Genomic DNA, 72,089 nt, shown 5'->3' on the forward strand with positions numbered 1-72,089 from the left:
TCTCCTACGATTCTTAAAGAATGAAGTGACAGTAGGAATTTCTGATCCAAGGGGACAATTCCTGAGTCGAGGAAGTTTTGGAATGTCATGATTGGAGCACCTAAAATTTCCTCACCTCCTTCTTTTATTACCAACTGTATGTATCAGGAATACATTGCACGTTTATAAATAACACATTACCTGTAGGAACCAGGAAACCATTGCGTATTTATTGAAGTAACTTACAAATGCGATGAAAAGTCCCAGTGCAGATTCCTGGGGGACTCCACTAGTCATGTCCTGTCAACTTGAGCACAATGCTCAATTCTCGGTCTTCTACCTCCCAAACTACCCATGTTCATCAGCTGCCACCAATTCGCTGCGCTCTCATTTTTGTCCAGGATCAGTTATGTGGGATCTTATGTGCCTGTTGGTGCCAGGAAAGTCCTTTTTACACATAGCTCACTAGGGATACTGCTGCATATTTATGTTCAACACATTACCTGTAGGTAGCAAGGAAACTACTGCCTACTCAAATATAACATACTTCCTGTGGATATCAGGAATACCATTGCATGTTTATACATAATTGCTTTCTCCTTTTCTTTCTCGCACCCTGGCATCTTCACTTCCTCTTTGTCTCCACCCATTATGCTTGCCTGTTTCCTCTCTTCTTTCTTGCTCACTACTTCCTCCTTCCTGTCTTCCTTCCTCCTTTGATCCCTGTCTTCTCCATATCCAATTTCCTCCTTTCTCCCTCTTTCCCTTCATCCCGGCAGCCTTTTTGACCACAAAAAGATCAAGGAATGTCCTCAGGACTACAAACCAGTGCGCGACATGATTAATCAGGTGACAGCAGTCTGAGAGTTTAAAGATAAGCTTTGCCCTTTTGCCGTACATTGATCAATATGGATTTACAAGGTCAATATCTTTCAAATTTCCCTTGTTTAACCTAACCATTGGTCTTCTCAGAAGACCTTGTAAACAATACCATTAATATGGTTCAGAGCTTTTTTCTAAATGAAAATCATTGAAAGCCTCTTGAACTTACATCGTATTTGTAATGTTACGTCGCTTTCATCTGAGTATGGGTATGGTATGTAATTCACCATACATTTGATGACCCTGTTGTGGTGCTGGTAAGATGGGATGAATGCAAAATTACTCGTGAGTGACCAGGAGTATCCAGCCCACTGTTCTTCGGTTCTGGGGACCCATTCCGTCAAATCAGAGATACCATCCCAGCTCAGAGTGGCTCTCCCTCTTTGGTCAATGTTTGTGGAGGAACAGGTCAAAGTCACCAATTCATCACCTTCAAGCACTTCTTCTGGGACAGATATATATGGCTTCGTAGGGCGACCTGTACAGTAGGAAAAGTAAACAAATTTACAATGCAAATACTTCACAAAGCTCTTAATTCAGAGAATGGTTGAAGAATTATGCAATATAATTCCCATTCCTGAGCAGTTAATGAGTGTACAGCAGACGTCTATACACTGGATCTGGTAGTGCAATGGTTTTGTACCAAATGGCATTTCAGAGGTTATCTCCGTAATATTGCCGGTCTCTGCCTCTGCCTCAACTCATCTGCTGGTGAATCCCTGGTTAACTCTGGTTATCCCCTGATGTGGTCTAGCAAGCCACTATTGATGGCAAAAATAAATCACCCACATCCCAGAGGTGACATCAGGAAAACCCTTTTTATACAAAGAGTGGTTCGGATTTGGATAGGTGATAGAATCTGGTAGGGTGGTGGATATAGATTAAATAGTAGCCTTTAAAAGGGAATTGAATAAATCCATGAAGGAGAAAGAACTGCAGGCATATAGGGAAAGTGTGGCAAAGTGGAACTCAAACTTGATGGACTGAATGACCTCCTTCTGTGCTGCACTATTCAAGGATTCTATGATTCCACCTAGAGAATAAATGACATAAACATTCAGCAACAACTGAGACTGAAGGTTAGAAATGACAATTGAAAATGGTGGACAGCTGAATCTCACATGAATAAATTAGGCATTGAACACACCAATACCTCAAACAGTCACTCTAATTGACAGATGCACTTTAAGAGATCACAGGTTGGCTGGTGTTGCAAGTGGGTCAATGGTTTGCAGGCACAGTGCAGTGGGGCATAAGTATGTCAGAGATACAGGAAACTCTACTCTAGATGGTCTGATCAGAACTGCCCCATATACTGAAGTAAATCGGGTAGGTCACATTGGATTTCTGGTGTGGGAAGAATCACTATCTTAGCTTCTTAGGTGGTGGTACAGTGGTATTGTCACTGCACTAGTGAATTCCAAGAGACGCAGGGTAATGCTCCTGGGACCTGGGTTTGAATCTCATCATGACAGACGGTGAAATTTGAATTCATTAAAAGTCTGATGAATGTGAAACAATTGTCTTAAAAACCCATCTAGTTTGCTAATGTCCTTTAGGGAAGGAAATCTGCCGTCCTTACCTAATCTGGCCTATGTTTAACTCCAGACCCACAGCAATGTTGTTGACTCTTAAATGCCCTCTGAACAAGGGCAATTAGGGATGGGCAATAAATGCTGGCCTAGCCAGTGATGCCCACAGCCCATGAATGAATGATAAAATCACACATTTTCTACTGCCATTTTCTAATGGCCAGCAGAAGCACATGCCTACATGCTTGAATATTAACCTGGCAGCAGGGATATCCTGAATGCCATTTCCCAATGTTCTGTTGTATTAGACAATTATTCTTAATTAATTCTACATGAATTAGCTATCCACTTATATGATACATATACACAAGATTATTCAGAAGACACAGCTCGGTTAAAGTTAGGCTCCTATTTCCAGTGGAACCTGACTAACGCACACCTCTACCCTACACAAATACCTGACCAGTCCGAATATTAGATGGACGCCTCAGCAAAAGTATCCTAAACACAGATCACCATGGTACTGAATGTAAGCTGGCATGCCAGGGTGACAACAACCCAACATACGCTGATTGGTTACATCTACCAAAGATGTCACTAATCACATCTGCAGAGATTGTTGGGCATAGCTGGTACTGAATATGGGGAACTGCCTTCACAGGGCATGGGTCAGCAGAGGCCCAGATGCAGGGCTGTGCCATCTGGTGTTAGGACACCTGTGGCTACCATGCAGCTAATGAGTGTCAGTTAGCTACAGAGTCCAATCAGTCACGATCTCCTGGTGGCATGCACAGTGAAATGCTGACTCAGATAGATGGTATGATGGGATAGCAAAGAGGCCCACTAACTTCACATTGTGACTTCATGTAGCACCTGCCCACTTCACCCACACCTAATCATGGCCAAGCGCTATTGATTGATTCCTAGTCAGGTCCGTGCTTTGGGTTTCCCTCCATCCACTCTTGCTTGTTGCTTCTTAAAGCTTGGCTGAAGGACTGAAATGCTTTCTGAGGCTTTCCAAAAGGTACCAGTATTTTTGCTACAATATCGTTCCACGTTCCCCTAATTGTCCCCATTCCTTTAAGTTCAACCTTTGCACAATTCCCTACATTGTCATTTTTGTGCTTCATCTCACCCATATCTGAAATTCAGAGCAGTTCTAATGAGCTGCCCAAGGAAAATGGGATGTTAAGAGTGCACTCCCAGTCAGTTCTGTCAGCTTTTACCATTCACATTTTAACCGCATCTATATTAGAAGATTTAGGTTTGCATGCAAGCATTCTGTGAGTGTTTGACACTTCCAGTGGGTGCCTAAAATACATGTTTTGTTCCTTAGTATCGACACCCCATGCCTTGATGTTCCTACATTAAAGCTTCAGCGGGAAAAAAAATCAGTAAAAACTGGGAAATAAGAATATTGGTCCAAACTGGTCTTGTTTACCTTAAAGTGGAACGTCAGTAAAACTGGGGAAATGGGGATATTGGTCCAAACTGTTCTTTCCTTCTGAGGGACTACTGCACTGTCAGAAGTGCTGTCTTGATGAAATGTTAAAATCAAGGCCCTGACTGCCCTCCCAGGTAGACATAAAAGATCCCAGAGCACTATACTGAAGAATAGTAGGAGAGTTCTACTCAATGTCCTGGTCAATATTTATCCCAGAGACAACTTATTTAAAACAGGTTACCTGGTCATTGTCACGTTACTGTGTTCAAAATGGCTGTCACTTTCTTGCATAACAACAGTGTTTACACTTTAAAAATACTTCAATAGTTTTAAAGTGTTTACGATATGCTGAAGTTATGAAGGATACCATATAAATACCAATTCTGCCTTTACAAAATTCACACACAATATAAAAATTCCAGGTTACCATATACATGGACACTGATCCCATCTTCTCCAGACCAGTTGTTGCCCTGACCCAGTTCAAATCTGAAGTAGTAAATCCCAGTGTCAGCTTTGTGGATGTTGTCAATCTGAAGTGTGCAGTTTCTCTCATTCAGGTCTCCGATCAGCTGCACATCAGGCGAGACTCTCTCCAAGTTCCTGCTGTTGTATATTTCAGCAGCCTGGTGGTTATTAGGAAAGGGAGAGTTCTTTAGCCACCTGGCAGTTACAGTGGAGGGGTCTCGGAGTGGATCAGGATACTGAAAGGAACAATTCAATATCACGGATTCTCCTTCCCAAACGTAAACAGCATCATCGACCCAGACAGACCACTGGCAGACTGACCCTGCAGGGATGAAACATAGGAAGGTCATGACTTGTTTATCATCTGTTTTTGATTCAGTCTGAATCTACCTACTCTGTATGAGGCAATACTCAGTTATAAGGGTCCAGGTGAGAGTCGATGTTACAATGGATTTAAAGACCTTTAAAGTTCGTGCAGCATTTGAATCATCTTCCGCCCTGCGCTGCCCTCCAGAAGGAGCTGACTCCGGCTTAGTACCTCAACCGTTTACCATCTTTGTTCTATACCAGGAAGCAGATGGTTGAAGATAGAACTGGAACCCAATCTTAAGAGGCATTATGAGCTTTTATTTACAGAGGTACACATTCCACATATGCATCTCCGAATCCAACCACCACAGTTTCTGTCTGCTGCTATATAGGAGCACAAGTGAATCCCCAGTTAATGCCCACCCCCTGAATACAGCTAAATACTCAATTACCACACAACTAACCATTCTTCAGGCATGTACCCAGGATAGATGGCTGTTTGATTACAAGGAGCATCTCATCGAATCTGCACCCAACATCCACACAAAGTGAGATGGTGAGGAGTTATATATAAATGTAAGTTCTTTATTTATTTCTTTCTTAATCCTGATGGTTGGTGCTGAATCAGGGACCAATAGTGTCCTTGCCCATTTTGTCAAACAGCACCCTGGCAGCCAGGAAACTGAATCTAGATCCCATGTGACCTACCAATCTTCTGACCCACATTAGCTCACTCTAACTGGTCCCACCCATAAGACAATAATTATAAATATGAAACCATTCATAAATAGCCGATGGCAAATTAACAGAGCATTTTCTGCTTAATGGTCAGGTTATCGTGAGCCAACACACACAACTGAGCAAAAATTAATTAACTGGCATCTACAGTAAATTAATATTTATTTTCTCTTCCTTTGTCCCTTTATTCAGATCAGGGTACATCTCCTCAGGTGACAGCTGCCCTTCAACATGCTGCCCATCCTTTACTGCTGAGCCAAGTCTTTGGGCTATTCCATTGTAGTGGGGATGATATCCACCAGCATGCTTCTAATTTGATGTCACACACATGCACACAAATGCACACGCATGCACACACACACACACACATGATAATGAGGTGTATAGAGATCTGCAGTTATAGTCCAGATTCTGCATCATGGATCCCACAGCATGGCCCTGCTAAGGTTATGAATTTTGCACAGACTCCCCTCACATGAGCCCAGCTTGAGCTGGCACACTAAGAATTGTCAAGTGGATGAGAGTGGTCATTACCCATGGGGTTGTAGCCCAGTAACAGACAGGAGAGGAGGGGGAGAAACATAGTAGCAACAAAGGAAAATATGCATGTTAGGTGGAGAGAGTGTAGAAACTGGAATTTTTCTTAGAGCAGAGAAGCTTGGGAGATTTAATTGAGATAATCAACATTCTGAGGGTGTTTGGTAGAATCATAGAATCTTACAGCACAATGGAAGGCCATTTGGCCCAGCATGCTTGTGCAATCTCTTTGCAAGAGCTATCTAATTAGTCCTACTCTCCCACACCCTGATCTTTCCCCACAGTCTGTCAAAATTTCCATTTTCAACTACATATGAAGTTCCCTTTTGAAAGCTGAATCTGCTTCCACCATTCTATCAGGCAGCACATTCCAGGTCATAATACCTCAAGAGCAAATAAGGAGAAAGGCAGATGGGTCAGTAAGCAAAGGTCACAGGTTTAAGGTAGTTGGCAAAAAAACCAGAGGAATTGATCAGGTGAAATATTTTTAATGCAACAAATTGTTCTGAGCTGCGATGCATTATCTATATATTCAATTGTCTGTTTCAAAAAGGAACAGGACACATACTTGAAAAGGAAAGAATTACAGGGCTTTGCATGGAAGAGTGTGGAGAAAGGAGAGTGGGATTAAGTGGCTCCTTCATAAAGTCAAATAGCCTCCTCCTATGCAGCATAATCTCTAAAGTTTAGACACAGTTATTGGTGGAATCGGATACTCACCCTGGATGAGACACATGACTATAAGTGCCAGGTTGCAGTGTGATGTGCTCATGATGCAGATCTCACCCTCGATGGGACATGTACACACAGCAGCTGGGGACAATCAGACTCATTGATACCTGCACAATAGACAATGGACCAGATTGAACAAAGAGATGATTTAAATCAGGCTTAGCAATGGATGTTGCGCGAACTCCCACATCTGTCAGAACAAGAACTGAACTCTCATTGTACTTGCGGACTCTAGCTCCTCTCCACCATCCCCTTTGCAAGACCTGCAACCACAGAACTGCAGGGCTGAAATAATAATCATTTTTCTAAAAGGAAATTTTACAAATACGAATTTTTGTGAAACAAAAACAGCTCTGTGTTTTTCCACCATTTGAAGTTCTCCAGCTGAAATTCTCCACTTTCCCTCAGTATTTTGATGCTACTTGTGCAGGGTTTACTGCTTTAGTGCCTCATCTTGAGTGGCTACTCTTGACAACCACTGAGGCAATTTGACTGTGGAAGGAATCACTGCCCAGCCTGATCCCATCCTCATGTAATGTCAAAACATAACTGGGCAAATGGATAGTGATCAGGGTCTGTGATCCTAGATCAAGGGAAGTATTATGGTGCTTCAGCCACTTCAATCCAGGCCATGGATCAGATAACTAGAATGTTCTGGGTCTACATGGTTTAGAACTAACCGTTCAAAACATTTACCACACATGAGGTGCAGCCAACTTAGCTAATTATTTACATGAGTTTCGCAGGCCTGTCAACCTAAGGGAAACTTTAGCTCAGCTGCAGGAGCCTATTTAAACACAAGGGTGAAATCGGGCTATTATCAGTGAGGATGTTGATGTTTAGATTAGTTCATGTGAAAGGTCATTGATCTGAAATGTTCATTCTGGTTTTGCCTCTGCAGTTGCTGTCTGACCTGCTGAATGTTTCTGTCCTTTGCTGATGTTATTATCAGATTCCTGCCATCCACAGTATTTTACCGTTAGCGTTTAAAATACTCTAAGGAAAATTGTAAATAAGGGGGTTCTCCAGGAGCACTTTACTCCTACTTTCATCTATTAATACATGTTATGCTAACATCACATCTCATTACTTCATCCCATTATCATTTCACCAGAATGATACTGGGGTGAAAGGATTAAATGACAAGGACAAGTTAGATAGACTAGGCTTGTACAGCCTTGTACAGTCTTGAGTACAGAACCACAATAACAACTTAATAAAATTTTCTAGGACTCCTCACAGGAGCATTATAAAACAAAACACCAAGTCACACAAGGAGATATTAGGCCAGATGACCAAAAGTTTGGTCAAAAAGATAAGTTTTAGAGGACCAACGCAAGGTAGAGAGGTGAAGAGGTTTAGAGAGGTATATTCCAGAGCTTGGAGCCTAGGCAAATGCATGCACAGCCACCAATGGTGGAGTGATTAAAATTGAGAATGCTTAAAAGGCTAGAACTAGAGGAGCACAGATATCTTGGAGCATTGTGGGGCTGGAGGAGATTACAGAGATAGGGAGGGCAAAGGCCATTGGAGGGATTTGAAAACAAGAATGGCAATTTTAAAAACAAGATGTTGCTCTAGCGAAAGCCACTGTAGGTCAGTGAGCACAGAAGTGACAGGGGAATGGGACTTGGTGCGATTTAATGAAATGTGTGGCAGAGTTTTCGATGACCTCGAGTTTGCAGAGGGTGTATTGGGGGAGACCAGCCAGGAGTGCATTGAAATTGTCAATTCAAGAGGTAATGAAGGCAAGGATGAGGGCTTCAGCTGCAGATGAGCTGAGACAGGAGCAAATTCAGGCAATGTTACGGAGGTGGATATAGGCGGTCTTAGTGATGGCACAAATATGAAATTGGAAGCTCATCCCAGGGTCAGATTTGACATCAAGGTTGCGAACAGACTGGCTTAAACTCAGACTGCTGCCAGAGAGAGGGTTGGAATCGATAATTAGGGAACCAAGTTCGAAGCAGGGACTGAAAACAGTGGCTTTAGTCTTCTCAATATTTAATCGGAGGCAATTTCTGCACAGCCAGTAATGGAGCATTATAAAACAAAACAAAACACATTAACGCACACATGCACATGTACACATGTACGCACACACACATACATACACACATGCACACATACATGCACGCACGCACGCACACATACACGCACATGCACACATTGTCCCAACTGTCCCCTATTTATATGTGCTCAGTAATTAATTAAACAATATCCTTCACATGTGTATTTTAACAATATGATTAACAGACTATTAACAACCATCACCTTCTCAGACGCAATTAGGGATGGGCAATAAATGCTGGTCTAGCCAGCGAGGCCAATTACCCATGAATGAATAAATTTTTAAAAATCTAATTGTGGTCAGTTTCTGCCTCATCCCGCCAAAGCTCGCCTTACCAAAATTTAAAACCTTGGTTTGTGATTCACCCTACCACCTGTCAAACATATCAAAGTCACATAGGCTCTGGTTACTGTTAGTGAGGTGTTTGAGAAGTGTAGTGAGATTGCTGACTAATTCAGGCTCATTAATCATCACTAAATCTAGTATGGTCTTTCTTTTTGTTGGTCCAAGAACATTTTGTTCCAGAAAACTCTTGCCAAAACAGTTTTGTTATTTTTGTGTTTTTAAGCAGGTCTTCATGCATATTATTTTTGGGGCCTTGATCCTTTTCAATAAAAACTCTCAAACTCTAATGGCTGTCTGGCTAAGAACACTGGTACAAAAATGCCTGATATTTGAGGAATCCTACTCTGACTGTGGAAGTGATGTAGTGGAGGTTGTCCCTCTCCCCCTTGCTTAAGCCCAAAAGTACAATCCTCATATCAAGTTGCTGTAGCAGGGTCACACATGCCTGTGACAGACAGTTGGTGCCTGCATGAGCACTTCAGCAGTGCTCACTGCGATCTCACACTGTAGACCAGAGTGACACATTCCTTGGGGAGGTCCCTGGCACTCAGGTAGCAGGCTGAAGAGAGAGAAGCACGAAACAGTTTTCAAAATTGAGCTGTTACAGATGATTAATGGCCCGAATTGGGCAGGAGAAGAGAAACGTATTTCCTCTGGTAGCTGGGGTCGGGTGTAGGGGCGTAGTGGGGGTTCAGGGGGTGTGGTTTCAAAACAAGGAAAGTTTAAGTCATGAAGCTGTGGAAGACACTATTTAAATACACGTCTTTCTTTTACCTGTCAAACCTACCGATCAGTACATTTTCTCTGGGTATGTAAGCTGCCCTTGAATTGCTGATACATATCATTGACCCTTTAGCAGTCCCTCTCATACCTTCACCCTCTGGTTCAAGCTTTTCACTCTCCCTCACTGAGACTATACCCTCTGGTAGGATCTGTAAATGTTCATCAGACTTCCTTTAAATCAATAAGAAAAATCAAAGTGATGGAGTTCCTGCATTCCTAGTGTTGCACTCATCTCATTAAGTTGCATGTTAGGGTAGAAATCAGCTAGTTTTTCAGGTGTTAAACAGTCACAGAGTTTAGCAGTTGGACAGGCCAATCTATTTTGATTCTAGTCCCAAAATTGTGGGGTACAAGTGGTTTTGTAAATTAGGTGTTTGGCCTCTTAAATATATAAATTATCGGCCTCACACCTGGTGATGGACCCCACCCATAAATTAGTCAACAATGAGTGGGCAGATACTGGTCCTGTGGCACTCAGCATATCCCAGGCAAGTTTAAAAAATTACTTTTTTGAGGAGCAGGAGTGATCAACACAGACTCCACAGGATTTGGTCCTCACTGCAATAGCACCACTACAATCGCCCTCCTCAAACCCCGTTTTATAATCCCCTTCCCCAACTCTCTACCTACTGTCTCCAATCCCCTTCCCCTACTCTCTATCCCAATCTCCCCTCCCCGACTCTCTCCAATCCCCAACCCTATTCTCTACCCAAACCCCCTCCCCCATTCTCTCTAATCCCCCCCCCCGGTCTCTACTCCAATCTCCCTCCTCACTCTCCAATCTCCCTCCCTACCCTCTCCAATCCCCTTCCCTCACCTTCTCCAATCCCAGTCCCCACTCTGTTCAATACCTTTCCCCCATCCTTTTCAGTACCCCTTCCCCACTCTCTCCAATCCCTTCCCCTACTCTCTCCAAACCCCCTTCTTCATTCTCTCTAATTCCTCTCCCGTATCCTCTAACCCACCCCCGCCCCAATTTCTCCAATCTCCCTCCCCCCACTCTTTACCCAAACCTCCTCCCCTACAGTGTGCTCCAATACTCTGAAATTTCACACCAATCTCCCTAACCCAATCCTACCCAAAACCCCTTCCCCAATCCTATTCTAATCCTATTCCCCTGCACTTTGCTCCAATCATTTCCCTGGGATTTACATTAGGGATACTGTCTTCAAGGTCCAATATTGGTGAGCTGGCTACAGAAATGTGACCAGCGATGGCATCTAATGGCTAGTGTGGTGTGAGTCTTAGCCTATTCTTCTAACCCAGTAATTTAATGGAACTGCACTTAGGACTGATTTTTGCCTAAACTGTTTCCTGTAACTCTTTCTGACTTCCACAGATGCTGATTCCTATCAGGCACAAGATTCAAGTGGCCCTTTCTCCTATACCAGTGCTGGTGACATCCTCAACCAATGTGCTTCCAACAGTGGTTATTAGTAATGGTGAGCAGGAATCTTGCCTGATTTAGTCCTCTCCTTAACCCCTGAGTTTGAGGATGTCTGAAGCCCTTCAACTGCCCAACACTAATCAAGGATCAGACTTCAAGCCTTCTGGGACTGGAAGGCTTGGTAATGGAAGTATCAGCTGTGGCTCAGTTGGTAACACTCATCTCAGATATAGAAGGATATGGGGTCAAGTCATCTGGGTGTAAGGTAGGCAGACATTTCAGTGTAGTATCAAGTGCTGTATTTTACATTCAAATGTGATAAATCTATCCTCTCAGGTAGACCCGAAAGATCTCATGTTACTATATCGAAGAAGCGAGCAGGAGAGTTTTCCCTGATGTCTTGGCCAATATTTACCTCTCAACCAGCATCAATAAAACAACTTTTCTGATCATTATTATGTTTGTGGGATCTAGTTTTGTGCAAATCGGCTGCCGCATTTCCAACATTACAGTAGTGACTATACTTCAAGCAAAGTTCATCAATGTTTATAAAGAACTTTGAGATGTCATGAGCTCTTGCAAGATGCTATACGCATACAAATCTTTTTTTTACTGAATGGCAATCTTAGTTAATCATAAGATAACATGCTGCTGGTGTGAACGTGAAGCGCCTTTTAACAATCAAGAGGAAATGCACCTCAACACAAATAACCTCGAAAAATAAAACTGCATTTGCAAAAAAAAACAAATCAAATTTTCCCATTGCAAGAACTTGACTTACTCATGGGAAGCAAATTCACTAAAATTCACATTACGTAAAATAACAGTTTTCCTTAAAGCGAAAAAGAAGGCTAACATGTAAAAGTGCAAATTATACTTACAGATAGATACTTTGAAATGATGCAAGAGAGGGGAAAGAGAGGCATAAGGACAAGGCAGTGACAGAGGCAAGTGCAGAGAGCAAAGGGAGAAACCTTCATCCCAAGGCACAAGCGTGGAGGGGTTGAATGGCCTCCTGTGCTCTATGATCGGTTTATCTATTGAGCAACTGGTTACAAACTCAAAGGTCACAGAAGCTGAATAATTCCTTCCATAAATCAGAAAAAAACAATGCAAACCACAACATACAAATGGTCATTTACTAAGACACTTTGAAATGCTAATCCTGCACAGCAATTTGACATTTTTTAATGTTAAACACAAAGGCAATGCTATACTTGTTGAATTTATTCATTGTTCAGTCACTGATGTTTTTTCCACTCTGTGCTATTATTTAACAGAAATCATTAATTCGCTCTTACTTTTTCATCATTAAGATATTTTCGAATATATTTCTTTCCCAGTTAACCAGACAATAAGAGTCAGCATTAATCCTTCCGACACCAATCGCATGTTCCATTGTTGCCTAAAGGTTGTCAATCATTTGCCCTTTTCAAACTCCATTTTCTTTTAAGTTAAGAACCTTTTTCAGCTAACATATTGCAAAAGACAAACTGATGAGAATTCCCAACCTGAAGAGGATGCTTTGGAGACTGTCCACTTCTGCGATGTAGATTGCTGAGCACCATAAGGGATTGTTAGAGGTTTAGGGTGTGCATGGTACAATGCAGACAGAGTGTCACACCACCGGCTCCGCACCACTCACAAAGAAAAGCTTCTGAAATGCGAGAAGAAGCCACAATAGAGGCACAGTTTGCATGATGGGCACACTCCAGCATGCAAGGGAGACTGTGTCCGAGAGTGGGCCGCTCTCAATCAACTGTTTGTACTGCCCAGTGCAGACGCAGCCTCTATAAGTTCAACATAATGCAGCCCCTGGTCTGAGCCAATCCTTCCCCCAGCTCCCAGTTTGTCCCTGGTATCACCTGCTCTGGTGAAGTCAGCCTGTGCTTTGAAAACGGATCACTTTTTTTGCTGAGCGCTTTTGAGTTTTTTCATCCTGCCCCCTCTTTGCTGTCTGATATACTGGGGTAGATGTCTGATTGTGTAACACAGGTAAGAGAGGATCAGCGACCTGTTATATACACCTCTCCCTGTTTTTATTTGCATTATTCCCTGTGTTACACTATTGCACAAAGGCAAAATTATAGTCACTGTGACAGCCTCTGGCAATAAGATTCTGATTTTTACGGATGAAAAAGATCCATTTTACACTTCTGTTAGGGAAATGTTTAAAATTATGAAGGGATGGAACAAGGGTGATTGATGCAAAATGTTCCCAACTGAGAGGTCAAGAACTAGGGCCCGTAGAACAGAGAGCAGGAGAGCAGAGAAATTTGGGGCTGTAGGAATCCCTTCCAGGATTAGTGTTCGAGGCAGAAACTGTGTCAAAATTCAAGATTAAATGGGATAGGTGGATGAAAGGAAAGAGGAAAAAAATATCAGTGCAGCAAATGCTAGAATTTCCTACCTTACAGTCCTGGATGACATAGACAGCAGTGGTTGGAGAATGGGACCCATTACCACCTTCTTAAAGAGAACTAGAGATGGGCAATTAATACCAGACTTACCAGCGATGCTCACATACTAGGAATAGATAAATAAAAAACACATGCTTCCTGAGTTGAATTAATAGCACTGGGCTGCAAGACTTAAATTACAAGGAGAGATCATACAAATCTGGGGTTGTATTCCTTGGAATTTAGAAAATTAAGGTGTGATTTGATTGAAGTTTTCAAGATATTAAGGGGATCAGAGGATCAGGTAGAATAGGTAGACCCGCTGGTTGGGGAATCTAAGACTGAGGAAAAAGCCTAAAAAATTGAGCCAAGCCTTTCAGGAAAGAAGTTAGGAAACACTCCGACACACAAAGGGTGGCAGAACTTGGAAATTCTCTCCCACCAACAGCAATTGAAGCAGTTTGTCAATTGCTAATTTTAAAATCCAAGATTGGTAGGTTTTTGTTAACCAAAGGTATTAGGGGATACGGGGCTAAGGCTGGTGAGTGCAGTTAGGTCACAGATCGGCCGTGATTTCATTACGGCAGAACAGGCTCAAGGAGCCGAATGGCTTCCTCCTGGGTTCCCACATTTCAATGTGAAATAATGTGTTTTCCTGTTCGCGGATTTAAAATAGAGAACTTTACACATTTTTATTAAAGTTTTCTTTCCTCTGTTCCTGGAGGCACTGATCTTTATTAGATTACTAGACCATAAGCACAATTAGCCCCTCACCATATGCGCCTGCTCCTCATGTTCGAGCTTAGACAGCCAACATTGCAGGTCTTTTGGCCACACATAGAAGCACAATCAAGCTCAAACATGTCCTTTTTTTGCCAGCCAGGAGCAGGAGTTTCGCAGCATAAGTCAATGTATGTATTGATCAGGAGTGTGAATTTTTCGCAGCCTGCAAGCTGAGGCTGATTATGCTAGCTCTCTCCCAAACCGGCTGAAGGTGTTAATCATTTAAATTGTTCTGGGATACTAACCAGCCAAATATTTCTGTGGGTTTTTGAATTTCATGGTTTTAAAAAATATTGACCTCTCAATGGCATTGTTTAAAAAAAGTAAAATCCCACATAAGTAGTGGGTCTTTCAATAGCTTACAGTCTAGGTTACAGTGGAGTATAAGTTTCATTCTTTTTTTCTTTGGCTTCTCCCTTCCCCCACACTATTCAACAAAGCTTTATTTTACCAAGGATGATGGGCTTCAGCTAAGTGGGGAGACCAGAGAAGCTGGGGATGTTCTCTTTAGAGCAGAGAGCTCTAAGGGGGATGTAACAGAGGTGCTCAAAATTATGAGTGCTAGTCAGAGAGTAAATAAGGAAAACCTTTTCAGTGGCAGGCTGTTTGGTAACCAGAGGACCCATGTTTAAGTTAACTGGCAAGAGAACCAGAGGGCAGACAAGGGGATTTTATGTATATATATATATAGAACAAGTTGTTACTAGCTTTTTAAAAAATGTATGATTTCACGGGATGTGGGCATCACTGCAAGGCCAGTATTTGTGTCCATCCCTAACTGCCCTTGACCTGAGTGGTTTGTTAGGCAATTTTAGAGGACAGCTAAGAATCAACTACATTGCAATGGGTTTGGAGTCACATGTAGGCCAGACCAGGTAAGGATGGCAGATTTCCTTCCCTAAAGGACATTAGTGAACCAGATGGGTTTTTAAAAAAATGATGATTGATGATAGTTTCATGGTCACCATCACTGAAACTAACTTTCAATTCCAGACCTTTTGATAATTGAATTTAAATTCCACCAGCTGCTTTGGTGGGATTTGAACCCATGCCCACAAAGGATTTGCCTGGGTGTCTAGATTGCTAGCCTAGTAATGTTAGCATTATGCTATTGTCTCCCCCCCAGGCTCTGGTAGGTTCTCTAGTCCCTTGACATAAATGATGTGCCTCATCCCTGGAATGCATTGCCTGAAAGGTTGTTGGAAGTAGATTTACAAGTAACTTTCAGAAGGAAATTGTAAATATAATTGAAAAGGTAAAAAATGTCAGGGCTGTAGAACTCCAGTGAGTGCTTGAGACCAATTGGATAGCTCTTTCAAAGGGTCAGCACAGGCTTGATAGGCCATGGTTCAAATCCCACTCAAATGCATGCAAAAAAAAACAATGACAGACAGGAAAATGTCTTCTAGTCCATCCAGCTTGATGCATGAAATAATGATGCCATGTTCATTACAATACACTCCCCTCTCTACCATGTGATCTCCTGGGAGAGGTTGATAAGCAGGACAATTCTCAGGCTAATCTTGGGAAAAAATCTCTGAGAAATTCCTCTCTGACTCCCATATCAGACCGGCAACGCCCAAAACCCCTTCACTAGTTGGTCAAAACTAGACCAAGTTGCACTCTGGCCCTGATACTTCTATGCAATATATAGCTTTCAAATAAGGTGACCTCTGCCCCAGACAGATAGGAGGTCCAGCTATTCCTTGAAGGAAGTCAGGAATCATCTCAGTTCCAGATTACCGCTGCAGGAGCTCCTCAGGGTAGCATCCTGGGCACAACATTATCAGCTGCTTCATCAATGACCTTCCTTCCATCATAAGGTCTAAACTGAGGATGTTTGCTGATGATTGCACAATGTTCAGCACAATTTGTGATTCCTCAGTTACTAAAGCAGTCCATGTTCATAAGCAGCAAGACCTGGACAACATCCAGGCTTAGGCCAATTGTAGTGTAAGAGTCTGGCACATAAAGGGTTAATGTGGGACTGAATACAGTACTGTCTACACAGTGATGTAAGAGTACGCATTCCCCTTACCTGTACATAGTCAACATGCACCTGGCAAGCTACACTTTGCTTGGGACTTTGAGGTTTGTTTGCTTATCTAGTTTTGGGCAGCACTCACAGTCATCAGCACCAGGCTGCACAGGCAGCATAACATCAATTTTAGGGGGCTCATGGACAGGTCTCTAACTACCATACCAGCCATAAGACTTTTCAACAGCTTCAGGGCTAGGGCTTGCTCGGAGAAGAGGGAGAAGTGGCCTCGGGCAAGAGAAGAGGCTGCAGGGCGAGGGCTGTATTAGGGAAGTGGGGTATCCCAGGATGTGTGTGGGGACACAAGTTGATCTGTGCAAGAGACCTCAAGATGGGGAGGGCTGAGGTGGCAGTTTCCAGAGGAGAGGAGGCCAGATGGAGATGTGAGGATGTGTGTGAGAGTGACTGTTGATGTCCCTTGAGTTGGCAGTGAGTGAGATGCCAGTGAATGTGTGATGGCCTTGTGAGTGTGTGATGGTTGCCTTACTCTGGTGGCATGAATGAGATCATTTATCTTCTATCTGCACTGGATGGCCAACCTCCTCTGTGCAGCATTGGCATTGACTACCACTGCCATCACCTACCAAGGCTGAATGGTAATGCTGCTGCCCCTCCTGCGGCCAGAGCGGGGGTAGAGGACATCACAGCGGGCCTCCACAGCATCCAAAAGGCATTTGAGGGTGCACTTTAACTTTGGCAGCCAGCATGGTGAAGTGGCAATGTGACGCGTGGCGGGCGGATCAGACCTTGCCCGCCATCGAAACAGCATGTTTCCAGGGAATGCATGATTCATGAGGCATTGGGACGAGACGGCGTGAAAAGCCGCCATTGTGGCTGGCAGGTAAAACGTCCTTTTTCCCACCTGCTACCACACTTAATGCAAACCTGGGGCAATTCTATCCAGGGACACTCCAGTCCAAGGGAAGAAATACCCTAACCGACCAGTAGAGTAACCATGCCAGCACTGTGGAGCAAAACATTACTACAGGCGTGTTCAATGTCTTGCAATTTCAGCTCAGTGCTTTCAATGTAACTGAACTGGACAATTTGAGAAGCTGTGCAAAGCCAAAACATCAAACAGCACAGAAGATCCCAAGAGGATTCTTGAGGCTGTGACAGCACATCAAGGGGACACACATACTTCTTGGGTAAGGTCAAAGATTCTGGATTTTCGACCTGGAATGCGGGCATCTCAATTAACAGCCATCTCACAAACTTTAAATTGGACACTGGAGCCAGTGTTACAGTCTTATCGGACAGAGAACCATAGCTGAGAGGCTTCTGGCTATAAACAACAGACTTTATGGGCCTGGGGGAATCTGGCATGATTCTGGAATCTTTAAGTTATGGCAGCAAACAAATCTTCAAGCTGATGTACATCATCCGTAATCTGGTCTTTTTCTCTCGAGTAGAAATGCCTGCCTAAGCCTGAATCTCCTCAAAACAACAGAAGATGTCAAGGCAATCACTGTCATAAATCATACAGAACTGCAAGATCCCAAGAGCTCCAACAAGAAAGGTTCTCCGATTGGAACTTCAGCTCTGAATTTTTGCAGAGCAGGTTTGTCCACTTTTGTTACAGGTGCCAGAATTCTCTCATTTGTCGGACCAGATGGTTACCACGACACTTCGAGTGGACGACAGTCAAGAGTGGAACCAGGAATAAGAATAGCCTCAATCTCTGGCTCTGATGCCATTTGGAGCGATAAACCCTGAAATCACAGAGCAGCCACTGCAATCCCCAGCCAGCATGGCAATGCCACAAACGATGCTGGAACCATGTAGCAGCCATCCATTGATGGCAGCACAACACACAGCCAAACACAAAGGTTAGCTTACTACTAAGCCACATCCTCACAACAGGAAGAGCAATCTTCCAACCTAGTGTGCGTCACAGTGAGCCGCACAAAGGGAGAAGAGACAAAAACACAATAGAGACGAGTCCAGAGTTCATCCGCCCTGTAAAGAGGGGGATAAACCACCCGCCATCTATCACTACAACTGGGGAATCAACAAAGAGCGATTCAATGCCAAGGAACTGAAAAAGATGATGAAAAGACAGCCAGATGTCAAAATAACTTCCAATTCAACTAAATTTACCTGCAGCAACAGTGCCTACCACTCCTCTGACAGTAGTGAGAACAAGATATGGAAGAGTTCTAATGCCTCCAGACTGCCTGAACTTATGAACTCAGAGATTTGTTGAGGGGAGAAGAGATGGGGCAGTAGTAATGATGTAACTACATAGGGTAAACTGGGATAACTTGTAAATACGTTGGATAAGGATTTGGGGAGAGGTGTAATATAAGGATCTGGTATGTAAAGGGTTAATGTGGGACTGAATACAGTACCGCCCACACAGTAATGTAAGAGAACACATGACCAACACCTAGTGTAGTGTTGGACAGAGTACTGTGTAGAAGAAAGCATGGAGCCTGGACCTTCATTGTACCTATGTATATAGTTTCTAGTAGTTAATAAATACTTATTATTGAACTACCTAAGATTACATGTACCTTAATAAGACCTACAAAACTACGCCCAACACATTACAACACTGATAAGTGGCAAGTAGTGTTCAAGACACGCCAAGTCCCAGGCAATGTCTATCTCCAACAAGAGACCTTGACATTCAATGGCCTTACCATTACTGAAGCTGCCACTATCAACATCCTGGGAGTTACTAGTGACCAGAAACTAAATTGGAGCAACCATATAAATACTGTGGCTACAAGAGCAGGTCAGAGACTGGGAATTCTGTGGAGAATAACTCACCTCCTTACTCCCCAAATCCTGTCCACCATCCATAAGGCATTAGTCAGGAGTATGATGGAATGCTGTCCACTTACCTTAATGAGTGCAGCTCCAACAACACTCATGAAGCTTGATACCAATGAGGAACAAGTTGGCCTGCTTGATTGACACCCCATCCAACATCTTAAACATTCGCTCCCTCCACCACCAATGTACAGTGGCAGCAGTGTGTACCACAGAGAAGATGCACTGTTGGGACTCACCAAGGCTCCTTTGACAGCACCTTCCAAACATACAACCTCTACCATCTAGAAGGACAAGGGCAGTAGGTAAATGGAAACACCAGCATCTGGAAGTTCTCCTCCAAGCCACTCACTATTCTGACTTGGAAACATATCGCCGTTCCTTCACTGTCGCTGGGTCAAAATCCTGGAACTCCCTCCCTAAATGCACTGTGGGTGCACCTACACCACATGGACTGCAGCGGTTCAAGAAAGCAGCTCACCATCACCTTCTTAAGGGCAATTAGGGATGGACAATAAATGCTGACCTAGCCAGCAAAGCCCACATCCCATGAAAGAATAGAAAAAAAATGAGTTGGTGTCCACCATATGAGCCAGCAGCCTGATCTGGAGGCACATTATTAACCAGAAAGAGACACCACCTGACATTCAACACAGCTCTGGCATTAATCAAATTAAAATTGTGACCCGTGCACTCCTTCACCTATTTAATTGCAATGAACTATCTACTCAAACAGGTTGTTTTCCTCATCGCTTTATGAATATCACTCCTCAGCCTTAAGTCCACATTTCTCTAAAATATAGAGTCCCAACTCTCTTAACCCAAGCTTCTTCAAACTGGGAATTAATCTAGTGCCTCTCCTCTCAAAGTCTCAATATCATCCAGCATGTGAAAAGATCACAATATTCTAACTGAGGCCTGATTATGGTGTCATGACGACAGGAAATGTTGACTGAGTGATATCTATCCATAACTTCACCAGCTAATCAAAAATATACTGAACAAATTAAAGAAGACTTTCTTTAAATACAAGAAAAGACACTGACCAAAGGTGGCTGCTATAAGTCACCTGATGTCTGGAATTGTAAGTAGACCACTTCTGAATAGTTACTATGTGCGTTGCACTTGCAGGCACACAATTTAAACTAGTGACCCTGGTCCGTTACCATTTCTTAAACTGGGGAAACCTATCAAAAGGGATGCCATACAGCCCTTGAATTATTTTATAGACTTTTACCAGGTCATCTCTGAATCTACACATGTTCTAGACTGGGGCCCTTGAACCAATCTGAGCAGCTGAGATACTTTAAGCTAGGAAGCTTTACAGTTGTTATAGGTAACAGACTGTGAACTTCAGTATCTGGACCCATTACTCACTATTGTCTTCAATGTTTTATTCCAAAGAGAAGGTAAAAGCAGAAATGGATCCAGGGTTCGACGCTGCCTTTATGAGGGTCCTAATGCAATGAATGAGGTGAAGGAGGGAGAGATGACTCCAAACGCAGCTCCACCAGGAGGCTTCACCTGATGTGCAGGCTCAAGGGGAACTAGAGAAAGAGCAAGAGGGTCAGGAGGAGAGACCAAGACAATGGAGGCAAATCGCAAGGCTGAGGGTAAACCAAAGATGTCTCTCCTATTAACAAATGAGTGAGAGGAAATGCCATGCACATCTGCACTTGTCCCGAGCTCTGGTACATCACATATGCCGCATTGTTTGTGAAGACCTGATACCACATGGAGTTGGAGGGCATCTCCTGCCGGTGACATTAAAGGTGACTGCTGCACTCAACTTTTTTGTCTGTGGGCCGTTCCAGAGAGCCACAGGGGAACTGTGTGGCATCTCACAGTGCACAACACATAGATGCATAAGGAAGTCACAGATGCCCTTTCTAGCAAGGCACATCACTATGTGAGTTTTGCTCTGGACAAATATAGCCAGGCTGCAAGATTTGCTGCCTTTGAGGCTATCTCAGGCTTCCCAAGAGCGCAGAGTGTAATAGACTGCATCCATGCGACTATATGGGCTCGATGGCAGCAGGCCCTAATGTTTATACACCGTAAAGGCTACCATTCCATCAATGTACAACTGGTGTGTGATCATCAGAAGCATGTATTGCATGTTTGTGCACGGTACTCTGGGAGTTGCCATGACTCCTACATTCTGTGTCACTCTTGAGGTTTTCGAAGGGCCTGAGCATCTGCAGGGATGGCTGCTTGGGGATAAGGGCTACCCACTGCAATGCTGGCTGATGACACCAGTGCTTCTCCGTCCAAGTCGTTTGGAGGAGAGGTAAAACGCTGCTCACAGCTCCACCTGCATCCTAACAGAACAAACCATTGGGATCCTGAAGATGCGCTCAGATGTTTGGACCTTTAGTAATCTGGTAAGTAATATACCTTTAAGACAAGAATTGTAATGTCAGACCTCATGATCTTAATACCCAGTAGCAGAGTAGCACGAGCAACCACTGTGAGGGTCTTGAGGTAGACACTGAAGAGTCAAGACAGAGTTTTATGTTGTGAGCGCACAGGTGTAGCTGCTAAGATGTGTAGCTGCTAAGTTTAATTTTTATTCTAACAATGATCTCCTGATGTTCTCTGTCTCTGTACCAACTCCGAATTAAGGCTGCAACCTGGATCCTTTAGTCCCAACAAACCAAAGGGCACTGGATCCAACAGGACCACTCAGATGGTGCACTACAGTACACCCCCAATAGGGTTTCACGCATCATTATAGATAAAAACAAAAAACTGCGGATGCTGGAAATCCAAAACAAAAACAGAATTACCTGGAAAAACTCAGCAGGTCTGGCAGCATCGGCAGAGAAGAAAAGAGTTGACGTTTCGAGTCCTCATGACCCTTCAACAGAACTGAGTGAATATTAGGAGAGGGGTGAAATATAGGCTGGTTTAAGGTGGTGGGGGAGGGGGGGTTCTCTCACCCATTCTAATCTGTCTCTCTCTGAACTTACTGCACTCCGTTCTCTCAGGTCCAACTCCAACATTGTCATCAAACCCGCTGACAAGGGTGGTGCTGTTGTTGTCTGGCGCACTGACCTCTACCTCACGGAGGCTGAGCGTCAACTCACAGACACTTCCTCCTACCTCCCCCTAGACCATGACCCCACCACTGAACATCAAACCATTGTTTCCAGGACTGTCACTGACCTCATCTCCTCTGGAGATCTTCCTCCCACAGCTTCCAACCTGATAGTCACCCAACCTCGGACGGCCCGCTTCTAGCTCCTACCCAAAAAAAAATTTAAAGCCCCCACCGCCCCCCCCACCTTAAACCAGCTTATATTTCACCCCTCTCCTAATATTCACTCAGTTCTGTTGAAGGGTCATGAGGACTCGAAACCTCAACTCTTTTCTTCACCGCCGATGCTGCCAGACCTGCTGAGTTTTTCCAGGTAATTCTGTTTTTGTTTCACGCATTATTGCTGTGTGTTACACCCTTCACAACCTGGCACTGCAAAAAGATGATCCCTGCCAGAGAATGAAATGGATTAGGATGAGGGATCTTCGGGGGATGAAGATCAGAGGACCCAGAAACCCTCAAGAGGGTGATGAGGGTCGCTTAAAAGGAAACAATGTTGTAGAGAAAGCGAGGTGTGGGAGACATGCCCATGACACTTTAATCACTGCCAGGTTCCAGGAGGAATAAATTGAAGGCAAGGGAGATGGCACAGTTCTCCTGACTCTCAATGCCATTCCCTTTCAGCTCAAGGGATTTCCAACCAATCAAATTAAGAATGAGTCTAGCATTGACACTTACATCCTCTTGCCTCATGATTCACCAGGTCATGATCTCCACAAAGGTCCGAGGTGCCCTCTGTATGCGCTTGCTCTGGGAAATGAGAGTTGTTATGATGTGGCAGATGATATGTGCCAGGCCGATCAAATCCATGAGGGAAATTTGATCACAAAGTCACAACAGTTTTGAAATTTGTTTTTTATTTCCAGATGCATGTCCTGAATTCAGAAGTAATATGTCTACCAAAATTCAGAGATTTTTAGAAAGCTAAATTAAACATTTATTAACAATAGAAAGATTTCAAGCACATACATAGGTCTACAAAATACTACTATAATAATTTCTAAAACCCCTAATTAATCTGGCTTCCAGTTACACCTCCATTAAGGCAATGTTAAAAAAATAGATATAAACAGATCCAAGCATGTCAACACAATACCCTGGACAGTAAAATTCAAAGTGGCTTTTCCCAGCTTCGGTTTCTGTAGACAGCAGCTTAATGCACAAATACTGGAGGCTTTTCACACTTCTGGTAGATCTTACAATGCCCTCCCTGACACATAGGCTCTCCTCCTTTATACATGTTTCTCATTTTTAATGTAAATTTCATTGTTCCCATATGTCTTTGGAATTTTACCTTTCTCATAATATAAAGCTTTTTCATGGTGCTAATATTTTTAGTAACCTTTGGGGAAAATAAACACACTGCTTGGCCTAGCTTCTTTGGTTTGGTGTAACATCCTACCATCTCTGAAATTCAAACTCCCCTGATTTATCTAAAAATGCAAATTCTCCTCACCTCACATTCTAAGACTTCAGCCATGTTTACGTATTTAACATTTCAAACCCAGCTTCTTTTGATGAGTCAAAGCCTCCAGACCAGCTGTCTCCAATTCACTTAAATCACACACACATACACACACCCACACACACACACACACACACAGACAGACAGAACTACCGAAACCCCATTATTAACCTACTTTTATAATAAATCACAATAATATTATGAGAATTATTGTACTTTAGTGACAGAGTGCACTTAACAATGAGAGTGATGCGAAAAGTGACTTGAAGCAGACCTCGCCACATAATTAAGAAACCGCAGCAGACAGTGAGGTGAGGACATGGCTAAGGATCTCTTCCTCCATCCACGGCTTGTCCTTTGCCACTACCACTTAGGACACACAACTGCCACTGATCCCTCAAGGCTGCTGAGCTGCCCTCACACCATGGTCTTCCGTGAGGAAGTAGGGTCACACGCTTCTAATAAAGATTTTAGCACATCTCTCTGAAATCACTCAAGGGTGTGGAGACTATTTTCATTGAGGTTGACATCACATGAATGTGAATCTCACAGAGGGACACTATCGCTGAGTGGGAGCTAGGATAAACATCGAAATAAGAGGATTCCAATGTACATAATCACAACACCTTCAGCTGCCCAAACCATTCGTATAAACATCAAATGTATTTTAAAAAGTTCTATATTTATACAGTGGCATCACACCGGTGACCCAAAAGTGATTGCAATATTTCTTAATTTTCCGAAACCTACCACTATACTGCGCCTGGGTGCAGACCCAACATCTGCACCAGAGGCAGCCTGCTGATGGCTATGTCCTGATGTCTGTGATGACCTTGGCAGACATCCTCTGGGGGTCCGAGGCCTGGAGGGCCCCGGCCTTATAAGGGTCTCCTGCTCAGGGACAGATGAACCCTCCTCGGCTTGAGCAGCTGGTGTGTGTGGGGTCACAGGCAGAAGAAACTCTGAGTGGCTAGACACCCTTGGAGTGTTCTAAGAGGAGGCTCCCAGGGTGCCAAGCTAATGCTCATATGAATATACGAATTAGGAGCAGGAGTAGGCCACTCGGCCCCTCCCGTCTGCTCCACCATTCAAACAAGATCATGGCAGATCTGAATGTAACCTCAACCCCACATTCATGCCTACCCTAGATAACCTTGTTAATCAAGAATCTATCTAGCTCTGTCTTAAAAATATTCAATGACTCTGCTTCCACCGCCTTTTGAGGGAGAGTTCCAAAGACTGACAACCCTCTGAGAGAAAAAATTTCTCCTCTCTGTCTTAAATGAGCAACTCCTTATTTTTAAACATTCTTTCTGTATGTGCCTGCAGGCCATGCCTTGACTCCTTGAGTAGAAGGAGCACCTTGATGGAGGTCAAAGTGCCTTATACCCCTGTTGCCTACATCTTGAAGGTGCACACCAGTTTGTGTGGCCATGGAGTCCAGGGTCGACCGCAAATCTGGCAAAACTTGCTGGACCAAGGTGTCCATGGTAGTCGCCAGACTTCCCACGGTGGCCTTGAGGCCCTGGCACGTCAGAGCCACGACATCAGGCTGAACACAGACAAGATCCCCCATCCTTCGTTCTGTCTGCTGAGTGACTGTCGAATGCCTGCCTGATGTTCCACCCACCACCTGTTGTTGCATCTCGATCATTGAGTTGGCAGCCGCTCACAGAGACTCATCATCTGACTTAGACTCAGTGGGTGGCTGGTCTCCAGCAGTCCTCCGAGTGCTGGACACCTTGGCTGTCCCTGCATCCGACTGCTGTGGGGACGTGTCAGTGAGGTGTTCTCCAGTAGGTAACCCTAAGCCTAATCTAGAGGTGTGCTCCACTGAGCTGTGTGTCTCTGCGCTGGAGGAGGGTGCGGTTAAGCACTGTGGTGGTTCCCCCTCTGCTTCCACTTCAGGTATGGTCTGGGGCCTGGGACTCGTGGAGGGCACCTTTATAGGTCTCGATCTGCTGATGTCTATAAAGAAGTGAAGAGAGTGTTAGTTCATGAGCATGCGGATTACAAGATTGCACGTCACTCACTCTGATTGTCAGGATGTGATGAATTCATGGAGGTGTGATCCATAGGAGGTTACTGAGGAAATCTCTTCCCCCCCAGGAGCGATCCCTGTTTTTCCCAGCGATCTCGGCGGCATCCTCCTTGAATTCCGTGAGGGTTACGATGCTGGTCAACCCTCTGCCAGCCTGGGATCTTTCCTGTCTGTTGTGGGCAAGCTTGCCCTGGATGAAGACAAAAGGAAGGCATGTGATGAGAAGGGATGGAGCTGAGGTTGGGAAACATGCATGTCCCCACTGTGTGTGTGGTGAGCCCTGTCCAGAAGGACCAGAGGATGGAGTGTGAGCAACATGATGGATAGGATTGTGGTGATGTGAAAATCTCGGTGAGAGAATGAGTGTTGATATGTGTGGCCCCTGCTAATGGTTGCATGAGATCCCTGAAGAGAGGAACCCTTTGAGTGCATGATGTCAGGATGAATGTTTGATATTGGACGGAGTTGAAGGATGACTTACCCTAACAGAGGGGGTGAGATTGTTCATCCTCTTCCTACACTGGATGGCATTTTTGATGCGCTGACCAGCAGTCCTGACCTCCTTTGCGATGGCCTCCCGGGCTGAAAAGGTGAGGCTGGTGTGTTTTCTGGAGCTGTCCATGGGGTAAAGCACATCCCTATGCACCCACACTCCTCTTATCATGGCCTGGAGAGTGTCACAGCTAAAGCGGGGTGCAGCCTTCTTCTTCCGGCTTGCAGGGTCACAGAAATTTCTAACAGTCTCCTGGAGACAGCTGGGCTGGAGAGAGTGAGATGTGTGTGTGCTCAGCTGGCATTTAAATATGGTGCCTGAGCCTTCAACCCTGCCAGGTAACAGCGGGGCGGATGAATCAGCTCCTGACCAGCCAAGTGATTTGGTGAGATACTTGTCTGTGTATAATTAATGAGCTCCCAAGCGCAAAACCAGGTGCAATCGCCCGCCATTCCGAGCAGCGGGATACACGCCACAGAACCAAGCTACCAGCACACCTAGGGCAGAATTTTACTCTTGGCGTGCGGGCTCAGCCAGCATGGGGCAAGCAGGGGCAATCGGGAAGCTGACCACCACCTGCAATTGGGAGCACACAGCGATTTTACGCAGACAGGCCAATTAAGGCACGCGGCCTTTCAATGAGCGCAAAGGGCGGGCAGGGGCAGGGGCTTAATGTCCACTGGTTCCAATGGCGGCCCACTGGCCGATTCAAATGTGGCCTGAGCAGCCCCTGGAAGGCTGCCACCTAAGGACGCAGAAGTCGACAGCATGGGTGCTGCAGTGGCTGGACAGAGCAGGCGGGAGGGCAGGTCGGCGGGGCACTCGGACCCATGTTTCTCAGATGTGTGCCTTGCTGTCCTCCTGGAGGAGGTGGCAGCGAGGTGAGTAATCCTTTTCCCAAGGGATGGGAGGAGGAGGCCCCTCCCCACCTCACCAAAAAGGCCTGGGAGGAGCTGGGAGCCAGGGTCAGCAGCCACGACGTGGTGAGACGCACATGGGTCCAGTGCTGAAAGCACTTTAACAAGCTCCTGCGATCAGGAAGGGTGAGGGCCATTTTGGTATGGGTCACTTTGCAGAACAGTTAACAGCTGCCCATCCCCCCCATGGACCTCAGAGGTGTTAGAGTGAGTGGCAAATGTCACTGAGGCAGGAGCTGGCCAAAGGGGTGAGCCCTGGCTGCTTAGACTGAGTGTTTTGCGGCTCCAGGGTCACGAATCAGCTGAGCCCTGTGAGGTGCTCCTCAGGTGGGATTGGCCAGGCTGCAATGGTGCTGCAGGTAGAGTGTGGACTCATCAATGCTCCTCTGTCCTTTTAGGAGAAAACATCCCATAACAATGCCGAGAGGTGGTGGACTGGCAGAGGACCCCCACACCTCCTCATCCTCACACTACGAGCAGGAGGCCCTGGAGCTGGAGGGGATCCATGCACCTCGGTCAAGTGGCCTCAGAGAGGTTGGGGTGCCAGAGGGAGGTAAGAGTGCAGTGCACTGAGGTGACATTGTGGTTTTTTGCAACCATTGCAGTGTAGTTTGTATATTGATGTGAGCCTCAAACCTGGAATGCCCATTGATAGTGGAAAGATGAGGGCACCATGATGCAGATCTCTGTCTAATCAGGGCGCAAGGCTTGCACACTCACAGCTTAATGATTTAAACTAATGACATCTCCTTCTTCCCCATTTTAGGTTCACCAGCAGCCCCTCATTGTGAGAAGCCTGAAGGCCCATCCCTGATCTCTGATCTTGGTGGGCATAAGATCAGCATATAATATCTCAATAATGCCCATTGATGAGGACACCACACTCACTTGAGGTGCAGGCGGAGGCAGAGGGTTCCCAGGATGCCGGCAGTCAGAGGACTGCTGGGGACCAGGATGATGCTCAGTCGATGGCTGATGATGGGCCTCTGGAGTCATCCCTGAGGCAGCGGATGCTGTAAGTCCAGCAGGGTATGCGGGAGGATCTGGCGGAGATACATGAGGGAATGCGTGTCATGTTCTACATTGTGGAGGAGTCCACGCAGATCATAAACACTGCCAGGACCCTCACGGCCAAGGGCAATGCCTCCTCCATGTAGCGAGTGGCGACTTTCATGGAGAGGCTCCTGCAGGGACTCAATCACGGGTTCCTGGGGGTGCACTTGGACCTGCAAACCCTCACACCAGCAATTACCTCAGGTAGTCAGTGTCAGTGTGAGAGATGGATTGGGCACCCAGTATCCCAGCTAGGTGCCCATCCATCGATGGTGAGCAGGGAGGTCCGGAGCAACCTCATGTTGGTGCACAAGCTGCCTGTTGTCTCTGCTAGCTCCTCTCAGGGTGCTCTGGATGATGGTAGCAGCTCCTCCGCCCCTCTCCCAGTGATCATGGCATCTGATGAGGCTGCAGTGACTGGGGAGATACCAGCCATGCACTGGCCACTCCCTCCCAGGCGGGACAAGCACAGGCTCCACGGGCCAGAGGATGCCTGCCAAGGTCATCAAAGCCAACAAGACAGCAGAGTGAGCAGGCTGCCTCCAATGCCAGTGCCAGCGAGGGGGGAGCATCTAGACGCAGCACCCGCAAGCAAAATCTTAAAGCACCTTAATCACAACACGGCCTGATTACGGGTGATATTTGTTCCCCCCATTTTTCTGTTGTTTTTTTTATTGGTATGATGGAAAACACCGGCCAATGTTAATTTCTGCAATGTTTGTCACTCAGCAGTAAATGTAATTTTTTTTTTGCAACTGGCCTCCGGTTGCTTCATTTGCTCTGTGGGTGCAGGGTGGGCCTTGATGTAATGATGGATGTGTAACTCCTTAAACTTAATTGCAATGGCACATAGTGCATGCTGTTGACTAAGGGTGTGGTCCTGTAAGGGGTCGAATATGGAGCCTGCAGCCCTGGCATGTGGTGGTGGTTCTTTTTTGGTAGGCTAGCTGAAGAAGCATTGGATCAAAGCTTCCCGGGTGTCCCTTCCTCCCTGGAGGTTGCCCAGTTCAGCGTCTATCCCGTCAGCGTTCTCCTGACCATGCTCATCCTCGGGCTCACTGCTGGACCCAGCGTCTGCTGCCTGTGCAGCTGCGTCAAGACCTTCTTCCTCCACAGCGTCCCCCCTTTCCAGCACCAGATTGTGGAGAGCACAGCATGCAACCACTATCAGTGGGGGATATTGGCGTGCGCCCCCTGAATGGTCCAGGCATCGGAAGCGCATCTTGAGAAGACCGATGGATCTATCTACCACCACTGTTGTGAAAGCATGATTCCTGTTGTACCACTGCTCGGCCCCTGTTCTTGGATGGCGGAGAGACATAATGAGCCACTTTTTGAGCGGATAGCCCTTGTCACCCAGCAGGCATCCATCCAGCCAGGCTGGAGCACTGGAGAGCCTCGGCACCTGAGAGTGTCTCAGGGTGTAAGCGTCATGGAAGCTGCCAAGATACCTTGTACAGACTTGCAGAATCTGCATCCTGTGGCCACAAACTATCTGCACATTCATGGAGTGGAAGCCCTTACTGTTGATGAAGGCACCCGGCTCATCCGCTGGCATCTTGATGGTCATGTGTTTGTAGTCAATTGCACCCTGGATGGGGGGGATCCCAGCAATCGCTGCAAAGCCTCTGGCTCACTCATCCTGGCTGGCCTCGTCCATGCGGTAATGAATTAAAGTCAATACCAGGCTGAACAGAGCGTCTGTCACCAGCTTGATGTAACTGTGGACAGCTGATTGGGAGTCTCCACACAGATCCCCCACTGAGCCCTGGAAAGAGCTGGAGGCACAGAAGTTTAGGGCCACCATAACCTTCGGAGCCACGGGTATGGGGTGTCCACCCAGACAGTCAGTGCTGATCTCAGGGCTGATCATCTGACAGATGGAGGTCACGGTCTCTCTTGAGGGACGGAGCCTCCTTTGGCACAGCACCTCAGACATATTGAGGTAGCAGCTTCATCGCCTGTATACCCTGGCAGTAGGATAGTAGCATCTTCTGCGGCCCCTTCCGCCTTTGCCTTCTTGTTGGCTCTGCACCCATTGTACCTGTGTTTCTCCTCCCACAGGTCAGTCCCCTGGAGGCTGAATAGGGATACTTGGCCTCCAGCCCCTTCTGGCCTTCTCTTCCTCAGAGGAGATGCATCCAGTGGAGACCACAATCCCCATTACCAGGGTAAGGGAAAGCAGTCTGATACCTAGAAGGCCCTTTTGTGGTGTGAATCCTCTGGGAACCTGGAAAACAACACTGAGTCCTGAACTGAAGCTTCTAAATGCTCTGAAAGCAGCTCTGAAGCAAAATGAAGCTGTCCTGTTCACAGAAGCAAGCAGCTGCAAATGATATCCAAAACTACTCACTATTTGCTTTTTGAAGCCCACTGACTCCTCTTATCCTGTCCGTGGATGAAGTCTTGCAAATTGTGGTCTGCCCGCTTGCCCATTTTGCCCATGCGACGGGCTGAAAATCACATGGGTTACGTAATCTCGGAGTCGGTTGGTCTCTCAAGGGCCTTAACTGGCCACTTAATTCATGGCGGGCGCACCTCCGCCTTCATTGTGCACCCACCTAGTGAAATATCATGAGAGTGCGGATTGATGTCAGGACACCCGTCCAATGTCAACGTGCTTTATTTCACACACTGGGCACGCCAAGGATAAAATTCTGCCCTTAGTTTCGAAAATGAAAAAATTCTGCCCATTAACTCCGTTCCTCTCTCCACAGGTGCTGCCAGACCTGTTGAGTTTCTTCAGCATTTTCTGTTTTTGCTTCAGGTCTCCAGCATCCACAGTATTTTGCTTTTATTATAGTAACCCAGGATCCGGGGCTTGTGCTCAAACCCCACCACAACAGCTGGTGGAGTTTAACATTCAAGTCATTTAAAATCTGGTAGTCTCATGGTCACCATGAAATTATTATTGATTGTTGTAAAAACCCATCAGGTTCACCGATGGGAAGGAAATCTGCCATCCTTATCTAGTCTGGCTTCCATGTGACTCCAGACCCACAGCAATGTGTTTGGCTCTTAACTGTCATCAAGGGCAATTAGGGATGGGCAACAAATGCCGGCCTTGCCAGCGATGCTCACATCCTATGAACGAATAAGAAAAGTGTTGGAGGTGTTGCCTTTCAAATGCGATGCTAGACCAAGGCCCCACTGGGCCTCTCATATAAAAGATCTCACAGTACAATTCAAAGGCAAGCAGGGGAGTTCTCCTTAGTGTTCTGGTCAATCTTTATCCCTCAGCCAAAATCACTAAAAAAAAAACAATATCTGATCACTTATTTCATTGCTGCTTGATCGTGTGCACAGATTGACTATTGTGTTTACAACAGTAATGACACTTCAGAAGCATATTATTGGCTGTGAAGCACTTTAGGACATTCTGAGGTTGTGAAAGGTGCTGCATAATTTACAAGTTCCTTCTTGCTTTACTTCAGTTATCATTGTTCATGGAGGGCAAGCTGCCTGCACCTCCTTTAGAAAATCACAGAACTGCCATCTTTGGGTGAGGTGTTAAATTGAGTCCCCATCTGCCCTCTCTGATGAACGTGAATTAGATCCCATTGCACTATTCATGAGAGGAGCAGGTGAGTCTCTTGGTATCCTGATTAGTATTTATCCTGCAACCAACACTGAAAACTGATTATATGGCCATTCATCTCATTACTGGTTGTGGAGCCATGCTTTGCGCACGTTGGCTGCTACATTTACAACAGTGGCTAAACCTCTGAAGTATTTCATTGGTTTAAAGCTCTAGAGGATATCCTGTACTCATGAAGGAAACTTTATAAATACAAGTCTTTTCTTTATGTTCAGCCTCATTATCTTCCTTTAGGAGTTTGAGGCCATTTAACTGTTGATGGAAAGTGAAATGGACATGTACATATAGGAGGAGGGGGTAAGGGTGGGCGGGCCATGATTGCCAATTCTCTGCCCTGTCAAAAGTAAAAATGCTTCCGGCTCACTTTCACTCTGTGTGGCCCTCATTGTTATCATGCTGAGAGAATCTCAGACAGTCATATTCAGTTTCCCCCGACAACCCTATCAGAGTCATTTCTTAGATTCACCCCATTGTTTCCTGCCACCTTTCTCCTTTCTCCCTATAGCATCTGCTTTATCTTTCTTGTTAATATTTTCTTCCGTCATGCCTTTGAGTACAGTTAAAAGCAGTGTCACAGACCTAAGGAGCCTTGGATGTGAAAACACAGTAGGCACTTGGCTATTACATGTACATATTGTTGAGCTGTGAATACCAAATACGCTGGTCCGTGGGACTTAATTTACAACTGGCGACAAATTCATTCATCTAATTGGGACCTTAGCTGAAACTATTCAAATTTATTGCCTTATCAAATAGAAATGAGGCAGCTGACCTATGAGGGTGATTTATAATGTTTTGGCAGTCAGGACAGGACAGGACAGGACATGAGTGAGATAAGAGAAGGCTCTGTGCAGATCATTTTTTCAATGAATGGAAATGCTTGTTTTCACAAAACAATCAATTTAACTCTTAGGTAACTAAAGCCTCAAAACTCCGTCAGTTTGATCCAAGCAGTGACTGCCTTGCTTCTTCAGCCACTTTCAGCCTTCTCTGTCAGGAGGCATTTTCCTGGAGGTTCGGTCATGATGCATGGTACAGTTCTGCAGTTTGCAAATGTTATTGCACCAGCCTTACAAACGTGGGGTCTCATGTAAATCAGGGGCCTGTAGCTTCTTTCTTCTTAATGCCGCACTTAAGTTAGCTTTTTGCTGCCTTCAGCAACCCTGGAGACCATTTGACAAATCAAGTGAAAGCATACTGTAGTTCAGCTGCTTTCACAAGATTTTCATTTCACCAATTCCTTCTTGTGGCCAAAAGATGAGTCATTCAGCTGAAAGCCCTTTTGCACTATATCTTTGAGACTGGGATTGAAAGTGTGAAAGACACAAGTTTAAACATTTAGCTATTTTCACATTTGAAAACTTCCACACGTCTTTGATCAGCTTCTTTCTCCTTAGAAATTCTGTCTCCTTTGATTTAATGTAAAATGCAGTGGTGATCAGGTAGCTTGTCAAAATGAGTCTCAATGCAGATGTTCAGCCAGCTTCTCAATATAAGACCATTCCACTTCATCACCCAGTCATAAGGTTAATATTTGCTAGAAAACAGAAGTTTAGGAACCACACTATTTCTCAAGATAAAAGTTGCATCCTGACAATATCTTTTCTGTTTCCTCATTAAATTTCCTCCTCTTTGTAAAATAGTCTGAGCTTATTGTCCTTATTCTCATTCTGCAATTCAGAGCAAAGGCCATCCATGGCACAGTAGCTTCATGAAATATTCCCATCAGATTATGCCACAAGTAAATATAACAAAGGGGAAGAGATTCCTGATTATCCTCTTATAATGCTTCCTGTATAATCCTGGCACATTCCTCTTCTCTCTCCAAAATAAAATATACCTTTAATGCAGGCCAGCATTGTAGGAATTAGATAGAATTTAGACAGAAAGGACAGCCACCTTGTTTGCACACAATGCACAAGTTCTTTCTACTCAATTTCCACAAAGTTGATAAATAAACAAAAAGATTCTGCCTTTTTACCAGAGGGAGGCAACTCATTCTGCACTTTCACAATCAGGCATTCCAAATCAAGACTCAAAGCTTTCATGCTATTTTTAATAGTTGTGAATAACATTGCACTTGTATCCAATGCTTCTTCTAAGATGTGTGCATGGCCATGCAGCGATCAGGAAGGTACGGTGTAGTGAAAAAAAACAGGCCACTTGCAACTTCGTCAGCATGTCGAGAGAAATTCCCAGCAGAATGTAACTCAGGATTTATAAAATGTAAACAGCCCATGGATTAAAAGAATGAGTGTGCAGCCTGCCCAGCACCGAGAAAATTTAGAGGGAACATTGCTTCCATCCAATCTGAATCATTTTGTCATTTAATCGTTTCAACGTCTGGTAACCTGAATTGTGTTCCTCAAAATTAAGAGACTGTGAACTTTAGGATATAGTCCATTTTATACCAAGGCAATTTTTTTTCTAAATGTTCAAAGGCGTGCAGCAATGACATTACTTGTCTCATTGTTACCATGGTAAAAGGCAAGTGAATCATGTTTAATCCCTTCTGTCTTTAAAAAGTATTGAACAATTGCAGGGAAAAAAGATCTTATTTCACTTATTTGTGACATCTGTTCTGACTGGGATAAAAAATATGCTAACTGGAGTTCCTTAACTAAAAGTTCCTGTGACTTTGAAGCTAAAACATTTTTAGTTCTGTTGCTTGCTTTTGTGTGGTCTGGAAATCATTTTTGTTTGCAATTTCTGGATCTGGTAGAAATTTTGGAGGTAATTGATTACCATGGTTTTGACTTCAATAACTTAAATGATGAATCATACAAGGTAAAGTTCTCCTATTTCTTTTGCTGTGAAAGTTTTCTGAGTTAGGTCCTTTGTAATGCTCAGTAAAGACATATCATATTCTTATCTTTCAAGACATGAACTCTGTTCAATATGGACTCTTTGAAATTAACTTTTTTTTAAAATTACTAATTTGCTACAAAGATATTTGTGGAAGGTTTGGCCTATGTATTCAAAATCTGCCTCACTTCTCACAAGGTCAAAAGAATACAATTCAGGCTAAGAGATCTCAACCACTCTGATCCTGAATCCACCCTGGAATGAGCAGGTTGTCTTATGAGGAAAGGTTGGACAGACTGGGCTTGTTTTTGATGGAGTTTAGAAGCGTGAGGGGTGATTTGATTGAGGTATATAAGATCCTGAACGGTCTTGACAAGGTGGATGTCAAAAGGATGTTTCCCCTTGTCGGTGAGTTCAGAACTAGGGGGCACTGTTTTAAAACTAGGGGTCGCCCTTTAGGTCAGAGCTGAGGGGAAATTTTTTCTCTCAGAGGGTTGTGTGACTTTGGAATTCTCTGCCTCAGAAGGTGGTGGAGGCGGGGTCATTGAATATTTTTAAGGCAGAGATAGATAGATTCTTGTCAAGCAAGGGTATCAAAGGTTATTGGAGTTAGATGGAAATGTGGAAATCGAAACAAAAGAAGATCAGCCGTGATCTTATTGAAAGGTGGAGCAAGCTCGAGGGGCCAAATGGTCTACTCCTGTTGCTATTTCTTATTTTCTTATGTTCTAATATCAGAAAACATTCCTAAGTTGAATGGTTTCTTTGGAAACAAAGATAGTGATTGTCTTAACACTCTCAGGATGAATATCTTCAAACAATAAACCAGGATGAGGCTAATCATAAGACCACAACCATATTTGAAAAAGGAAATTACATTGTGAGGAGTCACATGGTAAAGCTGCCATGATTATCCCTTTGTGATTTTTAAACAGTGTCCGCAGAAAAACACAGCGGCAGCACAAAGGGCAGTAACATCAATGCCTTAAGAACCAGAGGTTGTAACATCGTAAGGTATCCAAGCCTGTTCCTTTTCAGGTCCGCCGATACAGTAAACTAACCTCTTTGTAACAAGACTACAAGCAACTAACTTTGCGACCTGCAGAAAGTCCATCTCTTTGAGAGAATCCTGAAATGACTTTGGTATATGACTTTAGCTGCTGAATTCACCTAAACTATCCTTAAGGATCGTTCATCAGGTCTGAAAAGTGTGTTTTCAAGAACAAGATAATCATGAAATAGGAACTATTCTTTTTGCTTATAACCTGTAAAAATGCACTATACTCTTCAACTGTACTTTCCTTGAGCGTGTTTGCGCAAGTGAATGCTGTAATGTGAGGTTTCGGGGTGAATGCGTAAGTAAACAATCCTCTTCTTTCATTTAAACCCACAAAAAGCTTGCTGCTAACTTTTCAAATTGTCCACACAGCCAGAGGTGTTTTTTTTTAACAAACACGCACATCTTTCTCTCAAAAGCTTACTGATTACGGACAGTTGGGAAGGAGACAGGGATTTCAGCTGTTCACTCTCACCCTGGCTGTAACACGCTCTCTAATCAAAACAATGGTCCTTCTGCCTTCATATTTATTGGGAAATGGTTAATGACACATGGGTCTGAATAATCCGATTGGGGGGGTGGCTGTGTGGATGCCTCGCACACGTGCCCCCCACCACCCCTCCACTCCTAGAAGCAAAGTCAGTGTGGGGCCAACCTGCAAGGATTTGTATTCCTTGTCAGAGTGAAAAAAAATATTCTTATAATGGCCAGAATTAGCCTATTCTGCAAGAAGGAAAACATGTCTCCTTTTCCCATTTGTTACTAGATTGAGCCTTTGCTGTCTCTGAGCCAGAGGGTGAAGGGGTCCTTCTAGACAGCTCTGGTGATTGGAGACTGGATTATGGGGACAGATATTCAAATGGGTTAGAGTCAAGATTGAAGGAGGGCAGATTCGCAAACTTGCATTGCCGTGCCGTTACCCACCTTCACCATCCTGACCCTGAGTCATGCTCAATGAGGGTAGCTTGGGGCCACATCAGCTGCCCGGTGCTATCACAACAGGCAGTCAAATCAGACCAATAAAGATCCAATTGATCCCAATTGTCTGCATGTTTCAGCAGGAGTCATGAAATAGTGGGAACCATGCCTGATTATCCCACTCATTGATCTGGCAGCAGGGATGTCAATTATAGGATAGATATAAGATTTGCAAAGAAATCGCATCCAAGATCAGTCATTGACTGAAACCGGCAGCTTCACATTGGCCAATCAATAAACTGGGATGTATCCATCTTTTCTTTTTGTTATGCATTCTTGGAATATGGGCATCGCTGGCAAAGTTAGCATTTGTTCCAGATCCTGAGTTGCCCTCGAGTAAAGTGGTGGCTGTAAAGTTCACTTTTATTGTCAAGCCCTGGTTACCCTTGAGTAAGTTTGTGCTGGGCTTTCGTTTCTGAACTGCAGCAGTCCGTGTAGTGAAGGTGATCCCACGATAATGTTAGGTGGGATGTTCCAGGATCTTACTCCAGCGATATTGAAGGAATGGTAATATCTGTCAGGGTAGTGTGTAACTTGGGAGGATCTTGTGGGTGCTGGTATTTCCATGCATTGGAAATGTCCATGTCCATGTCCCAAGTCACAGCTTTGGGAGGTGCTGTGAAGAGACTGCAAGATAATGCATTGCATTCTATATGTAATGCACATTTCAGCCATAGTACGTTGTGGATGCTTAATTCATGGGTGGATTGATTGATCTATGCCTTTTGCCAAAATATATATATGAAGAGAGAAGTGCCCACTACCCTTGCCAAGTGTACTATCTTGAAATGGTGCCAGCATCCTTTAGACTGCAGCTGCATTCCTGCCTTCCTGAAGTCTGAACCCGTCACCCTGGCAGTGCCTGGTATTGAAGAGGGAGTGAGGTGAGTGCTGCGGGGGGGAAGGGATGTAGGGGATTTGAGGATACGCTCAACAATGACTGGTCACTTCACAAAAATATATCTGTTCCTAAGCGGACCTGTGCAATCCTTAAATGGTTGCAATAGTGTCACGGTTATGTTGCTGGACTAATAAATCAGAAAGGGTGAGTTCAAATCCCACTGCTGCACGCTTTTGAATTTGAATTCAGTTTAATAAATCTGGAATTAAAAAGCTGGTATCAGTAAAAATGACCATGAAGCAGTTGGGTCAGTGTAAATGCTGAACTGCACCAGAATATCTTGAATTCCTTCTCAGTTCAAGGAACAAAATGTGCCTGCTTTACATATTTGCAGTATGCTGGCATGACCAACAACATTAGCATTTTTTAGCCATTCCTATAAGAAGGGAAATTTACCATCCTTACCTAGTCTGACCTTTTTGTGACTCAGGCCCCACACCAATGTAAGGCTGTCTTCTGAAGTGGCCTAGCAAGCCATTCAGTTGTATCAATGGTTGGAAAAAAAAGGCCCACCATCACTGTTTTCTCCAGGCAATTTGGAATGGCAAAAAAAGTCAGCATTGCCACTGATGCCAAAAGTCTGGGAAATGAAAAGGAAAACATGTTCTATTTCCTCAACTGAGAAGGGATTCAAGATATTCCAATGATTTTAAACATTTATTTCACTTGGAGTATTTGACAGTGATAACATTCTCCCCATTTGCTTATTATGGCTTGTCCTGGGTCAACTTTCTTGCCATGAATGAGTATATATTGAAACATCGCAATAATGGCATTGACATTCCATGAGAGCAGAGGTCAAATGTCACTTGCTGATGGTAGCAACTGTTATGGACCAGGATGGGAGGAGTGCGCAGTTAATTCTAGCCCCAGCTCTCCTCAGATTGCAACAATAGTTTAAGTGTTTAATTCGCCCACAAAACTGGCAAATTGTTTATCGTTGACACTGTTAATCCCAGCATAAAAAGACTCTAACTGGGCTTCTTTCAGTAAACACAAAAAAAGATTTATTATAAAACAAGCTACTTTTTAAAAACAGGTTAATTAACTGGTTAACATACAAATTGTAGTTTAGAAGAGTAATGAATTTCCCCTTTTTAAAAAACTGATATTCAAAACGCTATACACTCACGCACAAACACAAAACAGGACAAAACAAACATTGTCCCTTGTAGAGCCTAAAGGATGGGAATGTTTCTTTTAGAAGGTTAAAATTCAAAGAGATCACGACACTGTTGAACTAACAGAATTCAGGTCACAGTAGATCTGGAAGTTCTTTCAGACTGATATTTTGGTGAAAATGTCCTCGATGACTCTTACTATTACAAGTTTGCAGACTTTCAAAATAAAATGAGTTATTCTGATGAGCCTATTCTGCGGACAGTTTAACATGAAGGTGGGCCAAAGAGGGAAAAAGAGTCTTTTTATGTAGCTTGCTTCAAAGGCACACCCAACACACTCACTCTCTGAGAGTTTTTAAAGACTAAGCTGTTCAAAGAATACTTCTCTTAGGCAATATTCATTACAAGCCCACCAACTCCCACAGCTACCTCGACTACAGCTCCTCACACCCTGCTTCCTGTAAGAACTCCATCCCATTCTCTCAGTTCCTTCACCTTTGTTGCATCTGTTCCAATGATGCCACTTTCCAAAACAATGCTTCTGACATGTCTTCCTTCTTCCTTTACCGAGGCTTCCTACTCATGGTGGTTGACAGGGCCCTCAACCGCGTCAAACCCATCTCCCGCGTCTCTGCCTTCACACCTTCCTCTCCCTCACAGAATCATGATAGGGTCCCACTTGTCCTTACTTTTCACCCCACCAGCCTCTGCATGCAAAGGATCATCCTCTGCCATTTCTGCCAACTTCAGCATGATGCCACCACCAAACACATCTTCCCTTCAACCCCCACTGTCGGCATTCCACAGGGACCGTTCCCTCCGGCACACCCTGGTGCACTCCTCCATCACCGCCAACAACTTAACCCCCTCCCACGCAATCACAGGAGGGCAACACCTGCCCCTTTACTTTCTCCCTCCTTACTATCCAAGGGCTTAAACACCCCCTTCAAGTAAAGCAGCACTTCACTTGCACCTCCTTCAATTTGGTCTACTGCATTTGCTGCTCCCAATGTGGTTTCCTCTACATTGGAGAGACCAAACGCAGGCTTGGTGGCCACTTTCTGGAACACCTTTGGTCTGTCTGCAAGCATGACCCAGACCTTCCCGTCGCTTGCCATTTCAACACACCACCCTGCTCTCATGCCCACATGTCCGTTATTGGCCTGCTGCAATGTTCCAGTGAAGCCCAACACAAACTGGAGGAACAGCAATTTGTCTTCCGATTAGGCACTTAATTGCCTTCCAGACTTAACATTGAGTTCACTAGCTTCAGACCATGAACTCTCTCCCCCATCCTCTCACATTTCTGATTCCCCCTTTATACTTGTTAATTTTTGTTTTTTTAAATTTTGATTTATTTTTTTTTTTCCCACTTGTTTTCATTATTCTTATTTTTTATTTCCATTTTATTCATTGTTTTATCCCCAGCTTTAAGCCTTTTCGATCTTTTTTCCCATCACCTCCCCCTGCCCCCACCCTACTATGGCCATCTGTCCCTTTCCAGAGTGCTTACCCTGGTCCGGCCTTTATCACATTTGGCTTTCCACTCTTAATGTCACCAGTAGCATATCCTTTAGCCAGCACCATCGCCATTAACACCCCTTTGACCTTTTGTTTATGACATCTTTGGCAATCTCTCCTTTACCTCCGCCTATCGCTGGCCCTCTATCCAGCTTTACCTGTTCCACTCCCCTTGAACAGTATACATTTCACCACATTTCTGCTTCCCTTCAGCTCTGAAGAAGAGTCATACAGACTCATAACATTAACTCTGTCTTTCTCTCCACAGTTGCTGTCAGACCCGCTGAGTTTTTCCAGCATTTTTTGTTTTTGCTTCTCTTAGGCTATGTGCTTTCAACCAATCAGCAAGAGTCATTATCTTGGTAACAGCAGTTCTTTGATAACTCAGATATATAAAGTATCTCTTTTCTCTGCAGATTTCCCTGCTAGACATCTACCTTGACCCATGGTTTCTTGGAGGAACGTCATGTTCACAGCTCTGAATTAATGTGAAGAATTTTCCCCCTGTTAGGGGGGAAGTGCAAGATTGGGTGCGGGCAGGCGCCCCTCTGACTGGCACCCCAGATCGGGGGCGAGCCACCATTTTACATGGGTGGGCCAACTAAGGTCCGCCCATCGTGACGTCCACCAGGAAGCATTATGTGCTCCCTGTGTGGGTGGGGGTAGATTCCCTGAGCCAAGAGTGCGCTCTTTCACGCATGCGCATGAAAGAGCGCATTCATCTCCCTGAGGCTAAGTGCTGCCTCAGGGAGATCGGCGCCAAATTTAAAAATGATAAATGTAGAGAAATAAAGTTCCCCTGACATGTCCCCTCATTTGACACTGTCACATGAGTTGGGGCATGTCCATCACTTTCATTCAAGCTTTTATTAAATTTTTAAAAACTTACATGAACCTAAATGAAACCTCATCCCATCCCATCATTGTAACAAATGCTTCAGCCTTATCTTTTGCACTGATTTGCTGGGTTCCCCCATCCTTGAGAATGGGAATATTTGTGGAGCCTCCTCCTCCAATGAGTTGTTTAATTGTCCACCACCATTCACAAATGGATGTGGCAGGACTGCAGAGCTTAGATCTGATCAGCTGGTTGTGGGATCGCTTGGCTCTGTCTATCACTTACTGCTTATGCTGACTGGCATGCAAGTAGTCCTGTGTTATTGCTTCACCCAGGCTGACACCTCATTTCTAGGCCTGCTTGGTGCTGCTCCTGGCATGTGCTCTTCATTGAACCAGTGTTGATCCCCTGGCTTGATGGTAATGTTAAAGTTGGGGATATGTCAGGCCATGAGGTTACAGATTGTGGTTGAGTATAATTCTGCTGCTGCTGATGGCCCACAGTGCCTCATGGATGCCCAGTCTTGATTTGCTAGATCCGTTCGAAGTCTATCCCATTTAGCACGGTGGAAGTGCCACACAACACGATAGGCAGCATTATGTCTCTACAACCACTGTGCGGTGGTCACTCCTACCGATACTTTCATGGACAAATGCATCTGCGGCAGGCAGGTTGGTGAGGATGAGGTCAAGTATGTTTTTCCCTCTTTTCGCTCCAGGCACCGGAACCTCATTTTCAACATCCTGATGGTCTGCTCCCCCAAGTTGCGAGTTGCAGCATGAGCCACATTATACCATCACTCTGCTGCAGTCTGAGGCCACCGCACAGGTGTCATCAGCTACAGCCTCTGTAGGTAGCCCTTGTCCCTAAAGAGCCATCACTGCAGCCTCTGTGGACCCTGGAAGATGTCAGGGATCTGTGGCTGACTGAAAATGTAGGTGTCATGGACACTCCCTGGAAACCATGCGCAGACCTGTCGGATCCCTTTGTGGTGGTCGGACACCAGCTGCACATTTAGCGAGCAGAAGCCCTTGCAGTTGATATAGTTGACCGCTTGTTGCGTCAGAGATCTGAACGCCATGTGAGTGGAACCCTGCACCTGAAATCTGGACAAATCCAATCGCTGTAGCATCCTGGCTGTCCTGGTCCCAGGCAAAATGCACAAAGTTATGTGCCCTCACAGAGATGGCGTCCGTGACCTCATGGATGCATTTGTGGGTGGAGACTTGTAGTAACCCACAGAGGTCACCAGTGGAGCTCTGAAAGGAGCCACTGGTGTAAAGATTGAGTGCCACAGTCACTTTCACGGCCACTGGCAGTGGATGCCCTCCATGTCCCTGTGGCACTAAATCCTGCAACAGGTGGCAGATGTGACCAACCAGTTTTGTAAACATGAGCAGTCTTCAGCAATACTGGTTCTCGGTCATTTGCAGGAATGAAAGGTGGTGTTTATAGACCATGGGTCTAGCTAGGCACTGACCAGTGATGGCTCGCTCTGATTCTTCCATGGCGCGTGTGGGAGTCCCAGCTGCCCCTTCTTCCTGAGGGTGCTGCTTCTCCCTCTGCACAGCCTCCAGTGCACTCTTCTCCATCATCTTTGCTCTCTGTAGGCCATGAGGAATACAGCTGGGTCACTAGGCTCCATGATCCTGATGTACTCCTCCTGCAGGATGAAAGAGAGAGACACATGGGTTAGCATGGGCATTCTAAGAACTTCTCTTGGTTAAGTCTGAAGGCCCCTTAATGCATCCCAGAGAGTGTTGACCACCACTTGGATGGCCAGAGTTTAGTGCATTGCGTGGCTGTCTGAAACCCCACCCACCTCTGCCCCACTCCACCTGACCAATTGGCAGCAGCTTTGCCCATTGGACTGCATGCTGTGGTCTCAGCTCAGGAGCAGGCATTCTCCTACCCTGCACTGCAAGGCTGCACTGTTAGCTTGAACCATGAAGGAGACTGGTCCAAACCGGGATGATGATATTGCAAGGAGCTGTGAGCACCTCCACCTGTGACTGCTCTAGGCCAGATTTATCAAGGAGATTGTATAATGTGCCCGGTCGTCCAACTGTTCTGCAGTCCAATAAAACATTCATTAGTTTTCAGTCTATGCCCGAGTGGAGAAAAGCTTTGGAGCACTTGGTGGCACTTTCATGTCTCTGCTTTGCTTGAGTGAGCGAGAGACCCGACGCCCATCACTTCTGCATCTGAACAGTCTCAGCTGCAGAGGAATGGTCACTTTATACAAGGTTTCCCGAATGCATGGCCCATTTCCTCCCCCCTAACTCACGCGTCCTTGTGCACTACCCTCAACCACAGGACAGCCCTTGCCCCCATCCCTCCAAGTCACCTCAACCTTGAAGTCCAACAGGCAACCCTCGCGAGTGCTGCACAATGTTACTCACTTCCAAGTTCCCCTCAAATATAAGCTGTTGTGAAACACATCAGCATGCAATTACACTGACATGGGTGGACGATCCAGCATGGGAGGATGATTCTGCTGGGCTGGCCTTATAATGATATGTATACTTGAGACATGGACATGAGATGAGAGGTCCTCTGAAATTAATCAAAGCAAAGTTTTTAGGATGGAGGGACGAATGTTGTATATTAGATAATGTGTCCATATTCCAGGAATGACTCAAGGAAGCCTGCAAACAGGAAGCCTGATTGTGCCACTTTAGCTAACTCTGGATTGGCTTGCTGAGCCTCAATCAGAGATGACTAACTGGACATTTCCTTTGTATCATCCAAATCTGCAAAGTAAGTTTCAGATAGCCAAATATCTGTTTGTGGTGCCGATTGTATCACTGACAATGGAACTTGCTTAGCCATTACTCAGGTCACTACACCAGAAGGAAAAATTCCTGGAACTTTTTCCTGCAACTGCTTGGTCCCCTTGACCGGAATTTTCCAACCCCTCACTCCTGTGGGATATTCCAGTCCTGCCAATGTGAACGGAGATTTCAATGACTCATCGGCTCCGTCTTAGGGAGTGGCTTTAAAACTCTGGCCCCTGACTTCACTCGGATTTTCTGTTACTATTGGAGAAGCTATTAATTTATCTCCAGCCAAATTATTTCCACGAAGTAAGTCAACTCCACCTACAGGCAAACTGTGAACAACTCCTACTGTTACCATTCCAGACATTAGGCCACACTTCAGGTGCACCTTTAACAAAGGTACAGGTCTATACTCCCTGCCAATGCCATTCACTAAACCTTGGCATTTAGTGAACCCTCTGGTGGAAAAGTCAGACTTTTCCCTAGCAAAAGAGTTTGGGTTGCCCCTGTATCCCTAAGTATAACAATAGGTTTACATGCTTCACTTGGGGAATAAGGAGTTACTTTTCCTTTTGACAAGAATTCCCTGTAGCTTTCAGGTATCTTGTTCACCTCACCCACACTCACAGCTGTGTTCACACTTGGACTCATAGCTGTAGTTAACGTTACATCTTGATCAGTTGTACTTTCAGTTGGGGCTTTTTTTCCTGAATCATCCATACATACTGCAATAAGTCCCATAGATTTCCCATGCAACTTACAGCAATTTTCCCGAATGTGTCCCACCTTGTTACAATGGAAACCCTTAGGCCTTCAGATGTCACTCTGACCCTCAGAACTTTCCTTTCTGGTTTGAGGAGGAGATTTCAGCATATTCCCAGTTATTCCTTTTCTTCCCTGGCTGCTTGCCTTCCTTTCACCCTCCCACTTTCCATCCTATCGGTTTTATGGCGTTGAAGGAAAAAGGGTTTGGATTTATGGACAAGCTCATAATCATCAGCTACCTCTGCTGCCTGTCCAGCTGTTGAAACATTCTGGTACTCTACATGCCACTGGAGGGAGTGAATTTTTAAATTCCTCCAGGAGAATTATCTTCCCAAGGGTCTCATACCTTTAGTGCGCATATACAATGATCAAAGCTAGTTTGATTTACCCTCTCAAATTCAATGTAGATCTGCCCAGGCTGTTTCCTCATGTTTCGAAACATTTGCCTGTATGCCTCAGGGGCTAACTCATATGCACTATGAGTATCCTTCTTTGCCGAATCATAATCTATAGTAACCCTTCTAAAAGTGATGCAGAAATCTCATGAGCTCTGCCCACTAACATATTTTGCAGGAACAATGTCCAGTTTCCTTTTGGCCACTTCATTTGCTTAGCTGCCTTTTCAAACAAAATGAAGGGTGCCTCTACATCCCTTTCCTCAAGCTTTGGAAGGGCATGCACAAATTTAAACATCTCGCCATTGGACTCTGGGTTGGGTTAAGTTCTTCTGTCCACAAAACGTACCCCAACATCTGGTGCCTTTGTTTTAACTTGCAGCCTTTTAAGCTGTTGTCCCCTTTCCTGTTCCTTCTCTCTTGCCTGAAATTCCAGTTCCAGCTATTTAAATGCTCTTTCCCTTTCTGCTCTTTCCTGTTCAAGTTTAAGTTTCTCCATTTCTTTTTTGTGTTCAAGCTGTTTCATTTGCAGTCAAGTCCTAGTTAGCTCAATTGACTCACCCCCTGGAGAATATGGTTTCTCTTTTATCCCTTACAATTTCAAATGCTGTGCTATTACCTCAACCACATCTGCTTTCCTCACCTCTTTGGTTAATTCTAACTTCAATTTATCTGCCAATTCCCTTGGCTTAGCCTTGGTTACTTTTTGTAAAGCAGTCAGGAATAACTCTTCCAACTTTAAGTCGTAGCAACTTCCAAAGCCATGTCGGCTACCAATGAATCAGACACCTGGTATCTGTCTTTTTATCCTTATTCTGTATCCGATCACTCATTGTCGGCGCTTCAAATCCTGTGACAGACCCCAATCTTATGTTACGGACCATGATGGGAGGAGTGAACAGTTAATTCTAGCCCCACTTCTCCACAAGTCACAACAATAGTTTGTGTTTAATTCTCCCACAAGACTGGCCAAGAGGTGGAGTTGAGGGACATAGTGAGATGCTGGGTAGATGGGGTTTAAGGATTTGTGTGTAAGTGGGTAAGTTGGATTGAGGGATCTGGTAAGATGGTGAGTAATTGTGAAGCTGCATTGAAGGATATTGTGAGAAATGGGTATATTGGATTGGATGGTATGCTAAGAGCATGGTTGGTTGCTGCTGAAGAATGCATTGAGAAAGTGAGTAGGTAGGATTTTTCTACGTAAAAAGAACAGGTGGTTGGGCCCTAATAGATTTTCCTTCTTGCTTGGTCCTATATTCTAAGTCTAACCCTCTACATTTATGAAGGAAACTTACCACACTTTGCGACTTAATCAAGGCTGAGATCATTTATCAATCAGTATTCAGTGTAGTTACTTGATCAACATAAATCTGGTAAACGTTAAACATTTTAGACTTCAGCTGACTAAAGACTGGTGTACTGAGGTTTAAAGCTTACAGCATAGATTGCAAACAGAAAAATGCCTTGTTTCGCCTCCTGCTTTAAACAAAAGACAATTGTGATCTGTGGCTTGCAGAGCAGTAACCACAATGAAGGACAGGCTCCCAAGGGCACCATTTATAGTTGAATTATAATTAGAGTTTGGAGGGAGGTGCTGTAGCGGGGAAATAAATGCTGAATTATTCTGTTCAATTGCAGTTAAAGGGCTGGATTTTCCACTTCTGTTCTTGCCATGCTTTGCATTTCTGATGATTATAAAAAACTACAAATTTAGAAAGGGGTAAATAATACTGCTTGGCCCATTAAAGCTCATCCCTTCAGCAACCTCTCCAAGTAGAGAATCCAAGTATCACAAGTCCAAAATAATGGTCCTCCCCCGGAGGATCCAATCAATCTCATGGCTCCGTGAAAGACACTCACAACTTCATCTCTTGCCAGGTAATCAGTTTGGAGAACATCTACCTCAAAGTTCACCATTCAATCCACTTTGAAGTGTGTGTATTATCAAAGCTAAAGAATGTTTTAAGATTGAGCAGGGGGTACAGGCCAAGCTAAATGGGTTCCTCCGGACTGTAAATGATGCACTTCATTGGTTTTCCAATAGCTTAAAGGCTTTTTATTCATGACATCAACTAAATTGTTGCTTTGAGCTTGATGTAAGCAGCAAGCTTGAATGAGATTGAACCTTTTTTATGTGGTGGCAGTATTCCTGTATCTGAGTCAGAAGGTGCAGGGTATGATCCCACTTCAGACAATCCGCCAAGTGGAGACTGGAGCTCTGACTCTGAATTTAAGGTTGACACCCAGTGTGATACAAGTGATAGGCCTAGATGACACTCTGCCCCACCTCCCAACCACCGCCCCCCCACCCCCCCACCCCACCACCACCAACTCCACCATATAAAACCAATCACCTTTGCAAGCTGCCAGACTGTTAATCAGCCTTTAAATCCTTCACGACTCTACACTGTTCTTCAAGGAAAGTGCACAAAGGTATGATGAGATCAATTTGCATTCATGTAGTGCCAGCTAAAGTAGTAAAATACACCAAGCAGTATTATCAATCTAATTTGACACCCAGTCATTTGAGGAGATAATGGAATAGGCAACAAACTTGTCCAACTGGTTTTAAGAAGCATGTTAAAGGAGGAGAGAGAGAGAGAGAGAAAGAGGCAGAGAGGTTTAGGGAGGGAATTCCAGAGCATAAGGTCCAGGTAGCTGAAGGCAGGGCCATCAGTGGTGGAGTGATGAAAACTGGGAATGCTCAAGAGACCAGAATTGGAGGAGTGAATGGATCTCAGGGGATTGTAGGGTGCCTATCAGAGTGAACTGCTTCCGTTTAGCAATCTTCCTCTCTTCATTTTTTTATTTAACTTGTTCAAAGGGTGTAGGCATCTCTGGATATGGGTGATGCAAAGTTCACTGATGGAGTGCTTAGCAGATCGTTCAGTACTACATTTTGGACCAGTCGTTAGGAATGCAAGTTGCTGTACTGCTTTCTGCAGGTCTATCTACTGCAACTACAGTATGTCAGTGCTGGTGGTGTGAGAGCAGGGTGGATACTGCATCTACTGGCAGAGCCACCAATCAAACTGCTCTGTCTTGGATGGTGTTGAATTTTGTCTGTTTAGCAGGAGATGCACCCATCCAGGAGATTGGAGAGCATTCCATTCCACTTCTGATTTGTTCTTTGTAGATAATGGAGAGGCTTTGAAGGGTCAGGAAGATACCCACAGCGGAGCACTTCACTCCTGTTCTATTTTTATAGCATAAGGCAGGATTTCCTGTTCATCAGGTGTGCGTGGTGGACGGGCCCACGAGTGGCTGCAAAATGGACTATCGCCCACGGTCAGGCCCCAACCACGAGTTCACGGTGGCTGGCCAATTAACAGCCAGCCAGCATGAAAGGTGCACTGAAGGGCTCAGTGCTGCTGGGGTGGGGGTGGGAGGAGCTGAAGAATTAAACAAAGGAAAGTAAATCTTTAATAAATGATATAAATATGTCCCCACATGTGACCCAGTCATTTGAAGAGGGATATGTTTAAAATGAAGTGGAAACATTTTAAAAAGATTTTTACTTAGCATTGGAAAACTCATCATGAGTTTTCGAAAACATACAAAGGCTGCCAGACCTATTCGCCCACCTGCCAACCAAATGGTTAAGTGGGCAATGAAAGATACAACTTAATTAATACTTTAAGGGCCCTAATAGGCCTCTTAATTATCCGTAAGTGCACTGCTGACTCTTGCGCATGCCCGCCAACTGAAAGATCGCGAGATGTGTGCGATGACACTCGCCCGACATCATTGTGCGAGATTTTACACCCGATCAGATTGAGCGTGCCCCTGCCCAATGGACATAAAACCCTGTCCATAATGATGATATGGCTGATCCATTTATTCCTCTTTCTTTTAATTCACTCATGGATCAGGGCATCACATTTACTAGCCACCCCTACTCTGCACCTACACTGCTGCCACTTTGTGCTAGTTGTGGAGGGAGTAAATGCTTAAGGTGCTGGTTGCCAATCATGGATATCAGGAACTCCCTACCTGGCAGCACCACACCTTCACCACTTGGACCACAGAAGTTCAAGCAGGAGATCTGCCACCACCTTCCCAAATGAAAATAGGGATGGGCAATAAATGCCAGCCTTGCCATTGATGCCCAAAATTAATAAAAAGAATGGATGGACAATCAAATCTCTGGGTCCATAGTTCCTGGATTGGCATTTCCTATCTATATTGTTCCTCAGCCTGATCATGGATTTGCTCTTTATAATTAGGCATTCTGTGCAGAATAATTTCTGTACCTTCTGTGAGAAGGTGCCATATAAAAAGTGTTTTGTATTCATACAGAGGATACAGTAGGCATCAACATATTTATTTTGCACAGCATGTGTCTGTCTTATAGATTAGTTTATAGCACTCTTGCCTCTGAGTCAGAAGGTTGTGGGTTCAAGTCCCACTCTTGAGATTTCAGCATAAAATCCAGGCTGACACAACCATGCCATGCTGAGGGAGTGCTGCAGTGTCAAGTCCTGTCTTTAGGATGTGATGTTAACTTGTGAACCCTCAAGTAGATGTAGGTGATCCCATTGGCACTACTTGAAAAAGAGGAGGGGAATTCTCCCCAGTGTCCAGGTCACTTTTGGTTTCACTGGGAGCTTGGCTTTGTGATCAGGTGTGAATCTGAAGAGGTTGTCTTCGTTTGTCTGGTGCTGCTTCACACCCAAATAGGTTGCGCTGCTTGTGATTGTGCAAAGCCAATATCACTTCAGATGTTGACTCAGTTAGTAGCACACTTGAGTCAGAATCAAAAGGTTGTTAATTCAAGTCTGCCTTCCAAAACAAAAGATGGATCCTTGAAATGTGGGTGTCATTGGAAAGGCTGGCATTTACTGCCAATTCCTAGTTTCCCTGAGAAGGTGGTGCTCGGCTGCCCTCTTCATGTTTTGACACAACTGAGCCACTTGTTAGGCCACTTCGGAGGGTGCACATCTTTGTGTGGGACTGTAGTCACAAATAGGATCATAGAATCTTACATTCAATCCCAGGATGAGCATCCAACTCGTATTGCACCAAAACTAAGACCACCTATCTCCACCTCTGTAACAGTGCCTGACTTTGCCCCTGGCTCAGCCCAACTGCTGATAAAACCCTCATTCATGCATTTTTTACCTCTTGCCTCAACTATTCCAACACACCCCTGGCTGGCCATTGACATTCCGTCCTCCATAAACTTGAAGTCATCCAAAACTGTTGTCCATGTCTTAAGTCGCAGCAAGTCCCATTACCCTATTACTCCTGCTTTTATTACCTGCATTGGCTCCCGGTTAAGCAACGGAACCTTAAAGTTCTCACCCTTGGTTTTCAAATCTCTCTGTGGCCTTGCCACTCCCTGGTGTGGATTTTCCAGCCCCAACGCAGGTGGGACCCGCCACAGGTGAAGCAGCAGCCCAGCCAGAAGTCCACTGACTTGCGGCAGGACCTGAAAATCCTAGCAGCAAGCAGGTGTGGAACACCTGCTTGCCGAATCCTGCCCCCTATCTTTGTAATCTCCTCCATTTCACAACCATCTGAGATATCTGCGCTCTTCTAAATTTGTCTTCTGGAACATTCATGATTTTAATAGCTGCACCATTGGTGGTTGTGCCTTCAGTTGCCTAGACTCCAAACTTCCCTAAAGCTCTCTGCCTCTCCATCTCACTTTCCTCCTTTAAGGCACTTCTTAAAACCTATCCCATTGACTGAGTTTTTGATCATCTGGCAAATGTATCAATAACTAGAGATCATAGATTTAAAATCACTGATTTCCTTTAGTGGCTTGATGTCATACTTTGTTCATAATGCTCCTGTGAAGCACCTTGGGATGTCTTATTGCATTAAAGTCACTTCTCTGCTAAGGAGAACTGCCACAGATGTTCCAACCTGTAATGACTTGACATACCGGACAGGTTTCAACAAGAAACAGATAAACTTTATTACAGAGAGCTTTTCAGATGTTACATGTTCGATCAGGACCCTTGCCAGGAAGCCCTGCCCCCTGGATTACCCACACTTAGGGCTCATTGGTTGGAGCCTTCAAGAACATCACGTGACCCCAGGTAGACATTAGGACAGGCTGTACCTGCATTAAATATGCATCCCCGGGAAACATGCCATTTCAAAGGCATTTGGGCTCTCATTCACCCACTGCGCCATCATCCCACCGCTTCATCACGTCAGATGCCTTGTTTAAAGTGCAACCATATGCACATCTGTCAGAACTTCCACACCACAACTTCTGCACTGAAGAAAATGCCCTGAACGGCAAAATGTTTGCAGCCTCCAGTTCAATGCCGCGTCCCTCAACTGCCTTTTGGACACTGTGGAGGCCCGTTGTGATGTTCTCTACCTCCGCTCTGGCTGCAGGATGGGCAGAAACATCACCAATCAGGCTTGAGAGGCGGTGGCAGTGTGGTCAGTGCCAACGCCCTGCAAAGGAGGACAGCCACTCAGTGTCACAACAGGATGAATGATCTCCTCCATTCCACCAGGGTAAGTCACACTTCTCATCATTCTCAACTTGCACACTCACAAACCCATCACACATCCACAGGGATCTCACTCCATTCCAGTTCAAGAGACATTACCATTCATTCTCTCACACTCACTGTCATTGTCCTCATCCAGTCCGTGGGACTATTCATCACCCACACCTGCCAGGCATACCTATCATCTGGCCTGATAGGCATGTTGCTTACACTCTTTCCATTTCTATTCGTACAGGACAAGCTGGCACACAACAAGAGGGAGAGATCGCAGACCAATGGGCGAATACCTGAAATCAATGTCCTCATGGACTTTGGAAAACCTGTCAATCCAGCCTGCAAGGACCTGGACCATTCCTGTGCTGACGGTGAGGTCAACAGCACTCTACTAAGTGAGGATCCAGCAGTGCAAGATATGTCAGACAACAATGCTGTAAGTGTTGTGTCCTATATCATAAGCCACTGCCATGCACTAATTATCTCCCCTTGCTTCCACAGGCATATCTGGGAAACAGCTGATGGAGATCATAATCTAGGACCTCGACTCAAGCATAGCATCCAGCAGGCTGTCTCCACCTCCGCTGTGGATGTTCAGGCACCAAAATATAGTGGCAGGGTTAGGAAGGTTAAGAAGATGTAGTTGCACAGCCTGGGTATTAATCACTTGTATATACTGTTCACTATTGTAAATAAACTCCCAAGAATGTCCTCCTGCCTATGGCTCCTTGTTCTGACAGGCAGTGTTCATGTCACTCTGATGTGAAACCTTTCTGCACAAGATAAAGGCAGATGTCTCGGCCCAGTGCCTCTTCCCTGTGCTTTGTACATTCTTCAGATCAAAGTGATTGTGGTAACTATGGTTTTATCTAATGTGTCATATACCTTTAAGAAGGATGTTATAAAGGAAGATCACATGATGTTGTGTAACCAATAGTAGAGTAGCGTGGGTTAACTCTGTAGCTAGTTAGCAATTAGCTGGAAGTCAGTAGTCTCCAAGTGAGCAGCAGAAGTATGTAGATAGAGTTTGGTATAGAAGCACACATGTGTAGCTGCTGAGTACCTAGTAAATAAACAGAATGTGTTACACCTAAGTGTCTGCAGAACTACTCTATCTAAAGTACCAACTTGGTCACCCCTAAACAAATGTGCAAGTGTGACTCGCAAGTCACAACAGTGATGATCTGGCCTCACACTCCCTGGACATGTTACTGATGCCTGCAGCTCGATGGTGCTTGTCATTGCTGCCAGAATGTAGTGGGCAGGCGTCACAGAGATCCATCATTCTCTCGGTGTGCTCTAAGCACCTTTAATGTGGGGCTGGACCCCATCTCTTTAGCATCTGTGCCCAGTGACACTGTGCTCCTGAATGGGTCAGGTGCTGAAGATGACAAAGGATCAGATGCTTTTAAGGTTTCACGGCTGTATCTCCATATGATCCTGATCGTGGAGTGCAAGTGAGCTTTCCTCAGTCAGACAGGTGTCAGAAATTCTCAGAGGCTGTGTGAAGATTTATGGAGTGTTGTCACTGCATGTCGTCATCTTTCTCCTGCAACTGAGTGACTATTAGGGCCTCCACTGCATCTCTATGACAGGAGCCTTATCACAGAGGGTATGTATATGTGCGCTGCCATAAGCTAAGCTGGAGTCAAACCTTCACAGATGCAATGTGAAGATCTATGGGGCCACCTTGCTGCATGTTGTCATCATCCTCCACAAACCTAGCAACTTTGATGGTCTCCTGAGTGCCTGCTTCATGTGGCCAGTGCGAGGGCCTCATCACCATCGCCTTTGAGGGTCTCCTCACCCTCATCCCCATCAACATCCTCCTCATTGGAGATCTCCAGCTCCCCTTCAGCCAGCTGCTCTCCCCATTGTAGTGCCATGTAAAAGGCGGAGCAGGTGACAACAATGTGTGACATCCTCTGCGGACTGTATTCCAGGGCTTCACCAAACCGGTCCAGGCACCAGAACCTCATCTTCAACATCCTGATGGTTTGCTCCACCATGCTACGTGTTGCAGCCTGAGCTTCATTGTAATTTCTCTCTGCTGCAGTCTGAGGCCGCTGCACGGGTATCATCAGCCACATCCTCTGTGGATAGCCCTTGTCTCCGAGAATCTATCCCTGCAGCTTCTGTGGACATTGGAAGAGAACTGTGACCAATAAGAATGTAGGAGTTGTGGACACTCCTGGAAACCGTGTGCAGACCTACTGGATGTGTTTCTGGTGGTCACACACCAGCTGCACATTCAGCGAATAGAAGCCCTTGTGATTGACATAGTTGACGGCTCGTTGTGATGGAGATCTGATCACCACATGAGTGCAGTCGATCACACCCTGCGCCTGTAGGAAAGCTGAAATCTGGGCAAATCCAATTGTTCTTGCATCTTGGCTTTCCTGATCCCGGGCGAAATGCACAATGTTGTGTGCCCTTATGAAGATGGCTTCCGTGACCTCATTGATGCATTTGTGGGTGGTGGTTTGTGATATCCCACAGAGGTCACTTGTGGAACCCTGAAAGGAGCCACTGGCATAAAAATTGAGCACTGCTGTCACTTTCAAGGCCATGCCCTCCATGTACCTGCGGCGCCAAATCGTCATGTGACCGACCAGTCCCTAGACATGTGCAGTCTTTAGCGACACTGGTTCTTGGTTATCTGCAGGAATGAAAGGTGGATCTATAGACCCTGGGTGTTGCTAGGTGCCGACCAGTGATGGTTTGCTGTGGCTTTCAGCAGCATATGCTGTGTTCTTCCTGAAGGTGCTGCTCCTCCGTCTGCACAGACAGGCACCTCAGTCACTCTCTTCTCCTTCGTCTTTGCTCTCTGTAAGCCACGAGACAGACAGCTAGTTCACCATTCTCCATGTTCCTGAAGGATAAAAGAGAAAGGTACGTGGGTTAGCTTGGGTGTTCTAAGAACCCGTCTTGTTTAAGACTGAAGGCCTCTCAACACATCCCAGAGAGTACTGGCTACTACTTGGATGGCCAGAGTTTAGTGCGCTACATGGCTGCCCGAAACCCCACCCACCTCAGCCCCAGTCCACCTGGCTGACTGGCAGCAGCTTTGCCCATTGGACTGCATGCTGTGCTCTCAGCTCAGGTGCAGGCATTCACCTAACCCACAGTGCAAGGCTGTGCTGTTAGCTTGAACCATGGGGGAGACCGGTCCAAACTTGGGTGATGGCATTGCAAGTGGCTGTGAGCACCTCCACCAGTGACTGCTCCAAGGCCAGATTTATCAAGGAGATTGTACAATGTGCCCAGTCGTCCAACTATTCTGTAGTCCACTAAAATGCTGATTAGTTTACAGTCTGTGCCTGATAGTTGAAAAGCTCTGGAGCGCTTGGTAGCATTTTCATGCTTCTGCATTGCTTGAATGGGCAGATAAGCTCGAGTCCCGACTCCAGGCATGTCAACGTGTCTACATCTGAACTGCGTCCATCCCCTCCACCCCTCTCATGCTTGTGCACTACCTTCAGCCACAGGGCAGCCCTTGCCCGTGGCCCCCCCCGCCCCCCCCATCACGAAGTCGCATCAATCTTGAAGTCCAGCAGGCGACCCTTGTGAGCACTGCGCAACATTACTGTGCACTCACCTCTGGGTTCCACTCAATGTGCAGCCCGCCAAGTGCACGCCTTTTATATACTGTTGTGAAACACGTCAGCATGCAATCATGCCGGCGTGCGTGGATGATCCGGCGGTGGGGGTAGGGGATGATTCCGGCGGGCTGGCCTTATAATGATATGCAGATATATTACAATGAGGCTCCTGACATCCGGCGGCGGGAAATGTGGCCTACCATCAACGGGCTCATGGACAATTGGAAACTGGATTTACCATGTTGTGAAACCGATTTTTGGACTTCTCGCCATACTGTCTGCTCACACCGCCAAACACGCCCGCACCAGTGGGCACATAAAATTCCAACCGTTGTCTTTCCATATTAGTCCTTCCAAAAGGCATCACTTTACATATTATCTGCCATGCTTCTGCCCATTTCATCAACCAGACGTCCTGAAGTCTATAACTATCCTTGTCATTATTTTCACCATTGACAAGGTTCTTATCATCTGCAATATTTTATAATGCTGCTCCCTTCAGCTGAGTATAAGTTGTTTATAGAAATAGGAAAGATTAATGGACGCATAACCAAACCTTGGCTTACATCACCTAGCACACTAGAAAATATCCATCGAACACCATCCTTTGCTTCCTGTCACTGAGTCAATTCCACATCCAAACTGTCAAAAGGATGGGCTTTACAGCGATCCAACAGACTCATCATCATTTTTACACTTTTATTTCCAGATATTTGTTTTAACATTAAACAGAATTCAAATGCCAAAACTGCCACAATGGCATTTGATACCAGCTTTAAACAAAACAATAGATAGCAGAAATACATGCAAACAGTACCTAGGCTGATATTGCAGCACCGTACTGAGCAAGGACTGGATTTTTAGAGGTCTCATTCTTTGAGTAACCCTGATGAAAGATCATTGGCCTGAAATGTTAACATTTGTTTCTCTCTCCCTAGATGCTGCCTGACCTGCTGAGTATTTCCAGCATTTTCTGTTTTTATGTTCCTGACTGGAACATCCATTTTCTTTTGATTTTGTATGGATGAGAGGATGTCTGTCTGTTCAGGTGGACATTTAGAAGATGTATTATTTTCTTCTGGCCATCAGCATTGGGGAGTCTGTTAGGTCATTCTGGTGCTGCCTCCGCCTTCACACGATCCACATGACTTGGAAGAGATCAGTTCCAAGGCAATATCTTTCACTCACAGAAGCTGAGCCTGAAGCTGATCAGATCCTGTTAAGGGATGAGCTATGAGTTAACTAATGAAAGCTCAAAGAAACCTTTGAAAACAAGCAACCGGTTGTTGCAGTAAGAAACACGCAGCATTCACAAGTCCCTAACCCACGAAGCACAATGTGAATGATCATTATTATTTGATCAGTCAGGGAAATCATTATCCATTCTACAGAGCAGCAGTGGGCTTTTACTAATAGTTTGAAATTGCAGAGCACCAAACGACTTTGTTTTCCTAAGATCTTTATCAGGCATTGGGTGCAAAATGATAAAGCTGATAATGACTGCAATGTTGCCCCAGAATGTAGCACATGCACAAACACAAAACAGGCACACAAGAGAAACAGGCAGAAAAAACATTTTCAGAAACTTGCTTGCAGTCTCAGTAACACAAGCTCCTTCAAGAAGCACTTTCAATCCACCTACGGAGAGCCTGGAAGAAATCTGAAGTATGCGACTGCTGCTCAACTTGAAAAATAAATGATGGGTTTTGGCTCAGATCCCCGGCACTCAAGCCAGCTTTTATTTAAAGAAGCTTCAGACATCTATGTGAAGGGCAACATCAAAGTTTAAAAGGGGCAGGAGAGAAGACGAGCTTAATCAACAAGTATTGGTTACAGGATGCCAAGCTTTGTTTGGTTTAAAAGGGATACTGAGGGAGATACCTGTTTCCACATCTTTAAGGTCCTCAGGAAGACCAGCAGGTGACCAAACAGTGTGTTATAATCTCACTACACTGAAGTCATGCCATCTTGAGATAATGATGGTAACTCTTCTCCCTGAGCCAGGGATTTCCTGGGAACTGTGTTCACTCCGCTGCCATGGTTTTGCTGGAAATTTCCAGCTGTGACTTTAAACTATGCAACAATTGTTTTCCAACTAACTGGCTTGCTAGTCAACTTTAGAGGGCATTAATTGTGCTGAGATTGTTCTGAGATTTTTTTTGCATTATTTTACAGATGATTTCTACTACTTAGCTGGTCACTTTCTGGGCTGACACTCTAGTGCATTATTGGTGGGAGTGCTGCAGTGCCAAGTAGGGGCTTGGGAGCAAGTGTAATAAAATATGCTGAATGGATGGATGACCAACACTCGTTGGGCATTACTGTGAGTGAGACGCTTGATGTTGCATTAAGATGACTGCAAGTGTCAGTTGTGGATGAACAGATGGGGATCTGAGGAAGTGTATAGACAGGTCTGGGTGCATCTGGAAGGTAAGCTGACGTGAGGAGTAATGCGCAGGGATGAGCTTGACAAAGCAGAGAGTGGGGGATGGGGTGATGCATAACAGGCTGTAGGTGAATGTGCCAGTATATTCAGCTTTCCTGCCCTGATTAGGCCACTAAACTGCTTTCAGCACTGAATCAGGAGCTTAGCATTGCACCTCTGCTGCTGACTGCCTGAGCGATCTCCAGCCTCACTTTGTGTTTGCAATGGCAGGTTTCTTCCTCCTATTAGTGGTTGGGGGTATCTCCCTGCAGGCCCTTACAGACCACAGTACCAGATCCAGGGAGATATCAGTTCATTTGACAAGTTTGGGCTTCATTTGGACAGTTACTTCTTTAGTCCGCTGCCCCCACCCACATCCACAATCCTTCAACTGTGATCTCTTCAGTGTCCTTTTAAATGTGCACTTGAAATTGATTCAAATGGGTCATTATCAAGCCTGCTCAAGCACAGGAAGTCCTGTGCTGTAATCGCCTGAGAAGTTCAAATATCAGATGGCCTGAAAGCTGCTAACTGGGAATGCCTCTGACCCTGAACTCAGGGTGGAGACTTGGGTCAGTTAAGCGGGACTTAGCTGCATACTTACCCTGGAAATGTTAGATGGTTTAATACCTGGTCTAGCTCAGTGATTTGCCAGCTTAACTCAACTGAGCACCACAACCAACCCCTCAATCATTCCTCCAAGCTGATCTGACTAACCCCCGACAACCCGGCTGTCCCCCTCCCACGCCCCCAAATACCTGACCACCCTCCGTGACCTGACCCAAGACCACCCAACTGGTCTCCTCCCTACCACCCTGACTAACCCCTCCCAACCATCTGATAATTCCCCGACCCGGCTACTACACAGGCCAACAAACTAACCCTCTACAGGCACACATGCAGTCGGTGAGCCCAAATACATACAAATACAGATTTCAAGTGAGGAAAGACAGGTTGATCAAATCAGAGTCCATAAGTAAAAGGAGCAGTTAGTGTACAGTAAGTGTCTCAGTGACTCAGTTGGTCAGATGCTCTGTAGTCTGGTTCTGATGTTTCAAATTAAAGTTGTGGCCAATTAATCTGATTGTTCCTCTGAGACAGTGTTGTTGAGCAGAATTTCTGTTTTAAAATGTTTCTGTTTGCTGTAGATACACCTTTGGTTGGTTTGCAAACAGGGTTCAAAGTTTGCTAGGAAGGGTGGAGAGTGAACTCCACAGCTACAGCTGCTTGTCCTCAGTTCATCAGCATCTCAGCTGAATTGCTGCAAAAATGTATTTTTTAACATAAGGAAGGGATTTGCTAGTCGTGTGATTTGATCTCTCCACTGTCGGAGGGGGGGATTCCAAATAAGGTTGTTGTTCATGTATTCCAAATGGTAGCTTGATTAGCTCATGTCCACAAAGTTACCTTAGCAATTGTCCCTTGGCCTAAGCGATTAGATTTAATGTCCCATCTCCAACAGTTGAATCTCAGGGTTGAGCACTCGGAAACAAAGCCAGCGTGGAGCTGACCCACTCCACGCCAGCCAGCCCCCCCGCCATAATGTGGCATTAAATTGGGGCAGTGTGGGATTTCTGTCCCTCACTAGGCAGGAGGTCCCACCCTCGGGAGCTGCCAGCCAATCCGATTAGCCAGCAGCTCACTCAGTCCCGGGAGCGCCAAGAGTGCATTAGTAAGCACTGCCAGGGCTGCAACCTGTCCCAAGAAGAAGGCCCAGGGATCCCAGAGGGAGGTGAGTTCAGGGTCTTGAGCAGGTAAGGTTTGGGCAACATAGGGAGGGGCGGTTGTTGGGGGGTGATGTGTTTTATGCGGAAGGCAGGTAGGAAGAAAGGGTGGGTACTATCTTGGGGGCCTGAAAGCTTCTGAGATCTCTGTGCTCCTCTGCTTCTGGCCTTTTGCACAACTTGGTTTTTATGTTGCACCGTTGATGGCCATACCTGCAGCTGTCAATACACTAAGCTCTGGAATTCCCTCTCTAAACTTCTCCAAATCTCTATCTCCCTCTCCTCCTAAAAGACACTCCTTAAAACCTATCTTTTTAGCCAAACTTTTGGTCACCTGTCCTATTATCTCCTAACATGGCTTGGTGCCAACTTTTATTTGATGACACTCCTGTGAATTGCCTTGGGGCATTTTACTAGACTAAAGGCACTATATAAATGCAAGTAGTTGCTGGTGAAAACACCAGCTCAGGAATGGGCATCTGACATCCAGTAAATGCTGAGTTGCAGGTCTACTGAACCATTTATTGAGCAGAGGTGAGCAGGGGCAAAGGGAAAAGGGGGAGAAGCACAGATTATTGGTCTCCAGAGGGGAGAGCTCACATCTTATCTGTGCTGCAGAGATTAGTTGTGGGCTTTCAGGCACCATCCTCTAAAAGAAGACTGACAAATGGTACCAACTATTGCTTTGTGGATGAGATGGTCTCCTTCACCACCATGTTGGACAGTGTAGAGGGATCTACTTCTAACTTGTGTAGAGTTCTCATGGACAGGTTAGATGAAGATTATAACTCCCTCCACATTGCTGCAATTCCTACTACACTTGAATGATAGAAACTTACAGAAGGGAAGGGGGCCATTCGGCTCATTGTGTCTTTGTTGATTCTTAGGAAGAACCATCAAATTAGCCCCCACTTCCTCCTTTTATCCCCATAACTTTACAAATTTCCCCATTTCGAGTACACATCCCATTCACTATTGCAACTTACTGCTGAATCTGCTTCCACACCCCTTTTAAGCAATGAATTCCAGATCACAACAATGTGCTGCTTAAAAAATTCTCATCTCCCCTCTGGTTCCTTTGCCAATTATCTTAAATCTTGTTTCCTTTGGATTATGATTCTCCAGCCAGTGAAAACAGTTTCTCCCTATCAAAGCCCTTCATAATTTTAAGCACCTCTCAAATTTCCACTTAACCTTTCCTGCTGTAAGGAGAACAATTCCAACGCCTCTTATCCATTCCACATAACTGAAAACCCACATCCCTTGTATGGTTCTGAGAGATTTCCTCTGTACCATCTCTAAGGATTCACCTCATGTGAACATTTCTTTTGTTTCCTTCACCAGGGCTTTATGTCAATCATGGAAGTTGATTGGAGGGAGGGGGTAAATTAGCAACTTGTAGTGATTAACCAAATTTATTCATAACCATATAGCGAAACAAGAGAGGAAACTTGTATTCCTTTAGTCAGGACTGGATTTGACCCTAACCCTTGGAAATGGAAAGGCAAAAATTTTAACCAGCACACTTAATTCCTCCAGAACAAACCCTGGGTTCTGATTTGGGCACAGAATGGTGTTAGCAAGCCTCACTTCCATTGTTGTGGATTGTATTGCAAACAGAACATGATTGCAGCTGAGTAATTTCTTGTCCTCTTTTAAAGACTTGATTGTCGGAAGACATTTAAATTCTCTACAAGCCCTTTGTATGATGAAAATGGCTCATTGCAGCTGCAAGAAACACCATTGTACAGAGGCCCTCAGCTGCTTTGACTTGTATTTTTTCACTGCTGCTGCACAGTTCATGGCCAATTACCTTCCAAAGAACTGGCAAAGGCTCAATTGTTTATTGCTACACATAACAGGGGATGGCATGTGCCACCCAATTGATGCTGCATAGCTGCTCTTTAAGAATGGCATTGGAACAGATAGGTTCTCAGATTTTCCCATGCCGTCATTGCTAATGAGTCAAATCTCTGGGAGAGAAGTAGGAGTGGCAAACTCTATCGACAAATACCATTTATTGAATCTTGGTGGCAGCTGATAATGTTAAGTCCCTGCCAGAATTGGGGACATTATAAGAGTGCAAAGACCATTTTTACTGGCCAGGATTTTCTGGCACTGCCCGCCACCAGGACCATTCAGTCCTGCTGAGAGTCAATGGATTTTTGGCTGGCCCACCGCATCCCCTTCAGCAGGACCCTCCACCGCAGGGCTGGAAAATCCCAGCCACTGAGTGGACATTGCCGAGTGTAGGAGCAGAAATCCTGCCTGGTGCCATCACTAAACAAACGGTATTGCATGAACTGCCCATTATAGATGGGTTGTCCTTGGATTTCCAAAATGCATTTGATAAGGTGCCACATTAAAGGTTTCTATGCAATACAAGAGCTCATGGTGCAGGAGTTTACATATTATCATGGAGAGAGGATTGGTTGGCTAACAGAAAGCAGAGAGTAGGGATAACTGAGTCATTTTCAGGTTGGCAAGTGATAACCGTTGGAACGCCACAAGGGTCAGTGCTGGGGTCCAACTATTTACAACCCATATAAGTGACTTGGATGAAAGGACTGAATGAACGTTTGCTAAATTTGTGATATCACAATGATAGGCAGGAAAGTAAATTATGAGGAGGGCATAAAGAGTTTACAAAGGGATTTAGATAGATTAAGTGAGTGGGCAAGAAATTGGCAGATGGAGTATAACGTGGGAAAACGTGAACTCGTCCACTTTGGAAGGAAGAATAGAAAAGCAGCATATTATTTAAATAGAGAAAGATTGCAAAACTCGGCAGCCCAGGGGACCTAGGAGGCCTGGTACGTGAATCACAAAAAGTTAGTATGTAGGTACAGCAAGTGATTAGGGAGGTAAAAGGAATGTTGTTGTTTATTACAAGGGGAATGGAATATAAAAGTTGGGAAGTTTTGCTACAATTTTATAGGGCATTGGTGAGTCCACATTTGGAGTACTGCATACAGTTTTGGTCTCCTTACTTGAGAAAGGATATTATTGGCATTAGAAGCAGTTCAGAGAAGGTTCACTCAATTGACTCCTGGGCTGAAGGGGTTATCTAATGAGGAAAGGTTGGACAGGTTGGGCCTGAATCCATTGGAATTTAGAAGAATGAGAGGTGACCTTATTGAAATATATAATATCCTGATAGGGTGGTTGCTGAGAGGATGTTTCCCCTAGTGGGAGAGACTAGAACCATGGGGTAAAGTTTAAAAATAAAGGATCTCCCATTAAAGATGGTGATGAGAGGAAATTTTTTCTCTTGAGGGTTGTTGGTCTGTGGAATTCTTTTCCCCAGAGAGCAGTGGAGGCAGGGTCATTGGATATTTTTAAGGCTGAGTTAGATCAATTCTTGATTGACAAGGGAGTCAAAGGGTATAGGCGCTAGGCAGGAAAGTAGAGTTAAATCAGCCATGATCTTATCAAATGGTAGAGCAGATTGAGATTTTATTAACTATTCAAATAATCAACGTGCCATTCCTACCTGCCTGCTGCTGGAAAATGGGGTTAGAATAGTTAGGTGCTTGTTTGACCAGTGCAGACTCAATGGGCCGAAAAGCCTTTTACTATGCTGTCGACCTCTATGACTCTATGACTCTATGAGCAGGCTTGATGGATCGAATGGTCTACTCCTGCTCCTAATTCGCATGTATGTTTGTATACCTCCAGTTTGGCGTTCAGTTCCATTGAAGTCAACAGAATTGAATATTGGGTGAGAATTAAATGGGCGGTCAACTTAATGTAGGCATTTTGTGTTACTGGCCAAAATGCATTTTTACCCCATAGCATAGTTTGGAGCAAAAGATAACCCTGCCCAAATATACAACCACCTGTATTCCAGTTGTGGTCAACTATATTCTGGGATGTATGTGGGATTTGCACCACATTTGTTCAAGTAAATGGAAATAAGTGGAAACCAGAGATTGTTAGGGAGTGTTGAGTCAGAAGGTTGTGGATTCACATCTCATCTCAGAGAATTGAGCAGAATTTGGGCAGAATTTTACATTCGGCATGTAGGGGTGGGCCTGGCATGCCAGAACGTGAAATGACGAGCGATTTTTCATTTGGCGGGCATGCCACTGATAATTGAAAGGCCTATTAAGGCCATTAGCGAACTAATTAATTTCAAATTTGCACTGCCCATCCAACTTAACGATTGGCAGGCAGGCGAAAAGGCCAAGCGGCCTTTACGTTTTTTAGGAAACCTCATCCACAAGTGGGATGAGGTTTCCTAAAGCTTTTACAAATTAAATAAAAACTTTCTGTGAAAAATGAAAACATGTCCCATCTCATGTGGCACAGTCACATGAAGGGACATGGTTCCTAAATTTTTACTGCATTTATTTATTTTTTTAAACATTTGCTTCAATCTCCCTGGGGCAGCTCCTTGCATGCGTGAACTACACGCTAGATCTGAGCACTAGACTTCCCCTGCCCGCACAGGTAACGCTCAGCGCTAATGCGCGTGTTCCATGCTGGGCAGGCCTTAATTGGCCTGCCCACATGAAATCGCAGTGTGGAGCCAATTGCGAGTGGCGTCGGCTCTGTGACCGCTCCCGCCAAGCCCACCAAACCAATCAAAAATCCTGGCCATAATCTAGGCTGAAACTTCATTGCAGTCTTGTGGGTGTGCTGCACCATCAGATGTACTGTCTTTCAGATGAGGCATTAAACTGAGGTGGACATGGAAGATCCCACAGCTCTATCTTAAAGAAGAGGAGGGGATTCTCCATGGCACTCCAACCAATCTTCATCCCTCAAACAACATTACTAATGAACAGATTATCTGCCCATTATCTCATTATTCTTTATGGTACCTTGCTGGGTGCAACTTGGCTACTGGGTTTCCTATATTACAACAGTGTCTACATTTTGTGAAGTGCACTGCTGACTGTAAAGCAGTTTTGGACATCCAAAGTTCGTGATTGCCACTTCAGAAATACAAGTTCTTTCTTTATGTCGCACAAGGATACGTGCAGGACAGCTTGTCAGCACCCTTCCGCTGTCCAAAAAAACCCCCGTGTGTTCAATACCACGTTGCCTGTGATGAGTCCTCAATTAGAATTAACAGAAAACAGGAGTGAGTAATAAAAGCAAGTAAGGAAGTTGGACAGACAATTGCAGGGGGCTCCCCTAACCCGTGTACTCAAAAACCCTGTTGAGCTCTGGGGATTTATTTTTATATTTAGCATTTTCAGCTGTATTCTATTTTTAAGCTGCTTTATGTTGCCTGCATCACATTTTTTTGAATTCATTCTTGAGGTGTAAGCATCACTGACAAGGCCAGCATTTATTGCCAACCCCTAATTGCCCTTGAACTGACTGAGTGGCTTGCTTGGCCATTCCAGAAGACAGACAACCACGTTGCTATGGTCCTGGAGTCACATATAGGCCAGACCGGGTAAAGGTGGCAGATTTCCTCTCCTGGTGGATATTAGTGAACCAGGTTGTCTTTTTTTTACATGACAAGCCAGTTGTTTTGTAATCATTATAGCATTTTATTCCTGATTTATTAATTAATTGAATTTAAATTCCTCCCAGCTTCAGTGGTGAGGTTTCAACTTGTACCACCTGAATATTAGTCCAGGCCTCTGGATTACTAGTCCAGTAACATTACCACTGTGCTACCATCCCCAGCATTTTAAGGTGCTCCCTCCCTACATATTTGCAAATAGATAAATATTGTCAGGGAAAGGCAAGCTTCTTAAGTTAAAAGAAAACTCTGGAATTGACATTTTATTGAGGAGTTTTAAACGTTGTATTTTGCCCATTCAAATAAAAGCAGTCCCCTCCTGGCAGTGGAAGGACTGAAAGTTTGTGGAGCTTCAGCCCTCAGATTTCATATCTTCAAACATAGGGATTTCAGGCCAACAAAAAAGAAGATGAAATTAGATTTGAAGGGTTTACTATGTTGACAAATTGGTTAATGTAAATAAAATAATAAGAAGGTAGGACACCTCGAAACATAGAAATATTTATGGCACAGAAGGAGGCCATTTGGCCTGTTGTGTCTGCGCTGGCTGAAAAAGAAGCTATCGAGCCTAATCCCACTATCCAGCTCTTGGTCCACAGCCTTGTAAGTTACAGTAATATAAGTGAATATCTGTAATAATTATGGTTTTATTTAGTGTGTAATGTACCTTTAAGTATAGTACTTGTTCAGAAAGATTACATGCTCTGTAGTAACCAATAGTAGAGTAGCACAGGGTATCTCAGCAGTCAGTGTAGGGATAGGGTTGGAGTTGAAAGCGCATGTGTAGTTGCTGTTAAGTAAATTGTAAATAAACTTAATGTTTCCACCCAAGAAGTGTCTGCAGATCAACTCTATTACTAACAGTACAACTCGCCCACCCTACAACAAACGAAGATAAAACAGGATTGAACAGAAGAAATCAAGTTAGAAAGAAACTGGCGCTGTACCTCACCAAGTGATTGTAAGTAGCAATCTCCATTAGAATTGAAGAAGTTATCCTTTCTCAAAATGTCACAATTTGGGAGAATTGATCCTGTTGAATCAGCCACAGATGATCGGCCTCAATATATAGAACACCTCATGTTCCTTTGTCAAATGAACGAGAGTTTGGGGATAGAGAAGAGGCGAGCAATCCTCTTGGGTACTTGTGGGAGCAAAACCTATGGCTTGATTCAAGTTTGATGGCACTCAGTGCCCCAGATTCAAAGAATTTTGATGAATTGGCAGACCTCATGAAGGCTCACTTTCAACCCCAGCCCTTAGTTACGATGCAGAGGTTCAGGTTTAATTCATTAAATTGAGCCCCAGCTGGGGCAATTGCATGCTATGTGGCAAATCTGAGTTTGGTACAACTCTGAACGACATGCTCAGAGATCATTTAGTGTGTGGGGTGAAAGAGGACACTATTCAAAAAAGATTATTGGCTGGAGTGAATCTAGATTTTAACAAGGCACTGGAGATAGCGCTGGCCATGTAAAGTGTAGTAAGAGATTCAAAAGCAATACAGGGTGTGCAAAATGGCACCGTCCTCCACATCGGGCAGGAAACCTCAAGCAAAAGTGGCACAAAAAAGCGAGACTCTGCCGAGAAGCGGGAAACAGCCCCCAATAGCCGAAGAATAAAGCAGGCTTGTAAACAAAAGAATAAGCCCAATGAAATTTACAATGTTGAAGAGCCTGAAAAAGTAAATTCTGACATTTACTCGTTATTTAATCTAAAAGTTGAAAAGACCGAACCAATATTTGTCACGGTGAAAGTAAATGGCAGACCTGTTAAAATGGATGTGGACATGGGAGATTCCATTACAGTAATTGGTGAACATACCTTCAGATATTTGAATAATGGTGAATGTCAATTAAGGTTAGAACAAACAGCTGCCAATCTAAAAACATTTAGGGACAAAGGCATTCAAGTGAAAGGCATAAGCAGGGTAATTGTCCATTATGGAAGCCAATGAACAGAGCTGCCCATGATGGTGGTAGCAGGGGAAGGGCCAAGTCTCCTGGGGTGAAATTTGTTAAAGGAGATTAAGTTAGAATGATCTGAAATTTTCCAGTTGAGAGCAAGTGGGGCACTAGAGCTACTTAGAAAGTATGCCACCGTATTCAGAGATGAACTGGGGGGAACCCAAGGCCTGCAGGCCAAGATTTATGTTGACCCAGAAGCAACCCCTCGGTTCATGAAGGCTAGACCATTGCCATATGCCCTAAGAGAAAAAGTTGACACTGAGCTGAACAGACTAGAGAAACTGGGCGTTATACAACCTGTTCAGTTTTCGGAGTGGGCACACCCAGAGTCCCCGTCCTTAAACCCGACCAAAGCATCCAAATTAGTGGGGGCTACAAATTGACAGTTAACAATGTAGCCAAGCTGGATAGGCACCCCATTCCAAAAATTGAAGACCTATATGCCAAGCTGACAGGAGGAACATCATACGCGAAGCTTGACATGAGTCATGCTTATCAACAACAAGAATTGGATAATGGCTCCTGGGAATTAGGTTCTTGATTGGTAAGGGGATCAAAGGTTACGGGGAGAAGGCGGGAGAATGGGGTTGAGAAACTTATCAGCCATGATTGAATGACAGAGCAGACTCGATGGGCCGAATGGCCTAATTTCTCCACCTATGTCTTATGGCCTTATGGAATCTGTTACAATTAATACCCACAAAGTGTTGTATTAATTGCCTTTTGGTGTCTCCTCAGCTTGTGCCATCTTTCAGAGAATAATGGAAAGCTTACTGTAGGGACTGCCCCAGGTTATAGTCTATTTAGATGATGCATTGGTGACAGAATTCACTGAAAAAGAGCATTTGGCAAACTTAGAGAAATCTGAAGGCATTTCTTGCAAGCTGGAGTGCATCTAAGAAAGGAAAAGTGCAGATTCCAAGCGAGGGAAGGAATCTATTTGGGTCACTGGGTAGATTCACACAGCCTCCACCCAGTTGAGGAGAGCCATAAGAGAGGTACCTGCACCAAAGAATGCCTCAGAGCTCAAATCATTCCTAGGAATGATCAACTATTATGGGCAGTTCTTACCCAATTTGTCTACAGTGCTGGCCCCTCTGCATTCTCTACTCAAAAAGAACCAATGTTGGTTCTGGGAGGTGCCCCAGAAATAAGCTTTCATAAAGGTGAAACAATTGTTGCACTCGTCCAATCTATTCGTGCGTTATGACCAGACGAAAGACTTGGTGCTGACATGTGAAGCATCTCCCTATGGAGTGGGAGCAGTGCTATCTCATCAGATGGACGATGGCACGGAATGGCTAATAGGTATGTATCAAGGTCACTCACCACAGGGGAAAAGGGATAATCACAGAAAGAAAAAGGCCTGTCCATCATCTTTGGTGTCAAGAACTTTTATCAGTACGTACATGACCGTCATTTTACAATGGCTTCAGACCAGAAGCCACTGCTAGGATTATTTAGTGAGGAGAAGGCTATACCACCCATAGCCTCAGCAAGAACACAATGATGGGCCTTAATTCTGGCAGCATACAAATATGCTTTTGTACATAGGCCTGGCAATCAAATCGCAAACGCTGATGCCTTTAGTCATTTGCCTTTACAAGAAAATGATGAGCACGTCCCATTTCCACAAGAAGTTGTGTTACTTTTAAATTTCTTAGATTCCTCACCGGTACGTGCTTGACAGATCAGTGACTAGACAAGTCGGGACGCAATCCTATCTCAAGTACGATAATAAATGTTACATGTTTGGTCACAGGAGCCCGTATTTGATTAAATGAAACCGTACTTCAATAGAAGACATGAAATAACCAGCCAGGATGGCATCTTATTGTGGGGAGCATGAAGGATAGTTCCTCCAAAGGGAAGGGAGCCATTTTTAATTGAACTACACAGTGCCCATCCAGGAATTTCCCAAATGAAGAACATAGCTCGCAACTATCTATGATGGCCTGGGATGGATGGCAAAATAGAGAGTATGGTAAAGAATTGTGTGCAATGTCAGCAACTGCAAACATTGCCAGTGACAGCTGCATTACACCCATGGGAGTGGCCAGGTTCCCTGGGTGCAGTTACACATTGACTACATTGTCCAATCCTGGGAACAATTTTTCTGCTCATAGTCGATGCCCATTCAAAATGGTTGGACGTATAAGAGGTGAAGTCACCAAAGTCAGCCGCTACAATTGGGAAATTAAGTCAGAGTTTTGCCATTCATGGACTGCCAGAAGTAGTCATTTCTGATAAAGGCACTGTACTTACGGGTGCTGTAGTTTCACTGGTTTATCAGCCTCAACAGTACCACTCACGTGAAAACCGCACCGGACCACCCTTCCTCAAACGGACAGGCTGAAAGGGCTGTTCAAATGTTCAAGACAGGCATGAGAAAGCTAACTGGTGATTCCTTGGCAACCAAGCTAACAAACTTTCTTTTTCATTACAGGACAACCCCTCTGTTGGATCCAGTGCCCTTGGTCCTTCTCTAATGTTTTACACAAATACTTTCTCTCCTACATTAAATGGTCTGTCCCAACTGAGACAGCCCTGTCCAATTTTCTGACTTCCCTGACTCCTTTCCACCTTCTCCCCCAAGTTTGGCATAATTAGGCTCAGTCTCGATCGGAGATGGCACAACTCCGCATGTGTGACACCGTCGTCCTATAATGATGGTTCTATAACGAAAAAGAAAACATGCTAATTTACTCACTATAAAATCTCCAGATAATTTCTTCATATCAACTGCTCTCTCAATGAGTCCATTTGAAGAAGAGTGGTATGGCGATGTTTTGACTTGAACAATGCCTTTGAGGCTTGTAAATCGGTGAAATTCAGCACTCGTGAATACAGTTCCATTGTCTGATACGAACACTTCAGGTAGTCCATTGATTGTGAAACTTTGTCACAGCTTGTCTATTATAGTGGAAGATGTGGGCGACCACACTTCATATATGTCCGGCCATTTTGAATGAGTGTCTACGGTAAGTAGAAACATTGTTCCCATAAAAGATCCCATATAGCTGTACCCATGGCCTTCCTGGCCACCCCAGGGGTGTAACGGAGCTGTTGGAGGTAATTTTTGTACTTGCTGACACTGCATACAACTTCTCACTAAGTTTTCTTTTTCTCCATCCATTCTCAGTCACCACATATAGCTACGTGCTATTGCCTTCATTTTGGAAATTCTGGGATGTGCACTGTGAAGTTCAGATAACAATGGCTTTCATCATTTTGGAGAAACAATCACTTGTGCTCCCCACAACAAAATACTTTCTTGGCTGGTTATCTTGCATCTACTCTGGAAATATGGTTTCATTTCATCAGACTCCTGTTTTTGTGACCAACCATGAAGAACTTGAGTTCTCACTTTGGATAAGACTGGGTCACAGTTTGTCCAATCTTTCATTGGTTTAGCGCAAATTGGTGATGAGTCGAGCAAGTTCAATCTAGACTCATTGAACTGAGGAATCGGAGGGAATTGGAACATCCTTATCTTTTACTTGCAAGGGTAAACGACTGAGTGCATCTGCGTTTGCAATTTGACTTCCAGGTCTATGAATGAAAGTATACTCATACTCTGCCAGGATCAATGCCCATCTTTGTACTCTTGCTGGGGTTGTAGGGGGTATAGCCTTGTCTTCACCGAATAATCCTAATAATGGCTTGTGGTCCATTATGATAGTGAAGTGACAACTATGTACATATTGATGAAACTTCTTAATACTGAAAATGATTCCAAGCCTTCTTTTTCTATTTGAGAGTAACCTTTTTCTGCTGTACTGAGTGTTCTCGATACATATCCTACAGGTCTTTCTGATCCATCATCCATTCGATGGGAAAGCACTGTTCCTACTCCATAGGGATATGTGTCACACGTTAATATCAACTCTTTTTTGGGTCAAAATGTACTAGAAGTGTAGATGATTGTAACAGCTGTTTCATTAGTGTGAAAGCTTCTTCCTGTGGTGTTTGCCAAGACCATCACTGGTTTTTCTTCAGCAAGTAATACAGGGGTGCCAGTTCTGTCAGCAAATTAGGCAAGAAGCAACCATAGTAATTGATCATCCCCAAGAATGATTTCAGTTCGGATATATTCTTTGGCGCTTCTCTAATGGCTTCCACTTTTTCTTCAACTGGATGTAGGCCTTGTGAATCTACTTTGTGACCTAGGGAAGTTACCTCTTTCGCTTGGAATGTGCACTTTGCCTTTCTCATTTTCACTCCGACCTGCGAAAAACATTTCAAAACTTCTTCCAAGTTCATCAAACATTTCTGTTCATTGAGTCCAGTCACAAGAATTTCATCCAAGTAAACCACAATTTGGAGCAGTCCCTGAAGTAGACTTCCCATGGTTCTTTGGAATATGGCACAAGCAGTAGATGCACCAAATGGTAAAAGGGTGTATTGGTACAATCCCTTATGTGTATTTATGATAACAAATTTCTGGGATGCCTTCTCTAATTCCAGTTGCTGGTAGGCATGACTCAAATCTAACTTCGTGTAGGCCTTTCTACCTGTCAGTTTAGGGTATAAATCTTCAATGTTAGGTGTGGGGTATCTATCCAATTTTGTCACTTTATTAACTGTTAATCTATAGTCCCCACACATTTGAATGCTTCGGTCAGGTTTGAGAACAGGTACAATTGGTGCTGCCCACTCTGAAAATTGCACTGCTTGTATCACTCCCAGTTTTTCTAATTTCTCCAGTTCAGAGTCTACCTTTCCCGCATTACATAAGTCTTGCCTTCATGAATCTTGGGGTTGGCTCTGGATCTGCTTGAATTTTTGGTTGTAGGCCCTCAATTTTTCAATGTTCTTCCTTAGAAACTGAGGCATATTTTTGTAGCAGCTATGATAACTCATTAGTTCTCAGTTGGAAGATTTCAGTCCATTCCAATTTAATTTATTTCAGCCAGTTTCATCCGAGGAGATTAGGTCCCTCGCCTGCTACAACCATCAAGGATAATCTCACTGATTGACCTCCATAATATCCTGAGAATTTACATACACCCTTGACTTGTTTGTTGTTAATTTGGCATCAGTTTCTTTCAAATTTAACTTACATTCTCCATGTTTCAGGTATTTAAAAGTATGCTCAGCAATCACCATAGTAGCTGCACCAGTATTCACCTTCATTCTGAGAGGCTTCTCATTCACTCTCATGCTTAGATAGGTAGGTTCTATTCTTGCTACCTTTAAATTATACAACAGATAGATATCAACATCTATTACTTCAGACTTTTCAACACTGCTAATCTCGTTGGCTTTTTGCTTTAGTCTGAAAGTCTGCCTGATTCTGTCTTTACAATGTTTCATGGGGTGTCTAATTCAACCTTTTTAAACTGTGATTCTTTACAAGGTTGTCTGCTTCCACCTCTGTTACCGT

General features: G+C 44.6%; 1 protein-coding gene across 1 annotated transcript; it reads right to left on the reverse strand.

Annotated features, from left to right (window-relative positions):
* Positions 1-664: 664 nt before the first annotated feature.
* On the reverse strand, positions 665-12,790 carry LOC121281461 (Schwann cell myelin protein-like). Its single transcript, XM_041194408.1, has 5 exons — positions 12,719-12,790; positions 6,610-6,728; positions 4,265-4,627; positions 1,031-1,339; positions 665-759 (listed from the first exon to the last, which is right to left on the reverse strand). The coding sequence occupies exons 2-5, from the start codon at positions 6,659-6,661 to the stop codon at positions 665-667; spliced, it is 819 nt and encodes a 272-aa protein (XP_041050342.1). The 5' UTR covers positions 6,662-6,728; positions 12,719-12,790.
* Between the last annotated feature and the right edge of the window lie 59,299 nt (positions 12,791-72,089).

The sequence above is a fragment of the Carcharodon carcharias genome, chromosome 8 (genome assembly GCF_017639515.1).
Source record: "Carcharodon carcharias isolate sCarCar2 chromosome 8, sCarCar2.pri, whole genome shotgun sequence".
Lineage (NCBI taxonomy): Eukaryota > Metazoa > Chordata > Chondrichthyes > Lamniformes > Lamnidae > Carcharodon > Carcharodon carcharias.

What these genes read in the sequence shown, in the direction of transcription:
- LOC121281461 (XM_041194408.1), bottom strand. Translation starts at nt 6,661, where the DNA reads ATGAGCACATCACACTGCAACCTGGCACTTATAGTCATGTGTCTCATC. An exon ending in GATCAGTGTCCATGTATATG is followed by an intron (nt 1,340 to 4,264) that starts GTAACCTGGAAT and finishes CCTACTGTACAG; the next exon opens with GTCGCCCTACGAAGCCATAT. An exon ending in CGTAACATTACAAATACGAT is followed by an intron (nt 760 to 1,030) that starts GTAAGTTCAAGA and finishes GTGGTCAAAAAG; the next exon opens with GCTGCCGGGATGAAGGGAAA.